Raw genomic sequence first — 72089 nt, forward strand, 5'->3', positions numbered from 1 at the left:
AAAAACTACAAATTCTAGCTCATTTTTCAAAAAACAAGCCTGAAAACCTTTCTAAAGACTGTTGACATCTAGTGGAAGCCATAGAAACGGCAATCTGGGAGGTATTCCTTTGAATCTCCCCTAAACAAGGATTTGAATGGGCTGTGACAAAAAATTAAATATTGATGGATTCTCTTCAGGTTTTTGCCTGCCACATCAGTTCTGTTATACTCACTGACATTATTTTAACAGTTGTAGAAACTTCAGAGTGTTTTCTATCCAATACTACCAATTATATGCATATCCTAGCTTCTGGGCCTGAGTAAAAGGCAGTTTACTTTGGGCACCTCAGTCATTCAAACTTCCGAATACTGCCCCCTAGCCCGAAGAAGTTGAGTACTTTTGTAAGCAACAGGGTCAAAGTGACAGATACATGAAAGGAAAGTTTATCCAGTGCTGGCCATATGACTTCCTGCACGTGTATCACCACGCCTCCATGTTCAACATCTGGTGGAGTGTTCTCAACTGGATCCCCTGTGGACAGAGTAGGTCACAACCACTTTTGCCAACATCACTGTTAGAAGAATGTATCCTTCAAAGGACTCAACTGATCCTAGAGCGAATCGGAATGGGGCTGGCAGTGTGCGTGGTTTAGGAACATCGGCTGCGTTTACACAGGCTTCCCAATTCTGATATTTTTTCACTAATTGGTATTTTGGCTGATCAGCTCTGAAAAATATGTGATTGGTCAAAAGGTCAGTTAGTGAAATAAAGATCAGAATTGGGCTGCCTGACTAAACACAGCCTTAGAGGTTAATGTAACGGTTAGATTAAAGCTGAGGTTGATGTTCTTCCTGAGGATAAGTTATGCCTACTCTTCAATGTTGGAGCCCAACAAGGGTAGTTCATATTCTGCTGATTATGCCACCGGTTGGCATTTATTGGGATTACTCATGTACTGCGCCACAGTCATAAAATCTGATTTTAAACCTTATGCCTAACTCGGGGCAGCAGGGAGCCTAGTGATTAGAGCGTTGGGCCAATAACCGAAAGGTTGCTAGATCGAATTCCCGAGCTGACAAGGTAAAAATCTGTCGTTCCTAGGCCATCATTGTAAATAAGAATTTGTTCTTAACTGACTTTCCAGGTTAAATTAAAAAAATTAAAACCCAAACCTTACATTTTTGTTTTCATTCATTTTTTGCTATATAGCCAAATTTGACTGTGATTATGCCAATGTTCTTCAAGCAAGTTAAATAGCCCAAACAACCCGATCGGAGGGCCTGTTGTCTGGACCTCTGACAGTCTCTATGGGTGTGCCACAGGGTTCAATTCTCGGGCCGACTCTTTTCTGTATACATCAATGATGTTGCTCTTGCTGCTGGTGATTCTCTGATCCACCTCTACGCAGACGACACCATTCTGTATACTTCTGGTCCCTCCTTGGACACTGTGTTAACTAACCTCCAGACGAGCTTCAATGCCATACAACTCTCCTTCCGTGGCCTCCAGCTGCTCTTAAACGCAAGTAAAACTAAATGCATTATTTTCAATCAATCACTGCCTGCACCTGCTCGCCCGTCCAGCATCACTACTCTGGACGGCTCTGACTTAGAAAACGTGGACAACTACAAATACCTGGGTGTCTGGTTAGACTGTAAACTCTCCTTCCCGATTCACATTAAGCATCTCCAATCCAAAATTAAATCTAGAATCGGCTTCCTATATCGCAACAAAGCATCCTTCACTCATGCTGCCAAACATACCCTCGTAAAACTGACCATCCTACCGATCCTCGACTTCGGTGATGTCATCTATAAAATAGCCTCCAACACTCTACTCAACAAACTGGATGCAGTCTATCACAGTGCCATCCGTTTTGTCACCAAAGCCCCATACACTACCCACCATTGCGACGTGTACGCTCTCGTTGGTTGAGGTTGGCTACAGGTTATCTACAAGTCTCTGCTAGGTAAAGCCCCGCCTTATCTCAGCTCACTGGTCACCATAGCAGCACCCACTCGTAGCACGCGCTCCAGCAGGTATATCTCACTGGTCACCCCCAAAGCCAATTCCTCCTTTGGTCGTCTTTCCTTCCAAGTCTCTGCTGCCCATGACTGGAACGAATTGCAAAAATCTCTGAAGCTGGAGAGACTCACATCTCCCTCACTAGCTTTAAGCACCAGCTGTCAGAGCAGTTTACAGATCATTGCACCTGTACTTAGCCTATCTGTAAACAGCCCATCTATCTACCTACCTCATCCCCATACTGGTATTTATTTATTTTGCTCCTTTGCACCCCAGTATCTCTACCTGCACATTCATCTTCTGCCGATCTACCATTCCAGTGTTTAATTGCTATATTGTAATTACTTCGCCACCATGGCCTATTTATTTAACTTACCTTAACTTACCTCATTTGCACTCACTGTATATAGACTTTTTGTTTTATATTGTTCTACTGTATTATTGACTATGTTTTGTTTATTTCATGTGTAACTCTGTGTTGTTGTATGTTTTCGAATTGCTACGCTTTATCTTGGCCAGGTCGCAGTTGCAAATGAGAACTTGTTCTCAACTAGCCTACCTGGTTAAATAAAGGTGAAATAAAATAAATAAATAAAAAATGTCCCTCCCTGCTTCAAGCAATTTGCAAATTCTGGTTTATTCCTTTTCTCACATTTTGTTGCCTTTGTGACAGTGACAGACCAAACTGAAGGACTTCAATGAAAGGGTTGGTCAAATATCTCCAATGTCTTCAAGGTTTCTTTGGGCCAACTCTGAACAGTTTCATCCATGTGTGTATGTACTCCTATTACGGCCTGTCCACAACACCCTCCATGCAGAAATAGCTCTGGTAGAAGCACTACCTGACTCAGGCTCAGCTGGTGAGTACACTGGTCCCTCTAGTTCACTTTTCTGTCTGAACGATAATGATGCCCCTCTTTCAGCATCCACATGGACGTAAAAAAAGATATATCCTGTCAACAAGCAGCATATAGGCAGGATGCAAGAACCCCTTAACTCTCATTAAGGGAGCTACCCTTCTAATCTCTAGTTTAGGAACCCCTCTAGACTAAGAAATGCTTTTTGTGTGTTCATTAACGAACAACATGGGATGATAAGATCCAAGCATGTTAGAGGAATGATAACTCTTTACTTTCCCTCTGCCTCAGGTCCAGCTTCTACTGTCCATCATACACACCCTGGGTGCAGTCATCGTCCCCTGTGGTTTTCCCATCAGACGCCTGCTCATCCAGGTCTCCTACATGGCCACCCTCGTCATCCTCTTTGTCAACGTCTACATTCAGGTACAGTAATGACTGGGGCCAACTTCACATGGCCAGTGGATCCACTGGCCATGTGAAGTTGGCCCCAGTCATTACTGTACCTGAATGTAGACGTTGACAAAGAGGATGACCATGTAGGAGACCTGGATGAGCAGGGTCATGTTACAAGAAAAATGCTTTATGTTTTGCAACAGAAAATGTATTATTGGAAAAGTCCAGGTAGTCCCTCCCTGTTTGTCCATTTGGTGCCTAACAAACAACCATGGTCTTTGTTACATTAGGGCTTGATTTAAAGGCATTGCTGAATGTTTGTTGGTTTCTCAATGATTCGACGTTGACTGAAGTCCAAATGCTTTGATCCTAGACCTACAGAAAAAGACGTCCCAGCGAAGACGATAAGCTTACTTTTGAGCAGAGCCACATCAAGTCCAGTCATCCAAATGGCCACTCCGCCTCGACCAATGGCACCAGCCTCAAGAAAAGGCAGTAGTCATCAGACCCGGATGGCAAGATCACGACTCCAACCACTACTAGAATCTGTTTATGCAGTGACACTACTATATCGCTCCAACTCAGCATTTTTGTATAGAATATTTTGTACTTCATTTTTGTATCAAATACTTGTTTTGGTTTCCTTGAAGCTTGACACTGAATTTGTAACAGTACTGCTCCCTCAATTCCTATATTGTCATTGTGTTATCTTGAGCTCAATCAGCAATTTCCACAATACTTTGAATAGGCACCCTGGCACTTTGTATAGGCACCCTGGCAAATTCATATTTATTCTAAAGTAAATTGAAATTAAACAACTTGATATCCACACCTTACTGGATTTGCAGAACCAATTTTATTTAAGTTTACATAAAAACACTTAACAGAACGGCATGGACAAAATTGCCACCCCCGAGCTAGAACTTGGTTGCATGTGGCACCCCGTTTGGGTCTTTGCGTGTCAAAAATGATACACATCAAAAGGGGTGCCCTCCAACTGCTGTTTTCAGCTCTCTCCATAGTTTTATTTATTTAACCAGGAAGGGCTCATTGAGATTTGAAATCTATTTTTCAAGCGCATCCTGGCCAAGATAGGCAGCACCAAGTCATTACACAATTACAGACAAACATGAAAAATTACTGGTAATCTAGTAAAAAAATACAAAAAAAATACAAAAAAATAAAGAATTCACAAGAGTATAACAAAATCATAAAACAGATAATTAAAAACAATGACAGGTCAGGGAATCAGAAATGAAAATCCTTCAATGGTTTAAACACCAATCGGGACAAGTTCTTCCAGATTAAAAGTATTTCAGGCATTCCAAGCAGATGGCACAGAGTACATAAAAGCCCTTGTACCAAATTCATTTCAGACATTTGGAACATCTAGCAGGATAAAAGTCCTGCGAATGAAGAGAGTACCCACCACATTTATGAAAAATAAAAATGGCCAAATAAAATAGTAAACCCAAAATGGCTTTATAAATAAAAGTATACCAGTGACTGAGACTACGAGTGACTAGAGAAGGCCAGCCAACCCTTGTATAAAGTGCAGTGGTGCGTAAGGGTTTTGCAGTTTAAAATAAATCTCAACGCTCCATGATAAAGAGTGTCAATTGATCTCAAACACTGAGCGGAAGCATTCATATATAAAATATCCCCATAGTCTAGTAAAGGCATAAATGTAGCTGATACTAGCCTCCTTCTGGCTTCAAAAGAAAAACAGGCCTTATTCCTAAAATAAAATCCCAACTTCAGCTTCAATTTTTTTGTAAGTTGTTGAATATGCAATTTAAAAGGAGTCAGTCATCAATTAAAATTCCAAGATATAAATGAGGTTACCGTCTCAATCTCATTACCCTGACACGTAGTAATAGGTGAAAGGTTCAGAGGTCTATTTCTTGCTTTAGAAAACACCATTAGTTTAGTCAGTATTGAGGATTAGCCTTAACTGACACGGTATGTTGAACAGTATAAAAAGCAGTTTGCAAGTTCTTGAAAGCTTTTGTGAGAGACGAGGCACAAGAAATAGCAGTATCATCAGCAAAAAAGTGAAGTTGCGCATTTTGCAAATTTGTCTTAATTATTTATATAAATAGTGAAGTGGGAACCAAGTACAGAGCCCTGAGGCACACCATTAGACCATTTAACAGACATGAGCCCATCAAATTGAGTGCACTGAGTTCTATCAGACAGTTAGCAAACCCTGCAACTGCATGCTCCGAAAGACCTACACGCGACAATCTCTGCCTCAGTATAGCATGATCAACTGTATCAAAAGCCTTAGAGATCAATAAAAAGTGAGACACGGTGCTGTTTTTTGTCAAGGGCTTCAGTGATATCATTTCAAAACTTCATGGCTGCTGTAATTGTGCTATGCTTCTTTCCTGAAATCCGATTGGTACATTGATAAATTATAGTATATAAAAACTATTAGCTGTTCGCTAACAAGCATTTGCGCCAGGGGTAACAGCTTTGAGATTGGCCTATGATTATTTAAAAGAGTTGGATCTCCCACTTTTAAAAGTGGTAGGGCAAATGCTGATTTCCAGATCTTTAGAATTTCATTACATTCCAGGGTTAGATTGAACAAATACGTAAGTGGTTCAGCTATGAAATCAGCTGCCAGTTTTAAAAAGCTGGGATCAAGAAGATCAGGACCTGCAGGCTTTCTCTGATCTAAGGATTTCAGGGCTTTATGTACCTCCTGCAGCAAAAAGCTAAAAGTTTGACCAACTCTCACTGGTTTATGCACACAGGGTTGTACAGAGCCAGAGGATACTGAATTAAGCAGCCTACCAAATGATGCAAAGTGCTCATTGAAACAATTCAGCTGTCATATACAGCAACAGAGTACTTCAATACACGTGATGGTAATTCATTAATATTACTGTTACCAGACCGACTTAATAGACTTCCAAAACTTTAGGGTCATTCAGGTTATCAGTGGTAACAGACATAAAATATTCAGACTTCCTGAGAAGAAAATAACACTTGTTTCGTAGCTGTTTAAAAAGAACCCAATCAGAACATGATTTCCTTGCTTTAGCCCAGGCTAGATTACGTTTGTGAATCATACAAAACAGCTCAGAAGAAAACCATGGATTATCCTGCCCTTTAAACTCAGAACCTGCGAAGTGGGGCATGTTTGTTTACTATTTGGGGAAAAACCTTCATGAAAGAACTTCCAGGCAGTTTCCACGTCAGGAATAAGCTCAATCTTTCTCCAGTCACAATAAAACAAATCATGACAGAAAGCCTGCTCATTAAAACTCTAAAAATGTATTTTATGAATAAAGCGTGGATTTGTTTTAGGAATCTTAGGAACAGCAACAACAGCACAATGGTCACATAAATCATTACAAAAAACACCAACCGCAGAATATTTATGTGGAACATTTGTCAATATCAAATCAATCAGGGTAGATTTCTCTGGACATTTGGGTGGGTGGGTGAGTTTATCAACTGGGTAAGATTCATAGAATTACAATACTGTAATGAAACAGGCAGGGAGCAGGTCTCGAACCCTCGACCTTCGAGCCCCAGCGCCCTATCGACAGTGCCGCAAAAACACGCTCGAGCGAAAGAGTTGATTTCCGTGCTTATAAACACAGGGTCGTTACAATACATTTAGACAAGTACAATCAGACAAGTAAAGGCATCACCGATACAGTGCCTTGCGAAAGTATTCGGCCCCCTTGAACTTTGCGACCTTTTGCCACATTTCAGGCTTCAAACATAAAGATATGAAACTGCATTTTTTTGTGAAGAATCAACAACAAGTGGGACACAATCATCAAGTGGAACGACATTTATTGGATATTTCAAACTTTTTTAACAAATCAAAAACTGAAAAATTGTCCGTGCAAAATTATTCAGCCCCTTTACTTTCAGTGCAGCAAACTCTCTCCAGAAGTTCAGTGAGGATCTCTGAATGATCCAATGTTGACCTAAATGACTAATGATGATAAATACAATCCACCTGTGTGTAATCAAGTCTCTGTATAAATGCACCTGCACTGTGATAGTCTCAGAGGTCCGTTAAAAGCGCAGAGAGAATCATGAAGAACAAGGAACACACCAGGCAGGTCCGAGATACTGTTGTGAAGAAGTTTAAAGCCGGATTTGGATACAAAAAGATTTCCCAAGCTTTAAACATCCCAAGGAGCACTGTGCAAGGGATAATATTGAAATGGAAGGAGTATCAGACCACTGCAAATCTATCAAGACCTGGCCGTCCCTCTAAACTTTCAGCTCATACAAGGAGAAGACTGATCAGAGATGCAGCCAAGAGGCCCATGATCACTCTGGATGAACTGCAGAGATCTACAGCTGAGGTGGGAGACTGTCGATAGGACAACAATCCTGTATATTGCACAAATCTGGCCTTTATGGAAGAGTGGCAAGAAGAAAGACATTTCTTAAAGATATCCATAAAAAGTGTCGTTTAAAGTTTGCCACAAGCCACCTGGGAGACACACCAAACATGTGGAAGAAGGTGCTCTGGTCAGATGAAACCAAAATTGAACTTTTTGGCAACAATGCAAGACGTTATGTTTGGCGTAAAAGCAACACAGCTCATCACCCTGAACGCACCATCCCCACTGTCAAACATGGTGGTGGCAGCATCATGGTTTGGGCCTGCTTTTCTTCAGCAGGGACAGGGAAGATGGTTAAAATTGATGGGAAGATGGATGGAGCCAAATACAGGACCATTCTGGAAGAAAACCTGATGGAGTCTGCAAAAGACCTGAGACTGGGACGGAGATTTGTCTTCCAACAAGACAATGATCCAAAACATAAAGCAAAATCTACAATGGAATGGTTAAAAAATGAGCATATCCAGGTGTTAGAATGGCCAAGTCAAAGTCCAGACCTGAATCCAATCGAGAATCTGTGGAAAGAACTGAAAACTGCTGTTCACAAATGCTCTCCATCCAACCTCACTGAGCTCGAGCTGTTTTGCAAGGAGGAATGGGAAAAAATGTCAGTCTCTCGATGTGCAAAACTGATAGACATACCCCAAGCGACTTACAGCTGTAATCGCAGCAAAAGGTGGCACTACAAAGTATTAACTTAAGGGGGCTGAATAATTTTGCACGCCCAATTTTTCAGTTTTTGATTTGTTAAAAAAGTTTGAAATATCCAATAAATGTCGTTCCACTTCATGATTGTGTCCCACTTGTTGATTCTTCACAAAAAAAAGAGTTTTATATCTTTATGTTTGAAGCCTGAAATGTGGCAAAAGGTCGCAAAGTTCAAGGGGGCCGAATACTTTCGCAAGGCACTGTAGCAGGAGGTGGGTCTATAACAGACCTTTTGAAACCTCAGGATTCAAAACAAGAAATTCCAACGGTTTACAAATAGTTTCAGACTTTGGCACACTTACAATGAATTTAGTCTACATGTATAGCCGCACCACCACCTTAACTCGATCAGTGTGAACATTTCAAATATCCTTATCAAGAACAAACTTGCTGAGCCAGGTTTCAGGAAACACAATTGCATCAGCATCTGTTGATTTTGGCCAAATCCTAACCCCATCATTTTGACAACCGGCTACGTTCATTGAAATGAAAATCACCAAAACCAGATCTAGATTCAAAATCAGAGGGGGTTTGGAGACATTGCATATAAGGACCAGGTTGCACGTTGCCTGATAAACAAAATAACTAGGCACCTCTGTAATAACCTTGAACCGCTTCTCTTTTTTAAAAGAGTTACTGCAAGTGAATTCTACGAGTTTCCAGACAATCCAAAACAGTCATTTAAAACCATTAGACTTTGGTTGTGACAAGTTCGTACTGGTCACATCATGCCACAAATGCATCGGCACTTGGACCGAGTGAAAAAGAGCGAGTTCTCGCAGACAAACTGTCTAATGGACGGGAGAGCACATTGTCAGACGTACTCACCCAGCGACAATGTTTTCTCCAGAGTTCAGTAAAGTCAGTGCATAAAGCAATACCACGAAAATTGTCATTTTCTCTGAGCGATGTAAGAAATGGTGACGAATGAAAGGTAAGGAGGGACTGTGTGCATGTATCAGCCTGTATGCGAGTGTGTGCACGGGAGTAGATTGGGGGTTGTTGAGCTGCCTCTGACAGGCAGGTGGAGAGCGAAGAGGAGCAGCTTGGACGAGACACCCCGCTAACGGAAATCTGAGGATAGAACCCAGGCCAGTCAGATAGGGGTACTTTGGTAAACGTCAAGTAAACAAGTGCAAATAGCGAAAAAGAAATGTAAAAAAATAAAATAAAAAAATAAAAAAGTGTATCCGAGTTGAAGGAGACCCGCGAGCTTCACACCAGTAAAACTAAATCGTTTGCACAACACAAGGAAATTGTAGATTTGCTCCACCATAAACTAATAGGTTATTAGTCGGTTAACAATCTCATAGTCACAGACAAACAACTTGACATGCTGCCATCTTGGATTTGATGGATTGGAATCTGGGCCCGGTTTTGCATCTAAAGGCTCAAATCGTTAGAACCATCAGTTCTATAATGAACTTAACCTGAAGATGCTTTTGGGAAACCATGTCCTGGACTCTTCACTGGCCACTCCAGAACAGTCCAGTGTTTCTTCTTGAACCATTCCAGGGAGATTTTTGTTTGTGTTTTAGGTTGTCCTGCTCAAAGAGCGTTTTTGGACACTTGGTTGAACTTTGAACTCAAACGGGAGATTTCACGAGGTCGTGCACACCTCACAGCATTATCAAGCCTCGTTCTAATAAATTGTAGGAAAGGTGTTCTTTTCTTTGAACACTTTATTTGGTTGATGGTAAACATAGGAAGACCACACTGCTGACGGAGACAAGAAATCCTGCTTTAACTAAAACTACTAAACACTTCAATGTTATGTGGACCAAAGAAACAAATGAGTTCTATGGCAATTTCAGATCCGCGCTGTGTACTGACGACCAAATCAAGTTTTCAATGAAAAGAACACCTCCGTACAATCAAAGATGGGGTTTGATAATGCTGCAGGGTTACATTGCTTTTGGTACTAGGGGCCTTGAATGTGCACAAAGCATCATGAAATCAGCAGATTATGTGTTGGAGTCCAATGTTCAACCCAGTAGCCAAAAAACTGGGTCTCCGTTAATGGTTGTGGATCTTCCAGCACGACAACGACCCCAAACACACAAACTGCACCCAGGAATGGAAAAGAGATGCTTGACTGTTGTGAAGTGGCCAGTGACAAGTCCAGATCTGAATCACATCCAAAACCTATGAGAGATCTGAAAACAGCAGTTGGTGGAGGGCATCCCTCAAACATTGACAAATTAGAGCCATTTGCTGCTGAAAAGTGGGCCAAATTGTCAGTAGAAAAGGTGCAGCAAGCTTATTGATAGCTACAAGAAGCATTTGTCTGCCGTTATCTTGGCCAAAGACTGAGCAATCAAGTACTAGCTCCAGAGTGGCAATCATTTTGTCCATGCCATTTGCCTGTATTTTCTAAACACATTTATTTTTATAAACAAGTTCACAAAAAATGTTAACAATTCTGGAATGTTAAAAAAATCAAATATCACTGGGTTGAACATTGCAAAAGTTAACTTATTTTAGAGGGAATTATTTAAGAAAAGTGCAAGGGTGCCAATATATTTGGCCACAACTATGCCTTTATTGAATATAGCCTCCGGTATGTACTCAACAAAAATATCCCTCCAGAGCATTCACTCAAATCATTGTTCAACTAATGATGCCTTAGAAACACTGCTAAACCTACCTGATATATCCCACTGTATTTGAATGTAAGTTTATGGGTGCAAAACATAGTAAACATTTGACTGGTTCTTTAGAAAAAATATATTTTACAGGCTTTCCTGACGACTTTCGTAGACTTCATACATTGCATTTCTCAATCAATCACTGAATGTCTGAGTGGCTATCGACAAACATGACAAAAGTTATTTAAAAAAAGAATAAACACGCATGGTCTGCCTTGCTCTCTGATGTCTAACCAAGTCCCTGAAATTCATCAGCCTATTATTATCCTTTCTCTAATTGAGTGTATTTTGAACAATGGCAGAAAAAAAAATTGCAAGGTAGGTCATTGCCTGTGTGAGAACTTTGGTCATGGTCTATCAGCCATTACGCGTCTGTACGACGTCACTCATGGTTCAATGTCAGCATAAAGGTCCAAAGTGGTGTTGGTTTCATCAGGACCTGGAGAGTCTTATCTATTTCCTTTGTCACCGGCTTTCTACTTTGGAGGTTCCTGGGGAGAGGAAGAGAGAAGTCATCTTTATTGTAATTGTAAAAAGAGATTTAAAAAAAAGTCTAACTATTTTCAACTTGCATATGATATTGAAATTCCATCAATACAATAAGATCATTGGCTGGTTATTTAGCCACATGCAGAATCTCCCAACTTCTAAAAGTCACCTATCCCTTTACGTCAACGTAATCCCATGTTCAATATTGTTACAGGAATACTGCCAGACCTAGTAATCCAAAACAGCCATATTCTACACTGACTGTACTCAGGCTGGGAATATTGTCTTTGATACTCTAGGAGTCAGGTGGGTTACGGAGTGTTGCTGCTGGCTCAGTTCTGCTTGGTTCAGTGTGGGCTGTAACTCATCCTGGGGGAGCCTGAGTACATCCGAAGTCCAGTAACACAGCAACTCTGACCATGATTCACACCACAACCAAGAGCACGACTACAGAGGTGACGGGTTCTTCTGCATCACCCAGGCTATATTTGCAGTGTACATAGTGTTTACTCTTGTTTTCACAGACATCGTCCCAAAAAAACAATTGATGGGTGACCCATGTCTGTGTTTATAGGTTATAATACAATATCTAAATTTGCCATTTGAAAATACAAGAATGATGTCCAAGGGCAGGGTGGACAGACTATTCCACGGGATGTGTCATGTGATGCATGGTATACATTGTGTGGGTCAGAAGTGTACCGGTGGTGCTGCCGCCTCCTCCCTCTGTGACATGCTGCTTCTCCAGCCATCTCTGGGCTCTCCTAGCGACTCTAACCTGGAAGGACATGGGAGAGCATGACTTTCAATCTGACATGGCTATTATTATTAGATACATGTGATGTAATATGTACTGTATCCCTGCATTGAGGTTAGGTCAGTTGGCCGTTTAGTGCTTGCTTACCTCTGCTGCTGTCGGTCACAGAACGACCGCACGGACTGAGACTCGCTCTGCCAAAAGTTCTGAAAAATTAAAGGGGTTAACAAAACAATGTGAACCCTTTGAATCAATTTGAACCAAACCCTAACTCCTAGGAGTGGGCCAGAAAGCATTATGATGTAGTGGAAGCAAACGTGAACCCTAGTGGGAGAAAGGAGGTACTGTCAACTGGTTCTTGTGCAGTTTGCCTGCCCTACTTTCCAAGTCATCTTCGTTGCAGTACATACATCAGCCACAAATCTCATTATGAACATAAGGCAGCCTGGGTCGTGTTCATTAGGCACCATAAGGCAGACAACAGAAGTTGAACCACCTGTCCATAAGACATGTAATTCTGTAACAAATCTTTTCCTTTGCTTGCCCTAACGCGGCCCAGGTTTAAGTAATGGTAACATCAAATTAAGTAATGCTTTTCAATGAGGACGGTGTGCTAGCCAGAGAGACAGAAGACAGACCACAGTTTCACACTCAATCTCTTTGAGCGAGATGCAGTCATTCTCCAGGCGGCCCAGCTCCTGGACTACGGTGGCCTGGAAGCGCTCCAGGTGGACCAGCCTGCACAAACAGGAAGACTGTCACTGTAAACCACATCCTCAACCAACCTCTGCGGAACCTTCCAACAATCATAAGACAAGAATGGGTGGCATTTCCAATCACTGTGTATAAACTGCACCCATGGATGAGGCAAGTTCCCAAGTGGAAAGTGACTTGAGTCATCTAAATGACATCAATTATTACTGAATCCATTATTATTTAAGACTGGTCCAAGTGATAGTTTTTACCTGCTGTCATGGACAGCACCCAGGAGAGAAGTGACGTTTTTCTGACAGTCCATCAGAGACTGCAGGGAGCGGGCTTCAATTTTCTTGTACCTGGACTGTAGGAACAATAGGAAAGGGGGATTAGTCATCTGAAACATGAATGGTAGTAACCTTTATCAAATAGCGCCATAGTCAACTGTTTCCTAGTGTCTAGTTTTAAAGGTCTTGATGGGTAAGCGATTGGAGGAATCGTGTGTTAATGGCAGGCTGGTGTCTGGTGAAAGTAGTTTGTCAGCGCATGCAAGATAATTCTGGGTTGGAGATTAGAATGGAGCAAACTAGAGCTCTCCAGGACCAGGGTAACAGTAGGGACCATGATTGAAAACTCAGCAAAAAAAGAAATGTCAATTTTTCAGGACCCTGTCTTTCAAAGATAATTCAAAATAATCCAAATAACTTCACAGATCTTCATTGTAAAGGATTTAAACACCGTTTCCCATGCTTGTTCAATGAACCATAAACAATTAATGAACATGCACCTGTGGATCGGTCATTAAGACACTAACAACTTACAGACGGTAGGCAATTAAGGTCACAGTTATGAAAACTTAGGACACTAAAGAGGCCTTTCTACTGACTCTGAAAAACACCAAAAGAAAGATGCCCAGGGTCCCTGCTCATCTGTGTGAACGTGCCTTAGGAATGCTGCAGAGGCATGAGGACTGCAGACGTGGCCAGGGCAATAAATTGCAATGTCCGTACTGTGAGACGCCTAAGACCGCTCTACAGGACGGACAGCTGATCGTCCTCACAGTGGCAGGCCATAGGTAACAACACCTGAACAAGATCGGTACATCCGATCAACAACTGCCCGAGTTACACTAGGAACGCACAATCCCTCCATCAGTGCTCAGACTGTCCGCAATAGGCTGAGAGAGGCTGGACTGATGGCTTGTAGGCCTGTTGTAAGGCAGGTCCTCACCGGCAACAACGTCGCCTATGGGCACAAACCCACCGTCGCTGGACCAGACAGGACTAGCAAGAAGTACTATTCACTGACGAGTCACGGTTTTGTCTCACCAGGGGTGATGGTCAGATTTGAGTTTATTGTCGAAGGAATGAGCGTAACACCAAGGCCTGTACTCAGGAATGTCAGTGTCAGACAGGAATGTCAGTGTTCTGCCATGGCCAGCGAAGAGCCCGGATCTCAATCTCATTGAGCATGTCTGGGACCTGTTAGATCGGAGGGTGAGGGGTAGGGCCATTCCCCCCAGACATGTCCAGGAACTTGCAGGTGCCTTGGTGGAAGAGTGGGGTAACATCTCACAACAAGAACTGGCACATCTGGTACAGTCCATGAGGAGGAGATGCACTGCAGTACTTAATGCAGCTGGTGGCCACACCAGATAGACTTATTTTTTTTATTTTGACCCCCCCCCCCCTCCTTTTGTTCAGGGACACATTAAATTTCTGTTAGTCACATGTCTGTGGAACTTGTTCAGTTGCTCAGTTGTTGAACCTTATGCTCATACAAATATTTACACATTAAGTTTCCTGAAAATAAAAGCAGTTGACAGTGAGGGGACATGTCTTTTCTTGCTGAGTTTATGTTGTGTTGCACGAGTCCGTGTGATGTGATCACCGAGAAGTGCGCTCTCAGCTGGCTCTTGAAGGTCTGGAAAGCAGCGATGACTCCAGAGCCCATCTCCATCTCAGACTCCACCTCCTCATTCAGCACTCTGCTCATTGATTCTGGAAAGCATGAAACAGATGGGGTTGGAATGAACGCCTGCACAACCAGTAGCATACAGTGCCTTCAGAAAATATTCTTATCCCTCGACATATCACATTTTAATGTGTTACAGCCGGACTTTAAAATTGGATAAATAAAATCTCAAAACATGTTTTCTTTAAACATTAGCAATTTTTGGGAAAATGAAATACAGAAGTCTAATTTATACAAATATTCTACGGACAATTCCTTCGACCTCATGGCTTGGTTTATGCTCTGACAAGTGTGTGCCTTTCCAAATCATGTCCAATCAATTGAATTTACCACAGGTGGACCACAATCAAGATGTTGAAACATCTCAAGGATGATCAATGGAAACAGGATGCACCTAACCTTAGTTTCGAGTATCATAGCAAAGGGTCTGAATACTTATGTAAATAAGGTTGTTTTAGATTGATTAGGAAAAACATTTAATCTATTTCAGAATAATGCTGTAACATAAAATGTGGAAAAAGTCAGGTTTGAATACTTTCTGAATGCACTGTATGTACAGTACTAGTCAGAAGTTTAAACACACCTACTCATGCAAGGGTTTTTATTTTTTACATTGTAGAATAATAGTGAAGACATCAAAACTATTAAATAACACATATGGAATCAGGGAGTAACCAAATGGGTGTTGACAAGTCAAAATATATTTTAGATGTGAAATTCTTCAAAGTAGCCACCCTTTGCCTTGATGGCAGCTTTGCACACTCTTGCCATTCTCTCAACCAGCTTCATGAGGTAGTCACCTGAAATGCATTTCAATTAACAGGTGACTTGTTAAAAGGTCATTTGTGTAATTTCTTTACTTCATAATGCACCAATTGTGTTGTGACAAGGTAGGGGAGGTATACAGAAGATAGCCCTATTTGGTAAAATACCAAGTCCATATCATGGCAAGAACAGCTCAAATAATCAAAGAGAAACAGTCCATTACCTTAAAGACATCAAGGTCAGTCAATACGGAAGTGCAGTCACAAAAACCAAGCGCTATGATGAAACTGATTCTCATTAGGACCGCCACAGGAAAGGGAGACCCAGAGTTACCTCTGCTGCAGAGGATAACTTCATTAGAGTTACCAGCCTCAGAAATCGGCAATTAACTGCACCTCAGGTTTCAGCCCAAATAAATGCTTCAGAATTCAAGTAACAGACACAGCAACATAAACTGTTCAGAGGAGACTGCGTAAAATCAAGACTTCATGGTAAAATTTCTGCTAAGAAACCACTAAAGGACACCAATAAGAAGAGACTTGCTTGGGCCAAGAAACATGAGCAATGGACATTAGACCGGTGGAAATCTGTCCTTTGGTCTCATGAGTCCAAATTTGAGTTTTTTGGTTCAAACCACTGTCTTTGTGGGAGAGTAGGTGAATAGATGCTCTCCACGTGTGGTTCACCATGAAGCATGGTGGTGGTGGTGTGATGGTGCTTTGCTGGTGACACTGTCTGATTTCTTTAGAATTCAAGGCACACTTAACCAGCACGGCTACCACAGCATTCTGTAGCAATACGCCATCCCATCTTGTTTGCACTTAGTGGGACTATCATTTGTTTTTCAACAGGACAATGACTCAAAACACACCTCCAGGCTGTGTAAGAGCTTTTTGACCAAGGAGAGTAATGGAGTGCTGCATCAGATGACCTGTCCTCCAATCACCCGACCTCAACCCAATTGAGATGGTTTGGGATGAGTTGGAACGCAGAGTGAAGGAAAAGCAGCCAACAAGTGCTCAACATGTGGGAACTCTTTCAAGACTGTTGGAAAAACATTCTTCATGAAGCTGGTTGCGAGAATGCCAAGAGTGTGCAAAGCTGTCATCAAGGCAAAGGGTGGCTTCGAGAAGAATCTTAATTATAAAACATATTTTGATTTGTTTAATACTTCTTTGGTTACTACATGATTCCATGTGTGTTATTTCATAGTTTTGATGTCTTCCCTATTATTCTACAATGTAGAAAATAGTAAAAATAAAGCAAAACCCTTGAAATGAGTAGGTGTGCCCAAACCTTCAACTTGTACATATGCACAGTTGAAGTCAAAAGTTTACATGAACTGAGTTTAAATGTATTTGGCTAAGGTGTTTCACAATTCCTGACATTTAATCCCAGTAAAAATTCCCTGTCTTAGGTCAGTTAGGAACACAACTTTATTTTAAGAATGTGAAATGTCAGAATAATAGTAGAGAGAATGATACATTTCAGCTTTTATTTCTTTCATCACATTCCCAGTGGGTCAGAAGTTGAGAATGACAAATATTTAATGCAACAAAGTTTGCTGCTTCAGTGTCTTTAGATTTATTTTTGTCAGATGTTACTATGGAATACTGAAGTATAATTACAAGCATTTCATAAGTGTCAAAGGCTTTTATTGACAATTACATGAAGTTGATGCAAAGAGTCAATATTTGCAGTGTTGACCCTTTTTCCGAGACCTCTGCAATCCGCCCTGGCATGCTGTCAATTAACTTCTGGGCCACATCCTGACTGATAGCAGCCCATTCTTGCATAATCAATGCTTGGAGTTTGTAAGAATGTGTGGGTTTTTGTTTGTCCACCCGCCTCTTGAGGATTTGACTACAAGTTCAATGGAATTAAGGTCTGGGGAGTTTCCTGGTCATGGACCCAAAATATTGATGTTTTGTTCCCCGAGCCACTTAGTTATCACTTTTGCCTTATGGCAAGGTGCTCCATCATGCTGGAAAAGGCATTGTTCGTCACCAAACTGTTCCTGGATGGTTAGGGGAAGTTGCTCTCGGAGGATGTGTTGGTACCATTTTTTATTCATGGCTGTGTTCTTAGGCAAAATTATGAGTGAGCCCACTCCCTTGGCTGAGAAGCAACCCCACACATGAATGGTCTCCGGATGTTTTACTGTTGGCATGACACAGGACTGATGGTAGCGCTCACCTTGTCTTCTCCTGACAAGCTTTTTCCCGGATTCCCCAAACAATCAGAAAGGGGATTTATTAGAGAAAATTACTTTACCCCAGTCCTCAGCAGTCCAATACCTGTACCTTCTGCAGAATATCAGTCTGTCCCCGATGTTTTTCCTGGAGAGAAGTGGCTTCTTTTCTACCCTTCTTGACACCAGGCCATCCTCAAAGTCTTCCTGGCGCTTGCTGGACTTTCTTGGGCGCCCTGAAGCCTTCTTCACAACAATTGAACCGCTCTCCTTGAAGTTCTTGATGATCCGATAAATGGTTGATTTAGATGCAATCTTACTGGCAGCAATATCCTTGCCTTCGAGGCCCTTTTGTGCAAAGCAATGATGACGGCATGTGTTTCCTTACAGGTAACCACGGTTGACAGAGGAAGAATAATGATTCCAAGCACCACCCTCCTTTTGAAGCTTCCAGTCTGTTACTCGAACTCAATAAGCATGACCGAGTGATCTCCAGCCTTGTCCTCGTCAACACTCACACTTGTGTTAACGAGAGAATCACTGACATGTCAGCTGGTCCTTTTGTGGCAGGGCTGAAATGCAGTGGAAATGTTTTTGGGGATTCAGTTCATTTGCATGGCAAAGAGGGACTTTTTATTATTCAATTAATCTGATCACTCATAACATTCTGGAGTATATGCAAATTGCCATCATACAAACTGGGGCAGCAGACTGAAAATTAATATTTGTGTCATTCTCAAAACTTTTGGCCATGACTGTACACTCAATTAGTATTTGGTAGAATTGCTTTTAAATTGTTTAACTTGGGTCAGACTTTTTGGGTTGCCTTCCACAAGCTTCCCACAATAAGTTGGGTGAATTTTGGCCCATTCCTCCTGACAGACCTGGTGTAACTGAGTCAGGTTTGCAAAGCACCCCCACGACATGATGCTGCCACCCCCGTGCGTGCTTCATGGTTGGGATGGTGTTCTTCGGCTTGCAAGCCTCCCCCTTTTTCCTCCAAACATAACGGTCATTATGGCCAAACGGTTCTATTTTTGTTTCATCAGACCAAAGGACATTTCTCCAAAAAGTACGATCTTTGTCCCCATGTGAAGTTGCAAACCATAGTCTGGCTTTTTTATGGCGGTTTTGGAGCAGTAGCATCTTCCTTGCTGAGCAGCCTTTCAGGTTATGTCGATTTAGGACATAGATATAGATACTTTTGTACCGGTTTCCTCCAGCATCTTCACAAGGCCCTTTGCTGTTGTTCTGGGATTGATTTGCACTTTTGGCACCAAAGTACGTTCATCTCTAGGAGACAGAATGCGTCTCCTTCCTGAGCGGTATGACGGCTGCGTGGTCCCATGGTGTTTATACTTGCGTACTACTGTTTGTACAGATGAACATGGTACCTTCAGGCATTTGGAAATTGCTCCCAAGGATACTGAGTTTGAAGGTAGGCCTTGAAATACATCCACAGGTACACCTCCAATTGACTCAAATTATGTCAATTAGCCTATCAGAAGCTTCTAACGCCATGAATAATTTTGGGATTTTTCCAAGCTGTTTAAAGGCACAGTCAATTTAGTGCATCTAAACTTCTGACCCACTGGAATTGTGATACAGTGGATTATAAATGAAATAATCTGTCTGTAAACAATTGTTGGAAAAATGACTTGTGTCATGCACAAAGTAAATGTCCTAACCGACTTGCCAAAACTATAGTTTGTTAACAAGAAATTTGTGGAGTGGTTGAAAAACGAGTTTTAATGACTACAACCTAAGTATGTAAACTTCCAACTGTATGCATGTATTACCAGCAGCCTCCTCGAGAGTTTCTGAAGGAAAGAAGGCCCTGGGTCTTTGCCTTGGATCACTTTCTAGCGGCACACTCTTCTTCTCCGCTGCACCTCCCGAGTCGGCACACTCTGCTGAGTAATATGACCACAACATGGCCATTGACCATGGTCAGCTCCAGTCCACACCTTTATGGTAATTTCTCCTTCAGTGAGGGCCATGTTTTATCAAGTGTTCTATCATCTGAAAACATTTTGCAACTGAAAACGAACAAACTTTTGTTATAAGACAAGTTCAGGTAGTCCTTTAAATTCAGTTTGATGCCTAATGAATACTACCAAGGTAAGTATTTGAAAACAGATGCTCTTTTAGAATTTTTAAAAGACCAGATTGGTCAACAGTACATGTCAAGTCATTACAGAGAGACTTCAGAGACATACCTGAGGCCCAAGGCCTCTTCCTATGAATTCCAGCCTCCTGATTGGGAACATGGTCCTGAAATAATAATTTTACATTATGGCCTGGACTGAAATAGGTGCTGGTACTCATTTTGTGTGACAGTACTGTTTATATTTAGGTGCAGGAGCACCACAATACTTTTGAGCTAATATTCTAGAGGAACAGGAGCTCAAGCAGTAGAAAGATGTAGGTGCCGGTACTCAGCTCCAGTGAGCTCCTTTCCAATTCAAGCACTGATTATAACAGATTACATGTATATAATGAAAATCTATACATGTTATAACACATTAGTTAGAAACAACAGTACAGTAAACACCCAACAAAACAATAGAATAACTAGCACCAGGGTATAAATGGAGGTTCTCTCTGTTAGTAAATCTTCCAAGAGAAGATTTAGGAATAGGAGAGGGATTCTCCTATTGGAGAGGTGAAACATGTGTTATTGTGTTGTATCATGAGTCTGGTGCCAGATCTGTCTGTGCTGTTGTGCCAATGCTTATGGTCGTAGTCTATGGCGTTGGCTAAAGATCACAAACAGATCTGGCACCAGGCAAGTACTACGGAGTACCTTACAGTAGGTGTAGATGCATCTTGTTCCTCTCGGGGAAACACAGATTCGTCCCAGTCCTCCCCAGTCACATCACGGAAGCCTACAAGGAATGCAATGTTGTTAGCTAATGTGAGACCTGTATGGGACTTTTATTTTGACATGCTGTATACCTGTATTGAAGGGAAAATCCCATACAGGTTTCACATCAGCTACAGGTCTAACTATAGCCCCATAATCCATGAGAAACAGGTCTGTATACCACAATGTACGATGTGGGTGTCAGGTGTGAAAAAAAATCTGCCGATGTGCCAAGCTTGAGAAAGGCACTTAACCCGAATGCTCCTGTAAGTCACACTGGATAAAAGTGTCTGCTAAATGACAAAAATAAAATCAATTCAACCATAGTTAACATTGCCCTTATGAGCCCTGGTCAACTGTACTATATTGAATATCGTACCATTTCAGATGCAGCCTTGTTCTGATGAATGCCTTCGGAAAGTATCCAGACCCCTTGACTTTTTCCAAATGTCCAAATTTTGTAGTGCTACAAGCTATTCTAAAATGTACTAAATCATTGTTTTTTGTGTCAATCTACACACAATACCCATAACGTCAAAGCAAGAACCAATTAGACATTTTTGCTAATTTATAAAAATAAATATCAAATTTACATATGTATTGAAACCCTTTAATCTGTACTTTGTTGAAGCACATTTGGCAGTGATTACAGCATCAATTATTGGGTATGACCCTACAAGCTTGGCACACCTGTATTTGGGGAGTTTCTTCCATTCTTCTCTGCAGGCCCTCTCAAACAGTGTCATGTTGGATGGGAACGTTGCTGCACAGCTATTTTTAGTTATTTTCAGAGATGTTCGATCGGGTTCAAGTTCGGGCTCTGGCTTGGCCACTCAAGGACATTCAGAGACTTGTCCCGAAGCTACTCCTGCATTGTCTTGGCTGTGTGCTTAGGGTCGTTGTCCTGTTCGAAGGTGAACCTACACCCCAGTCTGAGGTCCTGAGCAGGTTTTCATCAAGGATCTCTGTACTTTGCTCAGTTCATCTTTCCCTTGATCCTGACCAGTCTCCCAGTCCCTGAAAAACAACCCCACAGCATGCTACCACCACGCTTCACCGTAGGGATGGTGCCAGGTTTCCTCCAGACGTGATGCTTGGCATTCAGGCCAAAGAGTTCAATCTTGGTTTCATCAGACCAGAAAATCTTGTTTCTCATAGTCGGAGATGCTTTAGGTGCCTTTTGGAAAACTCCAAGCGGGCTCTCATGTGTCTTTTACTGAGGAGTGGCTTCCGTCTGGCCACTCTACCATAAAGGCGTGACTGGTGGAGTGCTCCAGAGATGGTTGTCCTTCTGGAAGGTTCTCCCATCTCCACAGAGGAGCTCTGTCAGAGTGACCATCGGGTTCTTGGTAATTTCCCTGACCAAGGACCTTCTTCCCAATTGCTAGTTTGGCCGGGTGGCCAGCCCTAGGAAGAGTCTTGGCGGAGGCCACTGTGTTTTTGGGGACCTTCAAAGCTGCAGAAATGTTTTGGTACCTTTCCCCAGGTCTTCGCCACGACACAATCCTGTCTCGGAGATCTACGTACAATTCCGTCGACCTCATGGCTTGGTTTTTGTTCAGACATTCTGGCACTGTCAACTGTGGGACCTTATATTAACAGGTGGGCCTCTACCCAAATCAGGTCCAGTCAATTGAATTTACCCTAGGTGGACTGCAATCAAGTTGTAGATTTAAAAAAAATAAAAAATAAATTGTAATGTTTATTTAACTAGGCAAGTCAGTTAAGAACAAATTCTTATTTACAATGACGGCCTACCGGGGAACAGTGAGCTAACTCAAGGATGATAATGGAAACCGGATACACCTGAGCACAATTTTGAGTCTCATAGCAAAGGGTCTGAATACTTATGTAACAAAGGTATTTGTTTTCTAAAAATGTGTTTTCACTTTGTCATTATGGGGTATTCCGTGTAGATTGCTGAGGATTTTTACTTATTTAATCCATTTTAGAGTAAGGCTGTAACATAACAAATTGTGGAAAAAGGGGTCTGAATACTTTCCAAAGGAACTGTATAGCTTGCCTGAATCTCGTGATATCAGGTTGGACGGAGGAGGAAACTCCAGAGATTCTTCCTCTTTGAGCTTGTCAAATAGCCGTTCTGCAATGTTTGTACTTGGTGTTCCCCCCGCTGATCTGCATGCTGGTGTACGGTGCTGTTCAAAACAGAAAGGGGATGTCATATTGTCAAACAGTAACAACATTTCCTATCACACCGAGGTAGAGGCAAACCAAGAACTGGACCTATGCTATTAGAGCTACAGCAGTGGCCAAAAGTTTTGAGAATGACAAATATTAATCTTCAAAGTCTGCTGCCTCAGTTTGTATGATGGTAATTTGCATATACTCCAGAATGTTATGAAAAGTGATCAGATGAATATCAATTAATTGCAAAGTCACTCTTTTTCATGTAAATGAACTGAATCCCCCAAAAACATTTCCACTGCATTTCAGCCCTGCCACAAAAGGACCAGCTGACATGTCAGTGATTCTCTCGTTAACACAAGTGTGAGTGTTGACGAGGACAAGGCTGGAGATCACTCAGTGATGCTGATTGAGTTCAAATAAACTGGAAGGATCAAAAGGAGGGTGGTGCTTGGAATCATTGTTCTTCCTCTGTCAACCGTGGTTACCTGCAAGGAAACACGTGCAGTCATCATTGCTTTGCACAAAAAGGGCTTCACAGGCAAGGATATTGCTGCCAGTAAGATTGCATCTAAAATCAACCATTTATCGGATCATCAAGAACTTCAAGGAGAGCGGTTCAATTGTTGTGAAGAAGGCTTCAGGGCGCCCAAGAAAGTCCAGCAAGCGCCAGAACCGTCTCCTAAAGTTGATTCAGCTGCGGGATCAACTACTACCAGTACAGAGCTTGCTCAGGAATGAGTGCATCTGCACGCACAGTGAGCCGAAGACTTTTGGAGGATGGCCTGGTGTCAAGAAGGGCAGCAAAGAAGCCACTTCCCTCCAAGAAAAACATCAGGGACAGACTGATATTCTGCAAAATGTACAGGGATTGGACTGCTGAGGACTGGGGTAAAGTCATTTTCTCTGATGAATCCCCTTTCCGTTTGTTTGGGGCATCCAGGAAAAAGCTTGTCCGGAGAAGACAAGGTGAGCGCTACCATCAGTCCTGTGTCATGCCAACAGTAAAGCATCCTGAGACCATTCATGTGCTGGGTTGCTTCTCAGCCAAGGGAGTGGGCTCACTCATAATTTTGCCTAAGAACACAAGCCATGAATAAAGAGCGGTACCAACACATCCTCAGAGAGCAACTTCTCCCAACCACCCAGGAACCGTTTGGTGACAAACAATGCCTTTTCCAGCATGATGAAGCACCTTGCCATAAGGCAAAAGTGATAACTATGTGGCCCAAGGAACAAAACATCAATATTTTGGGTCCATGGCCAGGAAACTCCCCAGACCTTAATCCCATTGAGAACTTGTGATCAAATCCTCAAGAGGCGGGTGGACAAACAAAAACCCGCAAATTCTGACAAACTCCAAGCATTGATTATGCAAGAATGGGCTGCCATCAGTCAGGATGTGGCCCAGAAGTTAAATGACAGCACGCCAGGGCGGATTGCAGAGGTTTTGAAAAAGGGTCAACACTGCAAATATTAACTCTCTACATCAACTTCATGTAATCGTCTATAAAAGCCTTTGACACTTATGAAATGCTTGTAATTATACTTCAGTATTCCATAGTAACATCTGACAAAAATATCTAAAGACACTGAAGCAGCAAACTGTAGATCCCATACTGTACCTATAAAAAATAATCACTGTGGCATACCAAATCATTCTATCCATTTTGATAACTGCCCAACATGTTAATGACAGTCTGTTCTAAGGGGTGGTAATGTCTGGTAGCCTAGGTGAAATAGGGCTATGGTTGCCATTAGCTATGAAGTTACTAACCTAGAATAAAGGAGAGATGTGTTACCTTGACAGGGGAGGCCTCGTCTGCACTGCTGGGAGAGGACAGGGGTAGAACTGTAGAGAGAGTGAGGGGGAGACGGGCTACAGCAGGGTGTCTACTAGACCAACGCAGCTCAGAGCACTCAAACAGAATGAGTGGGTGTGAGGGGAGTCGGGACGTGGCATGCTCACTCTTCAGTTTGCTCTTGGTTTTGGGCTTCTTCCTGGTGTAGTCGTGTTTGGCCCGCTGGGACAGGATCACACTGCTGCCAGCCTCAGCAGGGGGAGGAGGAGAGTCTTTTGATTTAGACTACAGAGGATATCAATAAAGTTCAATACCTTATTCATTCATATGAATAGGACAGTTTCAAAACAACGCCACTGGCTACAGCAGTGTTTCCCCAACTCCGGTCCCCCATACCCTCAACAATACATATATTTGTTGTGGCCTCGGACAAGCACACCTGATTCTACTAGTCAACTAATCGTCAAGCCCTTAAGTTGAATCAGGTGTTTTAGTTTACAACAAAATGTGTTTTGTTGGGGGTCCTGGAGGACTGGAGTTAGGAAACACTGGGCTTCAGTATGAATGAAATTGGTGGAAAATAGCTACGATTTCACAAATGGTTAGCAGCGAATCCCATTCAGAGTGCAATAACATTATACTTTGATCAAATAGTGAAAATTGTTATGCAAACCTTTTGCTTCCGTTTCTCCTTGTTGGTTGGGGTGGAGTGTGTTGACCTGAAGCAGAAGAGGACACAGAAGGACATGGAGATTGATTGACAATCAATGAACTGTAATTGCACTAGTCCTCTGCAACTAGTAGTGACCACACGATTATCAAGGGACAACATCAACTACAGATACAGTTTCAGACAACTGTGACTAATATAACAGGAACAGAACTGTTAAGTGTCCTGTAGAGGTCTTTTGGACAAGTGTTTGGGACTGTGGCCTTACCCGCCAGAGGAGAGAGACTGAGTGCTGAAGAGCCTCGTTTTTGCTCTGGCCACCTGCAAAACAGACAAACAGCACACACACACAGAGATATTTAAATGTAGAGGGAAATATAGCCAAACAGATGCCCTTGAGGAAAGTCATTTAGTACTTGACACACTAAACATACACAATAGCCAGTCGACAATAAGTAGTCTATATACATTTCTCTATCTACAAACTGACCTGGTACCTCTTCAAAGCAGTCAAGAATGTAATACTCTCTGGCTTCCTGACATGTGACAAGTCTGTATACGTGGCACCAATAGTCTCAGTTACTTCAACAGTGACCTGAGGCAGTCAGACGTTAACACATGCAGTGATGGTGATGCCGAGGCCCAAGACATCACAGACGTTTTCAGTGACATGATCTGACTGCACAAGCAGTGTTCCTGTGGTCTCCAGAAGGTTGCAGGTTTTCATTATGATCTTGGACACTCCCCTCCGTATTTATTTAGAGACAGTGAAGCTACATTTGTCTCTATAGTCCAGCATTTTGGATTTGAGATAACATTTCTCATACGAGGCACAGTACAGAATGTCACCTACTTGAGGGTATTTTCATAGATATCCATTTTACCGTTTAGAAATGAAAGCACTTTATGCATCTAGTCCCTCCATTTTTTCATACGCATTTGGACAAATTCCCTTAGTGAATAACTTATTTACATGCATTTTCAGTTTGGGTTGTGTTTCTGATTATGTTAATGTTAATAATGTAGTGTCATTTTGGAGTCACTTATTGTAAATAAGAATGGAAGAGGTCACTGAACACATCTACATTCATTTGGATGCTACCTACCATGATTATGGATAATCACTCATTCACGATTAATTAATTATCCATGACAGCATCCATATTAATGTAGGTGTTCAGAAAGGTCTTCCATTCTTATTTACAATTAAAAAGTGACAAGACATTATTCACCCTTCAGTTCTTTTTGGGCAAAACAAAAACATCAGAAACAACCTACAAATGCATCCAAGTGCTAGTCATTGAGTGCTAGAAATATGGGACCAGATACTAAGTTAATGTCAAAATACACACGTACAAAATTCACACACACGACCAAATGTATGTGGACATCTGCTCATTGAACATTTCATTCCAAAATCATGGGCAATTATATGGAGTTGGTCCCCCTTTGCTGATAACAGCCTCCCCTCTTCTGGGAAGGTTTCCACTAGATGTTGAAACATTGCTGCGGGGACTTGCTGCCATTCAGCCACAAGAGCGTTAGTGAGGACACTGATGTTGGGCGAATAGACCTGGCTCGCAGTCGGCGTTCCAATACATCCCAAAAGTGTCCAATGGGGTTGAGGTCAGGGCTCTGTGTGAGCCATTCAAGTTCTTCCACACCGATCTCAAACCATTTCTGTATGGGCCTCGCTTTGTGCACGTGGGCATTGTCACGTGAGCATTCAATCTTGTTTATCATTGTCTGAGAGTTTTTAGGTGCCCTTTGGCAAACTACAAGCGGGCTGTCATGTGCCTTTTACTGAGGAGTGGCTTCCATCTGGCCACTCTACCAAAAAGGGCTGATTGGTGGAGTGCTGCAGAGATGTTTGTCCTTCTGGAAGGTTCTCCCTTCTCCACAGAGGAACTCTGGAGCTATGTCAGTGACCATCGGGTTCATGGTCACCACCTGTTTTTATTTTTATTTTACCCCCTTTCCCCCCCCCCAATTTCGTGGTATCCAATTGTTAGTAGCTACTATCTTGTCTCATCGCTACAATTCCCGTACAGGCTCGGGAGAGACGAAGGTTGAAAGTCATGCGTCCTCCGATACACAACCCAACCAAGCCGCACTGCTTCTTAACACAGCGCGCATCCAACCCGGAAGCCAGCTGCACCAATGTGTCGGAGGAAACACTGTGCACCTGGCAACCTTGGTTAGCATGCACTGCGCCCGGCCCGCCACAGGAGTCGCTGGTGCGCGATGAGACAAGGATATCCCTACCGGCCAATCCCTCCCTAACGACGCTAAAATGGTTAAACATTTGCATGAAAATTCCCTCAAATAAAAAAATGTGACATTCTGCACTGTTGCCTCATGAAACATTGTTCCCAAATCGAAAATGCTTAGTATAGAGACAAATTAACCAATTTTATCATCACTGTCCAAATAAATACAGAGGGGAGTACCAACCAAGCGTATTGAATGTACAGTTGAAGTCAGAAGTTAACATACACTTAGGTTGGAGTCATTTAAACTCGTTTTTCAACAACTCCACAAATATATTTTTAACAAACTATAGTTTTGGCAAGTCAGTTATGCACAAGAAGATGTCCTGACACAATGTTTCCAACAATTGTTTACAGACAGATTATGTCACTATCACAATTCCAGTGGGTCAGAAGTTTACATACACTAAAATGACTGTGCCTTTAAACAGCTTGGAAAATTCCAGAAAATTATGTCATGTCTTTAGAAGCTTCTGATAGGCTAGTTGACATAATTTGAGTGAATTGGAGGTGTTCCTGTGGATGTATTTCAAGGCCTACCTTCAAACTAAGTGCCTCTTTGCTTGAGATCATGGGAAAATCAAAAGAAAATCAGCCAAGACCTCAGAAAACAATTGTAGACCTCCACAAGTCTGGTTCATCCTTGGGCGCAATTTCCAAATGCCTGAAGGTACCACGTTCATCTGTACAAACAATAGTACGCAAGTATAAACACCATGGGACCACGCAGACGTCATACCGCTCAGGAAGGAGACACATTCTGTCTCCTAGAGATGAACGTACTTTGGTGTGAAAAGTGCAAATCAATCCCAGAACAACAGCAAAGGACCTTGTGAAGATGCTGGAGGAAACAGGTACAAAAGTAACTATATCCACAATAAAACGAGTTCTATGTCAACATAACCTGAAAGGCTGCTCAGCAAGGAAGAAGCCACTGCTCCAAAACCGCAATAAAAAAGCCAGACTACGGTTCGCAACTGTACATGGGGACAAAGATTGTACTTTTTAGAGAAATGTCCTCTGGTCTGATGAAACACAAATGAAGTGTTTGACCATAATGACCATTGTTATGTTTGGAGGGAAAATGGGGAGGCTTGCAAGCCGAAGAACACCATCCCAACCGTGAAGCACGGGGGTGGCAGCATCATGTTGTGCGGGTGCTTTGCTGCAGGAGGGACTGGTGCACTTCACAAAATAGATGACATCATGAGGGAGGAAAATTATGTGGATATATTGAAGCAGCATCTCAAGACATCAGACATCATCTCAAGACATCATCATGTTAAAGCTTGGTTGCAAATGGGTCTGCCAAATGGACAATGACCCCAAGCATACTTCTAATGTTGTGGCAAAATGGCTGAAGGACAACAAAGTCAAAGTATTGGAGTGGCCATCACAAAGCCCTGACCTCAATCCCATAGAAGATCTGTGGGCAGAACTAAAAAGCATGTGCGAGCAAGGAGGCCTAGAGACCTGACTCATTTACAACAGCTCTGTCAGGAGGAACTGGACAAAATTCAACCAACTTCTCGTGGGAAGCTTGTGGAAGGCTACCCAAAACATTTGACCCAAGTTAAACAATTTATAGGCAATGCTACCAAATACTAATTGAATGCATGTAAACTTCTGACCCACTGGGAATGTGATGAAAGACAGAAGCTGAATTAAATCACTCGCTCTACTATTATTCTGACAGTTCACATTCTTAAAATAAATTGGTGATCCTAACTGACGTAAAACGGGGAATATTTACTAGGATTAAATGTCAGGAATTGTGAAAAACTGAGTTTAAATATATTTGGCTAAGGTGTATGTAAACTTCCGACTTCTACTGTATATTTTTTAAATGCATCTACAGTCATTAGATCCACTGTCTTGATTAATAGTTGTCTCATTGAAAGCATTGCTCAAATAGCATCACAGCAGACATAAGATGACAAGACTCAAATAGCAAACCTCAGTGTCAGAGCTGGCACACAGTTCGAATATGTCCTCCGGTGAAGTTTCAATTCTTTCCCTGTGATTAGAGAAAATCAATTACTTGACGGAAATATGACAGTATAGAACGAGTGCAGTATTTGTGAACCATTGAAACACTTTTTGCTGTGATCACTCACTGAGACAGAGTTGTTGCCAGACTGGTCTGGTTTACAGCAGGGATCTATAAGACAAAACAGTCATTAGTACTCCCATACTATTTGTGCAGCAGTCAACTCTTTATTACCATGTGCCATAATGATATAGCTTGACAGAGTTGGACACTGTGGGACTAGGTTGAAGGAGCCCCACTGAATATGGCTAAGTTACCCCTTCATGTGTTTTAATGCTTACCCCTGTGCTGCCTGCAGTTGCCAGAGTAGGGGACCTTGGCGGAAACAATCAGTTGCTCATCTTAAAAACCCAATGTATCATAAATAACCATATAGACTGCCAAATAAAGCATAGGGTACTTACAGTGATGAGGTCTCCAATGCAGCTAGCACGTCAAGATCTAATGGAGAAATACATTCCATGAATTCATACATTCTTTTAGAGCAGCCTGGTCTCAGACTACACTTAACATAGTAAATGGAAACACTGAAATTAGTATGATCGGTTACATAAGACGGGTTCCTTAAAGCAAAAACAAAAGTAGGGTGAAGTCTAGCAAACCAAATATTGTGTGTTCGAATCTCACAGACAACTGTAGCAACTTTGTAACTACATAGCATGTTAACTAATCCTTCCCATAACCATAGCTAACTAGCTAACTTAGCCAAAACAAATTGGTAACAAATTAAACAAAATGGATGAACATCCACAAAATTAACACACACACCATACTGGTGTGTCCTGGATTTACATTTACTATGTTACCTCTACCCCCAGAGTCAAGGTCGTTTAAAAGGACACACACACACAAAGGACACTTGCTTCAATATATCCACATAATTTTCCTCCCTCATGATGCCATCTATTTTGTTTAAAGGCACAGTCAACTTAGTTTATGTAAACTTCTGACCCACTAGAATTGTGATAGATTATTTCCCTGTCTGTAAACAGTTGGAAAAACGACTTGTCATGTACAAAGAAGATGTCCTAACCGACTTGCCAAAACTATAGTTTAACAATAAATATGTGGAGTGGATTAAAAGCAAGTTAATGACTCCAACCTAAGTGCATGTAAACTTCTGCCTTCAACTGTATCTACGTACAGTATGAAGGAAGTTGGAGGTAGTTTTGCGAGCCAATGCTAACTACTGACTGGAAGTGTATGGGTATCTGTTAACAAATATTGCCAAAATCCCAAAGCATCCCTTTAATGTGGAAATTAATATAGCATAACCTATGTGATCTGGTCTGATACATCACAGTCTATGAGATTAAAGAACTGAACATATCTGATTGCAAAGGTTCCATGACGTGTTGTATCGATGGCTGGTCATCTGAACGTACACTTTGCTGTGGGAAAGGGAAGAATATGGCATAGCCTACTTTCATAACTTAACAATGGGCATCTCATGCTCGTAACTTTATTGGTAAAGCATTGTCCTCATAATTCAACTGTCATGTTAGGGGTTACCAGTAGTCGTTTGCTTTCAAAGACCCTTTTGGCAGCGTCCAGGATGTCATGCTTGGAATCGAAGAGGATCTGGACCATCTTTCCCTTGGTCATGCGATAGGTGAGGGGATTGGACAGGTGAACAGTCAGAATGGTCTGATTATCACAGTCTGGAAGGAGAATCATGGTAAACAATATAAAATACAGCTTGTTACTTCTCAGATAAAGGCAAAGTCCCATATTCTCATTTCAGCATCAAACTGAAGGGCTAATGATGCAAGATGAATTCTCCACTCACCACACACACTAAACCTAAAGACGTCTGCTCTTAGCAAATGGATTGATTCCCACAGTGAACCCTGTAGCACCAGACGACATGGCAGAGGGGGAAAACAAATTTAAAAAGCCTCACTTAGGACATTGTAAATCTAGGAGCAACCCATTAAAGTAAACATCACTGACATTCATGTATCGCTGACGTGCACTGGTGTGTGTGGTCTGGTCAGTCTCACCTCGGGGTTGTTGACAAAGAGGCTGATACAGGACGTTCCTAGGTTGAAGTCCACCCAGAAATGTTCCAGTTTCTCATCCTCTGGCATGAACAGCTGAAGACAAAGACATTAATTTGTAAGTGTTACACACCATTGCCTGAGGGGAATATCAGACCCAATTGGAGGTACCCATGCATGACACAAGACACAGTTAGCTTTAAATAAGACATTTGTAAGTGCCACACATGTATCTTTATTATCTGGAGTGTCATCCATGTCCCCTTATGACTGTGGAGCAGTGATCCTGGGACTACTGCTGGTCTTACCTCAGTGGTGTCAAGAAACACACAGATGCAGGGGAACGTGAACACCCTATGAGAAACAGGCCATTATCTTACCATGTGAAACTTGTGTTTGATGTGATTTATTCTTTACAGAATAATATATTTTTATTTAAATAATATGAAATGAGAATAATGAAGTGGGTGTTTGAAATGTAGAGAAAAATAGTGTGGACTCCCCTTCTTTCATCTCCAAAATAGCTGTTCAAGTCATTGAGAAAAGTTCTGCAGTCCTATTTTGCAACAGAGAAGAAGAAAAATCAAGGCTAGTCTGACAGTTAAGCCATGCATGTTTTACCCCAAATAACAGTCCTCTTTGAATGCCACTATCAACATTTGATTTATTTATGGGGGAGGTTAGAACCCCGACTTAGAGAAACTTACTATCTCAAATTCTGTATCGTTTATTGCGTTGAAGCCCTCTGCAAAAACTGGGTTGGCAAACCACTTGCTGGTCAGCTCTTTCCTCGACCTCTTTATGGTCATTCGACAGAGTGCTTCGGATAGGGCCACCTGCATCTCATAGTCTGAACAAAACCATTACCCAAGTCACAGTCAACTATGCATTTTTCATACAGTGAATTGCATGCCATAAAAAAACTGAAGTGTCACTCACCGCCCACATTGAGAATGACTTTTGCAAATTGCTCACTGGGGGGAAAAAAAACGTCAAACTTCATGAACACGATCTTGCGAAAGAAAGTAAAAATGCAATGTAGACTAAATCTATCCACTAGGGGGCAATGCATCCTCAGACAACCAATTCAATGTTGGAAAGGCCTCCTCTCCATGTTCTCGTATTTACAGGAATCTGTCATGACTGAAAGCTTACAGGAGTAGACAATGGTCTTTGGACATGCTCAGTTTCCTCCTCTCTTCTTTTGTGGTATTGTCGAGGATCGAGTTAATCGTTCTTATAGCCTGAATGGATAGAAAGAAAACAGTGAAGTATTCGTTTTTATCATTTTGGAGACAAGAACAATGTAACATCCAATAGAATTGCAGGATGTTAATGTTTAGAAAAATATATCCAGTTCTTTAGTAACGTTATTCCTGCTTTTCTATTAGACAGTCTCCCTTTTTAATGAACAAAGTGTATTTCTTCATAACCTTCTGAACCAACAACATCGCTCTCAATGACTGTACAGCCTTACCTCTAATCTCAGACTAAACGTGACGTCTGGGTCGGTCCCAACCACTCCAACATGCAGCAGGAAGACGCTGGTGAGCTCACCTCTGTCTTTCCCCAAAAAACAAACAGCATTACTGTAGCTACCAGCATAAAACAAAGCAAGGGATGGCAATTGTAGAATGATCAAAATTAGAAAAAAAGCTCACCTTCAACAGAAGGAGGCAAACGCTGAAAAATGAGGTGAAAAAAAACAGTATTTAGTTGGCTGATGCAGTGAATAACACTGGAAATGTATTCTAAATCAACCCTAGACCAGGGCTCTCCAACTGTTCTTTCAGAGCTGCCCTCCTGTAGGTTTTCCACTCCAACTCCAGTTGTAACTAACCTAATTCAGGTTATCAGCGAATTATTAGAATCAAGTGTGCTAGATTAGGGTTGGAGCAAAAACCTACATGACTGTAGCTCTCCAGTAACAGGGTTCGAGAGCTCTGCCCTAGACACTTATGTAGATCTGAAATTATTTGATTATTAGCGTCGCAAAATTCCTGTAACTTTTCCAAAATTCACGGATTTCCTGCTTATTCCAGGAGTCTTCAAATCAGGATTTCTGGACAAACTGTTGAGAAAGTTTGTAATTTTGCTAACCTAGATAGCAAATGGCAAACTACTCACCCAGTCTATCATAAGGCAAGGTGAAGTAATTAACACTGTTTAGACATCCAATATTTTCCGATCTACATGAGTGGGTAGGGCTAGGGGGTTGATTTAAAATTTAGCCAACTCACACCTTACCAGGAAAAAATCAAAAAAGGTCTCAATTAGGCTGGGCAGGTCCTTCACGCCTTTGTATTCTTCCATTTTCAGAAAGTCTGCAGCTCTTTCAAACCACGTCAACATGTGGAAATGAACAAACACAGTCAAATAGACCCATCAGAACCCGATAGATTACATTTAAATGTTAAATATCGTTGGAGATAAAAATATATATATATGTGTTAGATACTTATCTTGTAAACGAGACCTTGCCTGGCCAGGCAGTTAAAGCAGTCTTCATCATACTGGCATACATCTTCAATTGCTCTCAAAAGCAAAGTGACACTTTTGAACACACTTCTGTCAAGTTCCTGCAATCCACAGAGGAGAACGGGGAAGAGAATGTTCACAATTCTAACAAAACTGGTCAGCACATTTATTGTGGAACCAATGTGCTTTGGTAAGGTTTTACTGATCCTTGTTTTACATAGATAGGCTACTTCAAGCAGGAATTTCATACCCACAAAGGGTTAAATGTAATTTGATGGATGTGGATGTGAGAAAATAGGCTACCTTGTTAGCGACTTTGTTCAATCTGTTAACCAACGACTTGGAGGCTTTCTCCCTCAGAAGTGCTGCTGTGATGGCTCCAACATTATTGCTGACGAAAGCATCCTCCAAAATTATTTCGAACTGATAGAAAATGTGAAAAATACGCATCGTTTTGATCAATATGATTGTAATAGATAGGCCTACAATTAGCGTTACACCGCTGGTCTCTTCAGTGGGGTCCTATTCACTAACATAAGCAAATCTAAATACATTTCCATAATTTACCATGTTTTACGATAATATTGCCGTTTTTTAGGCAGCTAGGCAATAATTCACGAAGAAACGATTGCATATAATTGTTAAAAAATTAACAAACTTACGTTCATAATTAGCGGTGTGCGAGTGTAGCTATTGGGACAATTTTGCCACAGGTGAATCTAATTAGTGAACTATCGCTAGAAAAGACGAGCATGAAGGACCATAATCTGTCCAAATAAATACATGCTGTAATCTCCTTTTCGTTACGGGTAATTCAAACTAAACTAAGTGAAACTGTGAACGTTTTCTTGATAACAGCAATCTGAATCCATTATTGTGTTTGAAAGTCTTTTTTAGGCGGAAAAACATTCGTTTTTTTGTGTGAAGCCATTCGATCTTATTTGCATATGGAGGATACATAATGGTCAAACAAACATCTAAAGTTGTGCATAACATTCGAATTTTGATCAATTAAAATGGGACTTTCACAGTTAAAATAGTTTTTATCGGGGATTTTTACCACTATCAGATCTTTCAGCAATGTGACGGAGTTGAAGTTAAAGAAAAAATCTGACTGTTTGTCATACTGAGTTTTTTTTCTACTTCATTCAAGTGGTATACACAGTAGCAATTTTGTTTTTCCTCAGTTGCTGTATGACTTTAAAACCTAATTAAATGTAACATTGTGCAAAATGCATATTCTAGTTTAACCTATCAGTCAGATGGGGCTGACAGTTTATGGTTGTGACCTTGGTGATTACAATATTGTTTGTTTAAATCTATCAACACTACATGTAACGAGGACATGAATAATTATGTTATAGCTGACCCTACTCATTACTGTTTAATTTTGGACAAATCTGACAGTTGACCAAATCTCCAGACACATATTATAGGAATCACAGTTTTGAGAGAAATATTCCTTAGTCACAGAGGGCTATTGCAAGAAACTACATAAGATCCTTTTCCAGTTAATATCCATTATGGCCAGTTTATTTTGTATTGTAAACACTTTTTTTGGAGTTTGAGGGGCGGGGGCTTACCTCTGGGGCGACCCCAAACAAATGATTAAATAAATATATATAAATAATACATTTTGTTATATGTTTGGGTTGGATGGGGGTGCTACGCCAGTGGTTCTATTTAGGTATTCTGGTAATTCGTTCAATGAATAGCCTAATGGACAGCAATAGATTTTAATTTCACATGAAGGAGAATAATAATCGAAAAAAGTACATTTAACCGTATACAGTAGCCTATGTTTTGATCAGCCTCAAGTCGTAACAGTGCCGATTTGACGGATGGAAACATGCAAACAAATCCCTGACATGCTTCAAATGTGTATTATACTCTGCCAAATGCTGTCGGGAAAATATCCAAATTCTGATTCCCGAATAAAAGAAAAGTGAACAACATTCCACAATAAAACAATAGGTAAAGACATTGGTGTAGCCTACAAAAATCTCTAAAACATGACATTCGTTAACAATGCCGAATGATTGATGCTTTGTTTATTGTTAATGTGCAGCCCCAGCTGTTTTGATGTTTACACGTCAGTGTGGCTTTAGGTTTACATACAACAACTCTTAATGATCTCAGATAGATCACTTGTTGACACCTGTCAATGTAGGCTACTTGTGTAACCGTTGAATGTTGCTATTTCACATTCAGATTATTCACATATATTTTTGCTTATTTGTGAGTTTAGAGGACTCGTTAATCCTAACCAACAGGTTTGAAATTTACAACAGATAATATATCTGTCATAACTGCAAGCATCATCGAAAAAATAATAATATAGACCCACATAAACAGCCCAGGCCAATTCCCATCGTTTGTGGGCGGCCTTGGGTAATTTCATGACGTCTGTGTGTATTCAAGTTCAACATAGAGACACAGCATAATAGCCTAATATTTTTGATGTTTCATGCATACACAGTGCTAGAAAGAAACGTTCGGGGAAACGGACATGCAGTAAGTGGAGGTCAGTGCCACGGATCAGGTGAACTGAAAGTGCACAGCGCTCAGCCTCAACAGAGCTGAGACTAGACATATTTCCTAGTCCTGCCTCCTCCTTTACATAGACGAGACAGCCCTTACCTACAGTCATTCACTTTGCTATTCCGGTGGCATCTCGTGACACACTCTCCAGGACACAAGGGAATTTTGGATTAACACCGAGAAAAGACAGAGGAAATCGGATAAAGATCATGTACTTCTGGACATATATTCTCTAATTCTTTTTCATTTTTAGCGTTGTCTGTCATATGCTTTATTTTTGACAAAGGAAGTGATTTCGTAAGGTTCGCGGCTACGGGACGGTACCTGTATTGGTGGGTCCTGCTATGAGTCAAATTCAAAACCGTAAAATTGTGAGATTCTAAGATGTCAAAGTCATCGGATCAGTTTGAAGACCCCGACTGTGTTTCTTCCTTTGGTATGAAGTTAACGTGGGATATCAACGACCCAAAGCTGCCTCAGGTAGGCTAATGTCGACGTTTTGCATACGCCAGTTGGCGCTATCATTTAAAATATATTCAGTGACAGCTATTTAAAATAACATTCTATAGCATTTGGTAGCCTATAAAGTAAAAGTATTTCACGGTTGAATCGAATAAATCAGTTTTCATTTGTAAAGATATGCAGAGTTAATGATACATTAGTTGACACGCATGTTGTCATGATTTGCCTTATAGCCTATGCTTTCATAGCTCAGATATCAAATAACATATATTCATTTGCAGTTTGTCCATATCTTTGGTTTTCGTCACAATTAACAATATTTACAGGAATATTCTATTAATTGGCCTGTCGTTTTTTGTTTTAACCGTAATATCCTTTTTAATAAAAAGCACTTGAAAATAATGAATCTATCAAAATCTATATTTTTCCCTAATTCTGACAGGACACAAAGCAGTATGACGCTTTCCAGGAGTGGACGGATGGGTATGTTCGTTACATCTACACCGGCGAGGATAAGAACGCACAGCGGCACCTGAGCGGATGGGCCATGCGAAACACCAACAACCACAACTGTCAGATTCTCAAGAAGTCCTGCCTCGGCGTGGTAGTCTGTGGCCGAAATTGCACGCTGGCTGACGGAAGCAAACTCCAGCTCCGACCGGCTATCTGCGACAAAGCACGACAAAAACAACAAAGTGAGTAAATGCATTATGCACAGCTGTCATGCATATGGTATACACCTGGCGACCCGTCTCCTCGGAAAAACGAGGAAGACATTAAAACACTTGTTTATGTTGAATCAAATAATTTCCTATTGTCTAAATAAACACTAATTTTTCTCAAAGCTTAATGAGCTCAGTTAAATTATTCATAATGATAGCCTACTAATTGGGCCTGTCATATGGTAGGCTGTTTTTGAGAATAGCCTATAATTCCACTCACTCTGTAAAGAGATTAAACTATTAAACTTAACACCTGGTAACACTTGACATCTGACTCATTCATTCACATCGTCATGACCTTGATACACTATAGAAATGTGACACTTGGTGCTTCAATAAAATAAACTCAATAACGCTTTACATACAGAACACCTACTTATTAAACAACTTCAGATATTGTTGGTCTGACTGAAAAACGGTCTAATTAAAAATAATACCCCTCATAGTAAATATGTATTTTTTTAATTGTAAAAAATGTATTCATCAGTATTCACTTTCAACCACCCTCCACATAGACTATTCTTCTCCTCACATCCATAACAGTATAATATTTCATAAATAAACTTACAATTCTTGAATACAAAAATCACTTCTATACTATTAGCCAACATGGCTTTGTTTAAAACTGTGTGGTTGTGTGTATTGGTGGTTGTTCTCCAGAGAAGCTGTGCCCCAGCTGTAACTCTGCCCTGGAGCTGATGCCATGCAGAGGACACAGTGGCTATCCCGTCACCAACTTCTGGAGAATAGATGGAAAAGCTATATTCTTCCAGGTTTGTGGGCTCATATTCTGAATTGAGAGGTAACAAGTTTGCAGGTCTCTCTATTAACCGTTTTTTAAGCATTGTTTAATAGTCTGTCACCATTAATAAACTGTTTGATAATCATTGTATATCAATTGTTAATACAATACATCATACAATAATTAATGTACAGTACTGTAATGTATTGTACAGTACAGCAGATCTTATACATGCATTTACTTATCAATGTATGTTTATTAGCCGTTTATAAGCAGACCTACAAGTACTGTACGTTTTTAGTATTTCTATTTTGCGATATTAGGCAATAAATGATAATTTACATGGCTTCATGGATTTGTTGTTTTATTAGTGAAATGTAACGATATGAGTTAATTAAAGTAAAAAAAACAATAAACAAACCATTTTTAGTTATGAGCTTCTGTGCAAAACATTCCCTCACAAATATTACAATTTATTTAGTTAAGAGTAATCCTAAATGTGACCAAAGATGTTTCTAATTTCAAGAAAGTAACATCCTAGTATGTATTGATGTGATTGCAGGCGAAGGGGGTCCATGACCACCCCAGACCAGAGAGTAAGTCTGAGACGGAGGTCCGGAGGAGTGCAGTGAAGAGGAGGATGTCCTCTCCACACTTCTCCCAGAAGAGGAGGTTGATGGAGACAGATGTAAGAAACTTTGTCCTCAATAGTCATATCTATACTGAACAAAAATACAAACGCAACATGCAACAGTTCATATGAGGAAATCAGTCAATTTAAATAAATTCCTTAGGCCCTAATCTATGGATTTCATGACTGGGAATACAGATATGCATCTGTTGGTCACAGATATCTTTAAAAAAACGGGCCTCACAGTGGGCCTCAGAATCTCTTCATACTATTTTTGTGCATTCAAATTGCCATCTCTAAAATGAAATTGTGTTCTTTGTCTGTAGCTTATGCATGGCCATAACATTACCCCACATGGGGCACTCTGGTAACAATGTTGGCATCAGCAAACCGCTGCAAAACATACACATGGTCTGCGGTTATGAGGCCGGTTAGACGTACTGTCAAATTCTCTAAAACAACATTGGATGTGGCTTATGGTAGAGAATTGAACATTAAATTATCTGGCAACGGCTCTGGTGGACATTCCTGCAGTCAGCATGCCAATTGCACGCTCCCTCAACTTTAGACATCTGTGGCATTGTGTTGTGTGACAAAACTGCACATTTTAGTGGCCTTTTATTGTCCCCAGCACAAGGTATACCTGTGTAATGATCATGCTGTTTAATCAGCTTCTTGATTTGCCACACCTGTCAGGTGGATGGATTATTTTGGCAAAGGAGAAATGCTCCCCAACCGGGATTTAAACAAATTTGTGCACAACATTTGAGAGAAAAAAGCTTTTTGAGGGTATGGAACATTTCTGGGATCTTTTGTTTCAGCTCATGAAACATGGGACCAACACTTTACATGTTGTGTTTATATTTTTGTTCAAGTGTACTTTGAATATTTACCTGCAGAAACAGTAAGCACTTTGTAACCTGTACTTCGAATACCGTAAAAGCCCTTCTTTGCACATACAATGTGACTGAAAAGTAAATAACTCACAAACTACCCACATGCCATTTTTATTAAATTGGTAGATGCAGTGGACTGTCTTTGCCTAGCCAATCACTAATATGTACTAAATATTCTTCAGACCGGGAGATACCACGACCTGGGCACTCCTTTCCCCAACCTGCACCAGCTGTCCTGCATGGAGGGCCCAGACCGCTTTAGCATCATCGCTGAGTCCAACTTCCCCATCCAGACCCAGCACTACCCTCCCTTCCAAAACCCTGAGCCCTACAAGTTTGCCTATGATGCCCACACCAACATGGGTGAGGCCCCATCCACACTCCAGAAGCAGGCCAACCACCGTCTGTACATGCCCCGGCCTCCGTGTGGCTACGACTTTGCTGTGCCGAGCTATTTAGGCTCGGGCTCCTACACAGCCCTCTATAAGGACCCCAGTAGCCCCCAGGCGGAGGCCCCTGAGCCCAGCAAGGTGAGCTCGGGTCTGGGTACCAGCACGGCCACACCCCACACCACCGGGGTCCTTTCGGGCCACGACCGCAACAACTACGACACGACCAGCAAGCACCACGGCTGGAAACAGATCTTGGGCAAGGGGACGTACAGCGAGCGGGGCGAGTACGGACAGTTTCCTGGCAACACCAACCACCACTACTACAACAGTGAGTACCCGTGCAGGTACCCTGGCCCAGCGCCAGCCACGCCCGCTGCCCTGCAGACCATCATCACCACCACCACCAAAGTGTCCTACCAGCCCTGCCCCAAGTCCTCCGTGGTAAAGTACGGCGACAACATCTACGACGTCAAGGGCCTGCCCAGCTGCAGCTCCCTGCTCGAGGACACCTCGCCCACCTCTTACTCCGATCTCAAGATTCCTGAAGATTCTGGGGTCATCAAGTCTGCGCTGTCGTACCAGCCGGAAACCCTGCCAGCTAAAATCGAGAGGGCTGAGAACTTTGACACTTACCGTTACGGCAACTACGCGTCCAACAGCTATCCCGACAGGGTTTCTCATCCATTTAGATACGACGGAGGGGACTACTAATTGAAGCGGAAGCCACCAAAACAAAGACTGTGATTTGATAGTTATGCAAATGATCAGAAAGAACGCTTGGAACAGACTTTCTGCCACCTTTTATCAGGTTTGTAAAGCTCTATTGTTATTTATATATTTGAGGTGTTGGATTGCATTTGGACTGCTAGTGATGACACTACGTTGAGTCTAGACTCTTCTAGGATGTTCCCAACATTTCCCCATTTAATGCATAAGAAAAAACCACAAAGTAGTTATTATTGCCCTTTGGATTTAAAAAAAAAATCGGATTAAATGTGTTTGTAGAATATGAATAATATGTATTCTTAAGGTATTTTGTCTGTTACAATATCACATCATGTTCCTATGGCACTGAAATAAATGTTCTATAGACTGGGAATGGCCAACAAAGTATCATGAAAATGCTTGTGGTACAGTGCAACTGTAAATGCAGTCTTCAACTGTACAGTTTGTGAACATTGTTATGTGACATAAAAATTCAATGAGCTCCCACCATAGATTTGACACATTCTGATGCTGTGGTTATGGATGTTGCCTTTTGTTTGGTCAAATTCACTTCATTTACTTCCAGCCCTTTGCAAGACCTTGCAGTTTAAACAAAGTAATTACACTGTTATCGACTGTCTTAAAATACTGGGGGGTGAGGAACATAAGTCAAAAACAAGCTCATTGCCACCCCCCACACACACACTCACTCACTCAGAAAAGGATGTGCTCGTGTCAAAAGGGATGAAGTTGGGCAATTAATCGTCAGGTTTGTCATCGGGTCGCTTTCAATCTTGTGGTTCAGAGGCGCCCTGACAAGTATTTCCCTCCACGCTGGGGTAGAGACGAGAGAAAGATAGAGGGAGAAGAGATGAGTCTTTCTCCCCTCCTTCCAGAATGCCGGTAATACCTGACGCTGACAGTATCTCTCCTCGCGGACGGTTCAGCAGGGAAGCGGCGCCGCTTCTTTTCGAAGTTCAACACTCTGACTCCGCCGGGGACTTTTCCTCTGATGTCCCATCTAGATAAACAAATGACTCTCTATTATTGTAAGGACAGAGGTGGTGCTAGCCCTGAATCAGTTTCTCCATATGTGTGATCCTTTTTAGTGTAACTGCGTGCTGACAGGAGACATAATGGGAGCCTTGTCAGACAGACTGATCACAGATGACTAATAACGGCTCGGTTTCAATAATTCAGAAAACTCTTACCTTGTATTGGATTAATTGTACAGAGATGTAGCCTTTTCTATGTAGTTAAGCTGGGTTTGTAGGCCAGCTACACCTAATATACAAGGTTTTGACAACATAAACGTTAATATACAACATGTTGGTAAAAAAGTATAAATGTAACGTAGAGCTCATGAGACTGGATAGACAGGACGATGGGTACAGACTGTTAGCCTGTTTCTTCTCTTCAAGATTATAGACTTGGTTGATTTATAGTATATTAGAATCATAGATTATATTACAGTGCACGGTACAGTGCAGTGTATTATTTGTAGGCCCTACTTACACAAATAATGTACTGCAGTACAACACAAAGCAGGATTGGGTCATTTGAGATTTGAGTGATTCATCAAACCTAACTTGTTTAGTTGTGAGGTACATCCGTACATCTAATTAACAATACAATTCCCCTCTGTAGGACTGTATGTCTAACAAAAACATGGGTCCTGGCTTTATTTCACAGTCCAGTTTCAGCTTCCACTTGTTTAGTACAGTATTTACAATGAAATTGTGACAATGGATACTTTTTAGCACTTCTCAAAAAATGAACTCGGGGCTCTATTAAATCTGTAATGCTGAAGCATTACACATTCCGCAGTAGAAATGTGAAGGTCATTTCCGATTGAATTGACAATCGTCAGCTGTGAATGCAGTCTCCGCTAAAGCAGGAACATTGCCTTTACATTTCAATCACGCTGTAAAGCTGAACTTCCGCGATGCAGATTGAATACAGCCCTCCTGGTACTAAATTGCAGGCCTACATACTGATGTTGTAGTGCTTTCTTCTAATGAGTGATCAATCAAATGTATTTATAAAGCCCTTTTTACATCAGCAGATGTCACAAAGTGCTACACAGAAACCCTGCCTAAAACCCCAAACAACAAGCAATGCAGATGTAGAAGCACAGTGGCTAGGAAAAACTTCCTAGAAAGTCAGGAACCTAGGAAGAAACCTAGAGAGGAACCAGGCTCTGATGTGTGTGTAACTCTGTATTTCACTGTCCAGTTTTAGATGGTTTCTGTAGGTTACAACTTGGATAGTAGTCAGTATTTTCTTTCAAGCATTGACTCAAGCTGTGTTAAACTCACATTCACACTGGATGAAAAACAAGTCAAATTGTTCTGTTTTTGACCCTCAACATATAATCATCATCCTATCAACATAACTTTCACCACTACCAACGATTTGTATTGTAGTACATGTACTACAAATAGTAGTGGTGGTGGTAGCTAATAATAGTACAAATAACCTCATTAGGGAACATTCCAGAACACATGGATTACAACCTATAATACACACCTATGTGACATTTTTACTCTTCACCCAAACACGGCAAACTTTAACCTCTAGGCCTCTGAACCCTGCTTGACCTTTGATCTTTCTCTCTCATGAAACCTGTCTTGAATTCCACTGAGGGGTTGACTAAGCTAGTATGCTCCACTCAGAAGGTACAGAACCACGGTACTGCTGTCAGGGCTGTAGCACTGGCTGGCTGATGGGTGCCTGATTAATGTTGGTGAATCTGCAGCCACCCCTATATTCCTCCCCCAGCCCTCATCCTACACCATCATACTTCAAGAGGTTTTGTTTACAAACAGTGGGATAGAGATATGCCATGCTTAAAAGCAGGTGCCAGGTTATCTCTCCAAACATATAGCGCTTCAAAGGGATCCAAAAGCCACTCAGAAGTGGGACGATGCCTTTGACTGTTGAACACATTATGGGCCTTGGCAAGCATTGCGAACAACGAGGGTTGCAGTGCCCAGTACAGAACATGTATATTGGGAAAACTAAAGTAACTTAAAGGGCCAATCTGCAGTTTATACATCCATTTTTGGACTTATACATTAATGATATGTACTCATTGATTCTTGAAGAATTTAATTTATAAATGCCTCATGAGCTTAGTTCAACTGTCGCACCCCATCCAAAACCAAAATATAAGCTTGATTACCTCCAATGTTTGTAAACAAAGTAAATGTAAACAATCAATATATAGCCTCAAAACATGGTTAAAATTTTACAAAAATTAGAATATGTCCTTGCATCCATAGTTCTATAAATTTGAGTGGTTACATTTCTCCAGCCCCATCCCTCAGCTTTTTACATAAATTGCACATTTCTGCTTTAAAGCTGGTAAACACAGACTACCAGTAGGAAAGCATTGTATTGTACCTTCATGGTTCAATTTTCCCTTTCAAAAGCAACAAACATTTGCTTTCTGCATTGACATGTCTCTTTTTTACCATTGCACATTTTTTCAAAAAAGCATTCCTGTGAAAATGAAGATGGAAGGTCCCAGGTGGTGGGCCCACTGAACCAGCCTTCCAACAGCATGAGCGACAGCCTTTTACGCTCCTCAACAGACCCTCTACTACTTTTACATTAGCAGCTGAGCGGTGGTGGTAGTGATAGTGGTAGTGGTACACAGCACAGGCAGGCTAGGTGCTCTCTAGCTCTGTAGGCCTCTCTCTCTCTACAGGTCACTCAGGCTGATTAGTGCAGGGCCTCAGCTGCTCCTGGCCAGAAAAATAGGCCATTTATACAGCCCTTTTTCTCTCTGTCTGAGTGTACCTCACACACGCACACACACACACACACACACACACACACACTGATGGGCGCATAAATAAAAAACACACACACACACACACTGATGGGCGCATAAACATTTTGTGGACCAACAATCGATTCCCAATCAACATACTATTTTCCCTAACCCATAACCCTAACTGCCTAATCCTAACCCTAATCCATAAACGTAAATGAGCCTTTTTACAAGTGAGGACTTCTGGTACTCACAAGTATAGTAAAGCGTGTACACACACACACGGCCTCAAATGCTGAGCCTTTCAGCTTTTCTGATCCCTTTAAGTGAGAACCATTGATGAGTGACTTCTATACAGTTTGCTCTTGAAGAGCCCAGAAACACATTCTGTTCCACCTATAGATTACACAAAGCTGATTCATCACACCACAGCTACCTCCAGTCAAATCCAGACATAAATGAAGATGAAACTGATCTGTGACACAATAATAATTAACTAAAAACTCATCAATCTCCGACAAGTTAAGTCTCTCACTGTTTTTTTTAGCTTCTTCTTCAAACAACAACAGTCAACGACAATCATGCCACGGTTCACACATCTGGTCTTCAGACACGTACTGTAAGTCTGCTAGCCTAGGAAGCTGTCGCACCTGATGGATTCTGTTGTTTTGCCCTTAGCCGTGAACCGAAGCAAGAATCTCAGGCATGCCAGTCTGAAGATGTCACATAATTGTTAAGAATAGATGGTTAGGGACAGGTTATTCTTTATACCAGGCCTCGATATCTCTGCCTGAAAGGCTGCTGGAATGCAGGTGCTTTGCTGAATGCGGCGGCCATGTATCATTAACATAAATCAACTGAAACCGATTCTAAAGGGCGCTGAGCGCTAGAGTCCATGTCACCACAACGCCTGCAAAAACAAAACCTGTGCCTATTGTTTCCCTTTAAACTTTCATCTGCCGCATTGGACTGTAATATCAATAACTGCTGTTGACAGCAGACAGCCCAGTCTGGCAGCTTAAGTGTTGTATAATTTGTAAGAGTGCAGAGCATGTCCGATATACCTGCCAGTATTTAACATCTCCACTAGGGCCCCCCAAAAGGGGTTTAAATGGTCATTGGGAAATGGATACAACGTATTGTATTGTCACTTGAACGACTGTCACTACAATATAAGCTATATCAGTTTTTGAGTAATATCTCAAAAAAATGTGGATGGAACACAGTACACTCTTAGACTATGTTTCCAAATGGGTTCTTCGTCCCCATAGGACAGGGGTCACCAACAGGTTGATAGCAATTGATTGGTCGATCTCCAAGGCATTCCTAGTCGATCGCCATGGATTCAATATTCAGCAGCCCTGCGTGCCGGGTAGGCGAAGTGTTCCCATTTTGAACCATTTCATATGTCTGAAGGTACAACTCTCCCTTCCTGGCAGGCCCAGAGAGCAATTCAAGTGCACTATAGGCCAGTGGAGGCTCTTCTGTGAATTTAATCAAATAAAACAACTGTGAAACATTAAAGTTCTCCTTTTTAGATAAAAACTATACCTAATATATACACAATCAAATAATTGAGTAAAACATTTTGCAATGAAGATCTACAGTAGCCTCAGCAGAACTCTGTAGCATAGCACCATGGTATAGGCGGAGGACAACTAGCTTCTGTCCTCCTCTGGGTACATTGATTTCAATACAAATCCTAGGATCCATACAAATCCAAATCCATGGTTCTCACCCCCTTCCATAGACTTATACAGTAATTATGACAACTTCCGGAGGACGTCTTCCAACCTGTCAGAGCTCTTGCAGCATGAACTGACATGTTGTCCACCCAATCAAAGGATCAGAGAATGAATATAGTACTGAAAGTATAAGCTACAGCTAGCCAGCACTGCAGTGTATAAAATGTGGTGAGTAGTTGACTCAAAGAGAGAAAGAAAATAGTTGAACAGTTTTTGAACAGATTAGTTTGTTCCAAAATTAAGGAGAAGTGAGAGAGAGCTAGCTATATATACACTGCTCAAAAAAATAAAGGGAACACTTAAACAACACAATGTCACTCCAAGTCAATCACACTTTGTGAAATCAAACTGTCCACTTAGGAAGCAACACTGATTGACAATAAATTTCACATGCTGTTGTGCAAATGGAATAGACAACAGTTGGAAATTATAGGCAATTAGCAAGACACCCCCAATAAAGGAGGGGTTCTGCAGGTGGTGACCACAGACCACTTCTCAGTTCCTATGCTTCCTGGCTGATGTTTTGGTCACTTTTGAATGCTGGCGGTGCTTTCACTCTAGTGGTAACATGAGACGGAGTCTACAACCCACACAAGTGGCTCAGGTAGTGCAGCTCATCCAGGATGGGACATCAATGCGAGCTGTGGCAAGAAGGTTTGCTGTGTCTGTCAGCGTAGTGTCTAGAGCATGGAGGCGCTACCAGGAGACAGGCCAGTACATCAGGAGACGTGGAGGAGGCCGTAGGTGGGCAACAACCCAGCAGCAAGACCGCTACCTCCGCCTTTGTGCAAGGAGGAGCAGGAGGAGCACTGCCAGAGCCCTGCAAAATGACCTCCAGCAGGCCACAAATGTGCATGTGTCTGTTCAATCAATCAGAAACAGACTCCATGAGGGTGGTATGAGGACCCAACGTCCACAGGTGGGGGTTGTGCTTACAGCCCAACACCATGCAGGACATCTGGCGCCCTGTGCTCTTCACAGATGAAAGCAGGTTCACAGTGAGCACATGTGACAGAGTCTGGAGACGCCATGGAGAACGTTCTGCTGCCTGCAACATCCTCCAGCATTACCGGTTTGGCGGTGGGTCAGTCATGGTGTGGGGTGGCATTTCTTTGGGGGGCCGCACAGCCCTCCATGTGCTCGCCAGAGGTAGCCTGACTGCCATTAGGTACCGAGATGATATCCTCAGACCCCTTATGAGACCATATGCTGGTGCAGTTGGCAGTGGGTTCCTCCTAATGTAAGACAATGCTAGACCTCATGTGGCTGGAGTGTGTCAGCAGTTCCTGCAGGAGGAAGGCATTGATGCTATGGACTGGCCCGCCCGTTCCCCAGACCTGAATCCAATTGAGCACATCTGGGACATCATGTCTCGCTCCATCCACCAACGCCATGTTGCACCACAGACTGTCCAGGAGTTGGCGGATGCTTTAGTCCAGGTCTGGGAGGAGATCCCTCAGGAGACCCTCCGCCACCTCATCAGGAGCATGCCCAGGTGTTGTAGGGAGGTCATACAGGCACGTGGAGGCCACACACACTACTGAGCCTCATTTTGACTTGTTTTAAGGACATTACATCAAAGTTGGATCAGCCTGTAGTGTGGTTTTCCACTTTAATTTTGAGTGTGACTCCAAATCCAGACCTCCATGGGTTGATCAAATTTGATTTCCATTGATAATCTTTGTGTGATTTTGTTGTCAGCACATTCAACTATGTAAAGAAAAAAGTATTTAATAATAATATTTCATTCATTCAGATCTAGGATGTGTTATTTTAGTGTTCCCTTTATTGTTTTGAGCAGTGTATATTTTTTGTTTAATTTTCACTTTCAATTAGCTGGCGAATGCAGCTAGCTAGTTTACCCTACACTCGGTTCAAACAGAGAGGGATGCTATTGTAGCTAGCTGGCTATGGCTATCCAACACTGGAACTCTTCCAAGGTAAGCTTTTGGTTTTATTCATTTATTGCCACCGGGCCCCGCCGATGTAACTGCTACACTGCTTTCTGACTGTACACTGTACTGCATGATTGTAGCAGGCTTACTAATGCATTGGTTCTAGTAGCTATGTTGACTATGACGTGACAACGATGTAGGCTGTGTGTAGCGGTTAGCGTCATGATATGAAGGTTTGGCTTGGAAATGCTTTTAGCCTGGCCACAGACAGCTGATGTGTTGTGTCCACTGCAGTCCACAAGCGAAGGAAAAAGATGAGAGGATGAAAGCGCGTAGATAGTTGTGAGAAATAATTATATGTATAACGAGAAAAGTGATCAAGCTGTTTTTATGTGGCTGCTATGAAAGTGAAGTGTGTGATCAAGGGTGTATTCATTCCGCCAAATCTGCTGAAAAATATATCTTAAACAGAAGCAAATGGAATGAAACAGGGATAAACATAACTGAATTTGTCCAATAGAAACTCTAGTTTGAAACTGTTGGACTAATGATTACACCCTAGATCAGCTAGATGCATGCAAGAGTGTGCAAGGCGGTATTAAATGTGTCTCTGTCTGTCACCTTGATTACTCAAAATGTTCTCTACCTGTGCACCTATGTTGTAAACTTTCATTCATAGGCTAGGTCGTGACGGGTATAGGGAAAATGTGAGTGTCATGCAGTTGCCTAAACCTATCTATGTTTCATTGAGCTGGGTGAATAGAATATGAATGACAGTCATCCAATATGCTGTAATAAAAATAAGACCATGTCCATAAAAAAAAGTAATCCTCCCTCATCTTAAACGGCACCAACCGCCACTGCTATAGGCCTATCGCTGGCCAATCAGATGGCTCAGATTCCCCTGTCTGCAGTAACGTATCAGGCTTAAAAGAAAGCTACAGCAAAGTTGATACTGTGAGATTTCAAAACTTTTAAAACCATGACTAGAGGGAGACTGTCAACGAATACAGCAAAGATCTGCAGTTTTTATGAGTGAGTTTTTATAAGTTCTTACTCAGCACTGTCAACACACAAAATGTGCGTTCTCCCTACTTCCAGTCACGCTACAACCAGCACTGCAGCTGTAATGAATGAGTATGAAAGGGTATCTATAAGCTTGCGTTGTTATTATTAGCCTCTTGGGTCTTTTTTAATATTGAGGAATATTTCACTTTCTCTGTTCATAGGAGTAACAACAGGAATTTGCAGAAATAATGCAGTGCGACTAGTTTCCCCATCAGCTGGAAGACAGTGTCTCTTTTTTAGGTTCCATGTAGAGCCCTATGTAGAAAGGGTTCTACATGGAACCCAAAATGGTTCTATCTAGAACCAAAAAAAGTTTTACCTGGAACCAAAAAGGGTTCTCATATGGCAGTCATCAAACAGTCAATATGAAAGCCAAGATCTACCGCTCACATTTCTTTAAAACATGACTTAAAAAACATAAGCCTATGCAACACTAACCTATTAAAAACAGTACTGTAGCCATTTGTTTTTTTGCAGTAGGCTATAGTCCCAATACATTATCACTGCATATTGGCCTTACTTTAATTGACCTGCCAATGCATTGTTGTTCAGACCATTTTTTTGAGGTAGGCTATATGATCACACCAGAACTAAACGGGTTCCACCTGGAACCAACCAAGGGTTCTTCAAAGGGTTCTCATATGGGGACAGCCGAAGAACCCTTTAATATTCTAGATAGCATATTTTTTGTAGTTATCACAATGAATTCCCTGTTTCGGTTGTCTGACAGATTCAACTCAAGTCCCCCTCCCTTCATCCAGTATGAACGCATCTATCAAACTCTCCCGGATCTCTCCTCTACCTTTGCCAAAGATTTTGATGGAACCATTAAGTCTTCCAGAGAGCTGAGAGCCCCTTGAAGGCAAGGGGATGGAGGAAAAATACGTTTGATTAAGGACAAAGCAGACGGCCATGCTCGGTTTGCTCCATCGGGGCTGGGAGTAAACCAGCCGCGGCCTCAGATCTCCCCCTCTCACAGCTCCCCTGAACCCCAACTGAGCCTTCCAGGACGGGGAAAGATTAGCACCTGCAGTACCGAGGATCGTACGTATTCTCCCCCCCCCCACCCCACACCTGTCGGAATATAAATGCCCTGACGGATGAGTCCAAAGAGGCCTAGAGAGAAATGCGGTACAGATATCTGTAAAATCCTTGTGTCAATTTGTTTTTATTGGCTGAACAATGGCAGAGAGTTTAAATATCCATCTAACTGTAACAAAGTAGCCCAACAGTGAAAGATTTGTTCATGGATCTCGTATAGGGCCATGTGGACGGGTTTCTGAAGGTATGCCGAGACCTCACACTCAAAAGTGTCAAAGTAAAATTTGGACGTCCATGTCAATGACTGTGTAAGTATGGAAAAAGAATCCTTAATAATTCTGACCACCCCTCCATTATCGGGTCTTAACGAGAGGACCCAGAATGTAAAGCTATCATTTATAGTATAAACTGCCAGAGGAAGATGTCCAACTGGTATCATCACCATCTATTCTTGGGATCTGGGAAGAGTCAGGATCTGTTGTTTGTCTGTAAACCAATGACTGGGGCCAATGATCTCAAACCAGGCACGAGGAACTAACTCAAAATAGACTAGAGAAGGGAAGGGCTTCAAAATGGGGCCTATTTTCACAGGTAAGGTAAGAGCAGACGGACGTGGGAAAAATATGGCCTGTGCAGAGTAAGGATCGGTTGTTTGTCTGTAAACCAATGAGTTGGGCCAAAGATCCTGCCGACCCCTGAAAAAAGATTCCAGATGGAAATACCATCAAAAAGGAGCCCATTTTCCCAGGTAAGGTTAAATAGTCATTTTTATTTTAGCCAACCTATTTGTGGCTTTGTATTAGTTACCATAATACATGGCATGGGGCTAAAGCTACCAATCATAACAGTTTGTCAACTAATTTACTGGCCCTCTTTACATCACTTTTCTTATAAACTGCTACCAGACAAGGTGGTTGGGCACTATCTAACAGTGACAAATGCCTGCATAGGGTATTCTATGAGGCAGCACTGAGTATTTAGAGCATAGAGCATAGAGCATTTACAGTAACACCCTGAGGTGTCTAAATAATGGCTTTCCTCATGTCTCAGAACATAAACACGGCCCTCATTTCCAAATGACTGAACTAATCCCTAATCCCCATAAAGTTACATTTCCTGTGTTTACTAATTTAGCATTAGCGATAAAAGAGTCAAACGTATGAATATGGTCCCAGATTGTATCAGCGTAAACCAGTGATTTGCATCAACACAGTGTTTGATTAGTACATGTAGCTAACCAATAATGTATGAATTTAAGTATGGGATACATAGCAAATACGATGACTGGCAGACTAAGATCGTTGACAAAAGACTATGGGACCTGGACATGTCAATCAAAAACTCAACCTGGTTTCTAGGAACAAATGAAATTTTATGCATTAGTTCAAATATTCTTTCATACAGTGGTTAACAGCGTATGAAATAGGGCTCTATGCACATATGTGCTATATACAGATGTAGGATCTTAATTTGATCCCCCGGTTGCAGGAGAACCTTCCTGCAATACAGGATATGTAATATTTGCCGTGCATTTGCGGTTTAAAAAGGCTTCTGAAGTTTGTCACTTCCACAAATGTATGACTTGAATTTCCTTCACGAAAAATGTATTAACCCCTACAAAAATGTATATTTATTATCCACATAATAATTCACATTTCCTGTTGCTGCAGGATTATTTTCCTGATGTAGCAAACTGGCTCAAATTAAGATCCTACATATGTATGCGCCTTATGTACTGTAACTATGATTTCAAAATCGGAATCCTATAACAAACTTGTACATCCAATTAACGAGTTTCATATTATACAAGTGCTGAATTTACAGTACAATTAACATTGAGAATACAATGCTTGAAAAAATCCATCAATGACCTAATGACTCTGAAAATCCTTTTTGGTTGAGACGTGACCAAACACTTTCCTGTATCCGAGCATCAAGAACGTCTGTTCTGCTTCATTTCACTTGTGTACTGTCTCGGGGTCAGCGATCAGTCATCCGATCCTTATCATGAGTTTAGAGGGATGATTAAATGTTTTACCAGAATATGTTGCAGACATTAGACCTAGACTGCTGCTGCACCTACAACCAACACATGAAGGGTTTCATTCCAAAATGCTATATATCCAGTTTCATAAACGTTGGTAAATGAGCTTTTATTGTTTAAAGAAATTATGAAAAAGATCTGTTTTTTTAACTATCTTATTATGGCATGTTCAATGACAGACGTATTTGTTTAAAATCTATCACTTGATGGTTTAATTCCAGAGACACAAATAATCAACCATTTTTTTTTGCAAAATGCTGTATATCTGCCTCTCAGAGAAATAAGTAGCACTGCTAGGTTTTTACAGTCAAATGTAACAAATAACTAAATTTTTTTATAAAGAACTGTACAAATGATACATTTGTGACATCAATATCAATAAGATACTAAAATAATAATAATTCAATACAGTAATATGAGTTCTGTATGTAAAACATAACATGTAACATTTGACATTTGAGTCATTTAGCAGATGCTCTTATCCAGAGTGACTTACAGTTAGTGCAATCCACCTTAAGATAGCTTTGTGAGACAACCACATCACAGTCAAATATACAGGATATGAACATTCCAATCCAGCTAAACAATGGATATATAGCGTTTTGCAAAAAAACACTTTCATAAAAATCGACAAAATAAAACATCTGAGAACAGTAATATTTTACACACACATGAAGGTACCCATTGGCAATCATTTCTGATGAAATAACACAAATGTGAAAAATTGGTGGATATAGAGTTTTGGAAATAAACTCTTCACATATTTAAGCACTCAATCAATTCAGCCACGGTGAACTACAGACAAGTTATGACAGAAAACAACCCCACACTTGTCTTGCGTCAAGATAAACTTTGAGTAAGCCAACTTCATTCTTCTCAACTGAACCAGAAAGACTTCCTCTGCTGTGAATGGAAGGTGAGAAAATACAGACTAAGAAACTGCTCTTGACTTTTTGTGCGGTTTGTAAAAATGTAGACTGAATGTTACCCTGTCTCGCAACCTATATTACAACAAGGAAAGAATTGTCATACTTATGAGAACCACATTCACACTCATACAATGAATGTTTAAAACTAGAACTGTCAGGTCCATAAGTTTGTGGTATATTTAAACAGCATAACTTGATGGATAATATCTGAAAAACAAAAATAACCCTTCTACTGCATTAGCAGTTAGAGTACAGGAATAACGTAAAAACCACAAAGTGACCTCCGCTGTTAATAGTATGTCCTCTATGGCCTAGACCATAGAGGACTGGAATAGGTGTCGGTACTATTTATATTTAGGGACAAGATCTCCACAATACTTTTGAGATAATATTATATAAAAGGAACAGGAGCTCAAGCAGTAGAACATGTGAGGTGTGCCGGTACTCAGCTCCGGTGAGCTCCTGCCCAAGTCAAGCATTGGCCGAGACAAAAGCAGCAGGCCACAACACCAAGCATGGCTAACAGAACACTGTTTGGAAAAGCTACTTCAAGCCTTTCAGAATTTATTTGGGGTGTGCATACTCTTTATGATTCCTTCTAAATCAAAGTTAATCAAATTGTTGTATTTATTGTGTTTATTACAAATACATTTGTGAAAGTAAAAAGTGAATGCAAACCAGACCTAAACCCCCCATATACCTATGTAACATGTTATGTTAAATATTATTATCGAGGTCGACAGAGACTGATGATGACTACGGTACTGTCTGGGGACAGACAGGACAGGTGCAGACGCTGAGGACACGGACAGGATGTCTCACAACTGGAGAAACTCCCACAGTGCCTACCGAGACAGAAGAAGGGTGTGGCCCCCCCAGTCCAGCCTGTCTCCTCACAAAGGCGCCGGGAGAATAAACACTATCATTTCTCTTTCACGTCCTGACACATTTTTCCTCTCTATCGGTGTGATCTGAACAGCTTGTTACTATTTCATCACATTGACCTTCGTGTGTGTGTGTGTACACGCGCACATGAGTGTGTGCGTGTGCCTCTGTCCTCCCTGCCAACAGCCATGCTATTTACTGTATCTACATGCATCAGATTCATCATCACGAAGGTTGGGAAACTGAGCGTTGGCCATCAGTGTTATGTATGTCATGTTATCACAACGAAACAAAATGAATAGTGGCTGCAAGGACACAGATCAAGGATACAACGCCACCAAAAGTGGTGGAAAACACACCTCATTTATGAAATGTGAAAAGTTAAAAGCGTCGATGCCAACTCCTCTTATACAGTTGAAGTCAGAAGTTTATATACATCTTGGCCAAATACATTTAAACTCAGTTTTTCACAATTCCTGACATTTAATCCCAGTACAAATTCCCTGTTTTAACTTTATTTTAAGAATGTGAAATGTCAGAATAATAGTAGAGAGAATGATTTATTTCAGCTTTTATTTCTTTCATCACGTTACCAATGGGTCAGAAGTTTACATAAACTCAATTAGTATTTGGTAGCATTGCCTTTAAATTGTTTAACTTGGATCAAATGTTTCGGGTAGCCTTCCACAAGCTTCATATAATAAGGGGTGAATTTTGGCCCATTCCTCCTGACAGAGCTGGTGTAACTGAGTCAGGTTTCTAGGCCTCCTTGCTCGCACATGCACACGCAGTTCTGCCCACAGATTTTCTATAGGTTTGAGGTCAGGGCTTTGTGATAGCCACCCCAAAACCTTGACTTTGTTGACCTTAAGCCATTTTGTCGCAACTTTGGGAGTGTGCTTGGGGTCATTGTCCATTTGGAAGACCCATTTGCGACCAAGCAAAGACCACTTCCTGACTGATGTCTTGAGATGTTGCTTCAAAATATCCACATCATTTTCCTACCTCATGATACCATCTATTTTGTGAAGTGCATCAGTCCCTCCTGCAGCAAAGCACCCCCACAACATGATGCTGCCACCCCCGTGCTTCACAGTTGGGATGGTGTTCTTCAGCTTGCAAGCCTCCCCCTTTATCCTCCAAACATAATGATGGTCATTATGTCCAAACGGTTCTATTTTTGTTACATCAAACCAGAGGACATTTCTCCAAAAAGTACGATCTTCGTCCCCATGTGCAGTTGCAAACCGTAGTCTGGCTTTTTTATGGCGGTTTTGGAGCAGTGGCTTCTTCCTTGCTGAGCGGACTTTCAGGTTATGTTGATATAGGACTCGTTTTACTGTGGATATAGATACTTGTGTAACTGTTTCCTCCAGCATCTTCACAAGGTCCTTTGCTGTTGTTCTGGGATTGATTTGCACTTTTCGCACCAAAGTACATTCCTCTCTAGGAGACAGAATGTGTCTCCTTCCTGAGCGATATGACGGCTGCGTGGTCCCATGGTGTTTATACTTGCATACTGTTGTTTATACAGATGAACGTGTTACCTTCAGGCATTTGGAAATTGCTACCAAGGATGAACCAGACTTGTGGAGGTCTACAATTGTTGTACTGAGGTCTTGGCTGATATCTTTTGATTTTCCCATGATGTCAAGCAAAGAAGCACTGAGTTTGAAGGTAGGCCTTGAAATACATCCACAGGTACACCTCCAATTGACTCAAATTATGTCAATTAGCATATCAGAAGCTTCTAAGGCCATGACATAATTTTTTGTAATTTTCCAAGCTGTTTTAAGGCACAGTCAAATTAGTGTATGTAAACTTCTGACCCACTGGAATTGTGATACAGTGAATTGTAGGTGAAATAATCTGTCTGTAAACAATTGTTGGCAAAATTACTTGTGTCATGCACAAAGTAGATGTCCTAACCGACTTGCCAAAACTAAACTAACCACACATTTGTGTGGTTGAAAAGTAGTTGAAAAACAAGTTTTAATGACTCCAACCTAAGTGTATGTAAACTTCCGATTTTAACTGTAAGTAGGTTGTAGGGGCCTCCACAAGATAGCCTGGTCCAGTTTGGCATAACAACAACCATAGAAGTTGTCTAAACAGCACAAACAGTTCTGGGACCAGGTTATCCACAGGTGTCATCGTCTTGTACCTTGTGAACCCCTCCAGATCCACAAACCAAACAGTGACATGTTACTACTGGACCCCCTTCCTCATAACAGCCTATAAGCTCCTTGTGAACGCTAAATCACTGTAACTGGATTAGGCTGGCTGGTTGGGCAAGGGTTGCCCCCACTGGTCCTCCTGTTGCCGGGTGGGGGGTATTGATTCATGCCTGACCCTCCAAAAGAAATGAACCCCAGCCAAGTCAGCAGGTATGAGATATACCTGGTGTAAAACGAGAAGACAAGCAGGTGTGTGTACGTATGTGTGTCATGCTTGAATATATGCGTGTGTGTCATGCTTGTGCTTGGACACCCTTATTTTTTTCAGGTTAACCCGCTCTTGTACCACCCCCCTCCACACCCCCATTCATCCATGTTAATCATTGTTTCCTGGTTCATGTAGAGAGCAGCAGAGCACATTAGCCGTGTTATGTCTGTGTGCTAAAATGACGTGCTAATGGATTTGACGGGGACCAAGTTCTGTAAGCTCTGAGTGACGACCATGTCTTGAGGACGTTTAATGTGAGAAGCTATTCACCCGTTTTCTTTTTTAAATGTATTTCAAACACTCAGGTGAGGAATGAGAGAGAGAGAGAGAGAGAGAGAGAGAGAGAGAGAGTGCAAGCTGTGTTTGAAGCAACCAGTTTGTTTGCCCTCTCAGCTGCCTTTTGTATGAGGCATTTCGTCTGTCTTTGTTGAAGATAAAAACATTACAACTCGTCAGTGTCATCCGCAGACACGCAACACTGGGAACATCTGTGTGTAGGCCACAATAGCTGGGGGAAATCAGTTGTGTGTTTAAAGAAAAAAACTGGAACACAATGCAATAGCCTCACGTCAAGGAATAGGTAACCATCCAGGCACAATACGATTTCCTATGTTCGCAATGGAAATGGTTTGCTTCCTGGTTTGCGTAAGGTTTGTTGTCATATCACCCATTTTATTCATTGGGTCTCCACTGTGCGCTGTGTAAGTTAGGAAAATGTTTAAGTACTGTCTTTCCGATTCAATGTAAGAAATCTTTGATTTAAAATTGTCTAGCTTTAAAGCATGAGCCTAAAGTCAACATACCGAGAGCAAAACACAAATCAAAAGAAAAGGAAAACAAATAGTCTGCTTCTTAACAGTGAGCACCGTTTGGCCCCCAGGGCATGTACACACAAGAGTTCGGGCACGGAGAGCAAGTTGCAAATGCATCTACTTGATCTCTAATTTAATCCCGATGAAGGTGGTGAAAGGGTGTCTGTGTAGCTTGGCGGGGCGGAAGGGCACCACGAGCGAAGACGATGATGATGATGCACCACCAGAGAACGCAGAGAGAGAGAGAGAGAGAGCTGGAAGGGATGGATCAGCGCCATGGGGTAATCCCCATATCAGCGGCACCTCATGAGCTCATGAGCAAGCGCCGCGACGCCCCTCTCATCACCCTTCAACCCCCTTATGGCTGACACCCAACACTAACAGGGCAAACAGGGGTTGCACAGGGATGAGTCTGTACGCTAACTCACATGTGGGTGGTAGGGTGGTGTAGCTTCGATGTGTCAATTATTTACCTTAGAGACCTGCCTCAGTGTGTATTGATAGGTATGAATGAATGGTACTATTTTACCAACAGAAAAAAGAGCCATACGGTACAAGGCATGAACATATTGGAGCTAGTTGGATGAAGAAGACACCTGCCTAAATTAATTCACACTTTCAATCTAATAAATGGACAGCAAAAATGATATTGACAATGATACATACAGAGGCAGTGGTAAGGGGCCTCCACTGTCCTCAATGACCTGTCAAGGCTAAAGGACAAAGTGATGAGGAGGAATGTAAAGGATGCTGCTGTGAGAGACGTCCTTATAGACAGCCACTCACCTGGAACTGCCATTCGTCCAAGAGAGGACACTTAGACGTCTGCCTCGAGGCTTGCAATGGAAAGTTTGGTGCATAAGAAGGGAATATTTATTTGCAAAATAATTTAATTGGAAATGTCTCTGTCGTTTGAACACTAGAATGTCCTAATCCCTCAACAGGTAATTAGCGAATAACAAGATCATCATCATCATCATTAATCATGTCTTGTCATTAAAGCTGATAATGGTCTCCAAGTTCTCAGTGACGCACATATAAAAATAGTTTACAGCTATTTTATCACAACATCAGTGCCCTCCACAGGTATCATAGCACTGCCATATCTCAGAGATCTTCAGCATCTAAACATGATAGGTAGTGACATCAGCCGTTGGCATCATGAATCATGCGAGTCAGGGAAAACCATGTGATTTGAGTGTAGTAGGGTCAGGTGATTGTTGCCGCTGCGTTGTGAGTGACACAACTCTAAACAAATGCAAGTGCCAGGAAGTGGATGTCAGGGACGCATAAGCAAAAGTGGAGCCAAAAGTTGAAAACCAACCACTGTGAAATCCTATAGCATTCAACCTGATGGTGCCTGTGAAAAACTGTGTGACGTTCCCATAGAGCCCCACAGTGGAGGTGTCATAATACCCATGAAACCTAGCGGTCACAGGGAAATGGTTCCAATCATTTTTACACCATTCATTTTTTCGATAGGGGATTTTAGAAACACGTAAAATAAAAGCTGTATTTCATGTAGACTTACCCTGGCGCAACGTTTTAATAACCGTGTATATCTCTCTAGGACAAGCTGACTTTTATCAATATATTCAGCTCTATTTTCTCTCAAAAATGGTAATTAGCGTCAAAGTAGACATCATGCAAAACTACAAATCCCTGCAAGCTCCTGCACGTATTCTCTAGCTGACACCTTTGCCAACAAGTATTGTGTCAATTTAAAACTTGCACAAGACAGTTCACAGAAGTGTCAATTTAAAGAAATGCAGCAAATTTATTCATTGCTACATTTAGCCAACATTAGATGGTAAGAATGTCTGGATTAACTTTTGCCTCGATTCGGTAATCTCGTCCAGATCCGCACGGCATTTCTAGCTCTTTATGATATCCACATTAGCAGCTAATTAGCATTTCATTTTGGGGGGGGTAAATACAGGCCAATATATTGATAAAAGTCACCTTGTCCTAGAGAGATTTACACAGTTATCAAAACGTCACGCCAGGGTTAGCCTACACGAAACCCAGACCTCATTTTAAGTGTTTCTTAAACACCCTATGGAAAAAAAATGAAGGGTGTAAAAATGATTGGAACCATTTCCCTGTTTGACTGCTAGGTTTTATGGGTATTAGGACTCATACTCATCGCTGCGGGTAATTGTCTTGTCACTCTTGCTGCAGGTGATTCTCTGATCCACCTCTACACAGACGACACCATTCTGCATACATCTGGCTCTTCTTTGGACACTGTATTAACAAATGAGCTTCAATGCCATACTTCACTCCATCCGTGGCCTCCAACTACTCTTAAATGCTAGTAAAACGAAATGCATGCTTTTCAACCGATCGCTGCCCGCACCAGCCCGCCTGACTAGCATCACTACTCTGGACGGTTCTGACTTAGAATATGTGGACAACTACAAATACCTAGGTGTCTGGCTAGACTGTAAACTCTCCTTCCAGACTCATATTAAACATCTCCAATACAAAATTAAATCTAGAATCAGATTCCTATTTCGCAACAAAGTCTCCTTCACTCACGCTGCCAAACATACCCTCGTAAAACTGACCATCCTACCGATCCTCGACTTTGGCAATGTTATTTACAAAATAGCCTCCAACACTCTACTCAGCAAACTGGATGCAGTCTATCACAGTGCCATCCGTTTTGTCACCAAAGCCCCATATACCACCCACCACTGCGACCCGTAGGCTCTCGTCGGCTGGCCCTCGCTACATATTCGTCGCCAGACCCACTGGCTCCAGGTCATCTATATGTCTTTGCTAGGTAAAGCCCCGCCTTATCTCAGCTCACTGGTCACCATAACAACACTCACCCGTAGCACGCGCTCCAGCAGCTATATCTCACTGGTCATCCCCAAAGCCAACACATTCTTTGGCCACCTTTCCTTCCAGTTCTGTGCTGCCAATGACTGGAACGAATTGCAGAAATCACAGAAGTTGGAGACTTATATCTCCCTCACTAACTTTAAGCATCAGCTATCTGAGCAGCTTACCGATCGCTGCAGCTGTACACAGCCCATCTGTAAATAGCCCATCCAATCTACCTACCTCATACTTTTTTGCACACCAGTATTTCTACTTGCACATTATCATCTGCACATCTATCACTCCAGTGTTAATTTGCTAAATTGTAATTACTTCACTACTATGGCCTATTTATTGCCTTACCTCCTCACGCCATTTGCACACACTGTATATAGACTTTTTCTATTGGGATATTGACTGTACGTTTGTTTATTCCATGTGTAACTATGTTTTGTTTTTTGTGTCATACTGCTTTGCTTTATCTTGGCCAGGTCGCAGTTGTAAATGAGAACTTGTTCTCAACTGGCCTATTTGGTTAAATAAAGGTTACATTTTAAAAATATATATATAAAAAGAAAATACTTCTAATTCCTAAAGAAAATATACTTTTTACTTACATACATAAGGGACTCACTAAACACAAATGCTTTGTTTGTAAATTATGTATGCGTGATGGAGTGCGCCCCTGGCTATCTGTAAATAAAAAATGTCATAAAAATTGTTCCATCTGGTTTGCTTAATATCAGAAATTTGAAATTATTTATACTTTTACTTTTGATACTTAAGCATATTTTAGCAATTACATTTAGTTTTGATACTTAAGTATATATAAAACCAAATAGTTGTAGACTTTTACTCAAGTAGTATTTTACTGAGTGACTTTCACTTTTACTTGAATGATTTTCTATTAAGGTATCTTTACTTTTACTCAAGTATGACAATTGAGTACTTTTTCCACAACTCTCTATATGTCATAACTGTGTCAATCTAGAAATTATATGAATAGGCTTGGGGTGAATGTCATCTGTTTTAACATAGGTAGCCTATGTTATGCAGTCGTGTCACTTCCTACAGGCAATATATTCCGTTGATGATTGCCGTAAACATTGTTTTATTCAATTATATTCTTATATTCTAAACCCCCATACATCAGAATAAGGGTACTCTTACCGCACTCTCATCATTTCATAAAATGTTGATAAACTTTATTTTATTAGCATATAAAAACCGTTTTGAGACTTCATCCCATACTGTCTTAATGAAAGTAACTGGTGTTTCAGATCGAAAGATGAATAGAAAGAAAAAATACCGTATTTGTGAAGTTGAGTATATGGTTCAATAGAGTACCACTGTATTTTAAATAAAAATTAAAAAAACTTTATTTAACTAGGCAAGTCAGTTAATTAAGAACAAATTCTTATTTACAACGATGGCAAGTAGTCAAAAATATAAGTAGTAGAGTAAAGTACAGATACCCCAAAAAACTACTTAAGTAGTACTTTAAAGTATTTTTACTTAAGTACTTTACACCACTGCCCATAGAAGCAAATGTTCCCCAAAAGCAAAAAATGAAAATTTTAAAAGTGTACTTTTCTTGCAACAACTGAATTACTTTTGTAAGTTACTCTTCTGTTCCTTGATGCTTTTTAAAAAAGGGTTCTGAATCAGATGGAATCTCTGTCTGTGCACTGGAGAAGTATAAAATGTCTGTTTTCAGATCGGATGATAACTTCCCAGATGTAAAGTTAAGATAAAACCCAGTCCTGGCATTGGACAGGCATGTGACATGGAGGACAATTCTCCCAAATATGTAAACTGAAGAAGTCCTCTGGTGCCCAATGAAAAAGAGTGCCTCGTCTCCCCCTGCAATTGCATAATGCAAATACTGACATGCTCTGGTAGGTGTAGATTAATTAGCACCACTGTCTTGTATCTGAGATTGTCGAACTTGGACACTAAAGCAGAGACTGGCTCCGTTCCAGAGGCACACCAAGCCAACCTGAAAATAGTGCCGAAACAGTCCCTCCGATTCTTTTGAAATCAAAAACCCTGATAAACCTGATGGATATAATGCCCGCAAGTCCATACAGGAGCACAATAGCAAATTAAGAAACCGTTCCACAAAGAAGATCCAAAATGGCTGTTCCTTATTTGGAACCTTCGCTAGTTTAGGTCTTGGAAAGTTTGTATACAGTTGCATTCTTTACTATCTCCAGACATTGCTGATGCATTCAGAACACATGGTTGTTTAGATGATGTAAAGAAACTGATACTTTATCAAAGCTACCAGCATGAGTTTTTTCCTCCCTCCATTTTGGCTCTGGTCCCACCAGTGTGAGAGGTGCCTACGTGCAGTTCTTCTGCAGTAGTGGTGTGAACTGGCAGTCAATATGAGGCTGACCAGGAGATTAGACTTTCAACAGGTCTAACCTGTACAGTTCGGCATCAGTAGCTTCTGCATTCAAAATAAACTTTCGGCGACCATATCGCTTCATGCACATTCTGCGCAGTGTGAGTAATGATCCTGCTAGCAGACCACAGACAAATGCAGACGAGGTATTGTGACAACCTGGTTCACGCCCCGGTGAAGCTTTTCCAGGTTGATAGAGAGGTTGGCGCCAAACTTAGGGAAACTGTACCAAAAGTACCAACAAGATACACAGTAGTTAAAGATGCAGTCCGGGATCTTAAGCACTTAACGATTCATAAGGGATGACGCATTACTCAATTGTGCAACATTTTTTCAAAACAACTACTTGCTGAAATTATAAAAAACTCTGGAGCATCACTTTAATGTGAACTCAGATACTGCCCAGCTAGCCCAGCCCATTTGGTTCCTTGGAAGTTCTGGGAACATACGTTTTTGGTTTCCCATTGGTTCTGGGAACGATGACATCAGTTTCCTGACCAGTTAAATGTTTTGAGAACGGAAGTGAACTTTTAGACTGTTCTGGGAACGTACATTTTTAGGTTGCAGGTTGTTCTGAGAACGTTTTACTATGGTCCCGAAAGTTTTCCTGGGAGGTTTTAAAGAATGAAAACTGTAGGTTATTTAGAGGGTTTTGAATAACTTCCTTAACACTTTCACTGAATGTTTCAATAAGACTTTTTAATAACACTGCTAGCTTAGGTTAATTGTTTTAAACTCCAAGCACAGAAATGACACATGGGAATTAATTTTCTTAGGCATTAATCATGCAAACATGTTTCTTGTGGTACGACATCAGTAAGATTCTAATCTATGATTTTCTGTTCTCTATCCATGGAATTAGGCCACTGCGCCACCAGGATACTCACTCAAAGCTGTTAATTTTAGTCTATTAAGGTGCAGGTAGCCTAGTGGTTAGAGTGTTGGGCCAGTAACCGAAAGGTTCCTAGATCGAATCCCCATGTTGACAAGGTAAAAATCTGTCATTCTGCCACCGAACAAGGCAGTTAACCCACTGTTCCTAGGCCGTCACTGTAAATAAGAATTAACCGACTTAACCGACTTACCTAGTTCAATTATAAATAAAATAGACCCCATTTCAAAGGAAAGACGCACTTATTAAGATCAGATGTGATGACCAACACACTTTAGAAGATAGAGAGTTTTGTTGATGCAGAGAACAGAATGCATATGTTTATACAAAACAAAACTCTCTAAACAACATTCTTAGAATGTTACGGTTTTCTTGTGTTTTTTATGTAATGTTTTCTTAATGTTCTGAGAACATGACTTTAAATAGAACCATGTGGAAACCTACTAAAAATGTTATGCTGAAGTACTGAATGTTCTCTGAACTATTTGAGAACATTCCCAATGTCAAACAAGTTGGAGAACGTTCCTAGAACATGACAGTTAAAGAAAAAAATGTAACCCGTTTTGAACTATTTGGCAACATCCTGTTAAAATTATGAAATACCAAGCAAATAATGTTGTTTGGTTAAGTTCTTTACATGTGCTGAGAATGATCCAAAGCCAATAAACTATCCTACACCATTCCCAGAATGTTGTGGGAAGGTTGTATGAAAAATAACCATAGGACAAGCACGCTCTCACCAAGCTCTGAGAAACATATGATTCTCAGAACTTTATGTGCTAGCTGGTTGTATACTTCCAAAAATCTGAACAAGATATACAGTAGTTAATGTGAATTCATAAAACAAATGAAACATAGAATTGTTTTAGTTTGTTGATAGTCAGCAGATAAATGCATCACTGCCTCTGAATAGTTTGATGGACACTGAAGCTTGTGCGTTCCCAGAGATGTATGATTCAAACAATGATTATGTTATTTACAAAAAAGGCAAAGAAAACATGTACAGGGAACTATTTTGAATGATGGCATGACAGCCACTTGCTTCCACTGAAAACCTGACACACAGGAAATACCCCTGTGCTCCTGGAACTATTGGGTAATATTTTGGTTTGGCACTCCAGGGGTGCATCTCAATGATCTAAAATGGCTTCCTTTCCTTGTATTCTTTCCATTTGCACTGATATGAAAAGACATTGAAAAATGAAAGCAACTCCCCAGTAAGCAATAGATAGCCTATCCATCCAGCATATTGCTTTCACATACCCTGCTTTCAGATCAGTGCTGATGAGGGATAGAAGACGAGAAGAGGGGACAGCTTTAGTCTATTGATATACTGTACACCCTGCATTTCATACTGATGTGTCCTGTTAGGATTTTCTGCTGTAGCTAGCTGCCTGAGAGGACACCAGCGCCCCCCAGCCACGAACCCTACCCTCAGGATAGCTCAGCTCAGGCAACTAATTCTGAGACAGCCCGATGCAGTGGGGTGATAAGGCCAAAGAGGACACCTTTCCGTGAGAATCCTTATCTGAGAAGGAAGCGAAAGCCAAAAATGTACTGTCTTCTTTAAGAGGCATGAAGCTGCTGGTTTAAGCCACCGCCTCCCAGATAGACATCTTAAAGTCAGGATATTGTGCATCGTTCCCGATAAGCAATCTGCCAGCTGCCATGCACCATGGATTCCACTAGGCTCATTTGATTTCTCCCCGTCTTGCACCCTCCCTCTCAGACCTCCTTCTGTTTTTGATCATCACCAAGTGGCCCACAAAGGAAAACAGCCATTAGTGCAGAGCCACATCTGAGTCACAGGCAAGAGGGAGGATGCATTTCATCCCAATATGGTGATTTATTTATATGCATGGACAGAAAATAATTTGCATGAGGAAAAATAGAGATTTGCTGATTAAGCCTTGCCACGTTTCATCAACATTACAAGCGGGAAGATAAAAATAACCTGCAAAACAATCCCCTTGTTTTGTAATGGATACCCTTAGACTAGGTTGGGCCGTTATAGACTGCTCTTAGATTTAGGACACAAAAGGCTGTACTGGGTGTATGGATGAGGACTGTGTTATTCGTCTGGGTAAGTTCTCCAGCCATAGGGGCCATTAAGAACTTCAAGATGAAGGGAGAGCACAGATACCAGCTGTGCAGGGGGACTCCAACTAAAAGACAAGAAACAACAGAATCAGATGCAGGCAATAAACCTGATAGAATATGTCCATACTGTAACTCCATGTAAATTGTAAATTCAATGAATATGTTAACACTGTGGTAGATTTTCTAAATAAACAGGGGCTTATAACTACCCTAAAGGTGTAAAAGGAGTCCATTGAACAATGTTATTTTTCCCATGCACAATAGACCATACAATTGATCCCACAATAAGAGCCACTTCTATGGAACTGGGCTTTGATATGTTTTGTTGATTTGCACAGTTGCTTAGATGATGTTTTCCTGCGTGGCCCCTTGCACACGTCAGTCTCCACATTATCCCTGCCGACCCACAGATAGCTGATTGCCAGAGATACCTTGGCTGATTTCAACTCGAAGGCCTTTGATGGACCCGTTGTGATGGTTTCTCCCCTATTGTGATAAGCATCCGTTGTGATCTTCTTCTTGTTGTTCATTCTGATGAAAGTCGACGTCGATGCCTAATGCACAGTCAGAAGGATGAAAGCTGTCTATGAGGACGGTAGTGTGATGGTAGGGTGGACAGGGGAAGTTGTATATCGACGGTAGTAGGGTGGACAGGGGAAGTTGTATATCGACGGTAGTAGGGTGGACAGGGGAAGTTGTATATCGACGGTAGTAGGGTGGACAGGGGAAGTTGTATATCGACGGTAGTAGGGTGGACAGGGGAAGTTGTATATCGACGGTAGTAGGGTGGACAGGGGAAGTTGTATATCGACGGTAGTAGGGTGGACAGGGGAAGTTGTATATCGACGGTAGTATGGTGGACAGGGGAAGTTGTATATCGACGGTAGTAGGGTGGACAGGGGAAGTTGTATATCGACGGTAGTAGGGTGGACAGGGGAAGTTGTATATCGACGGTAGTAGGGTGGACAGGGGAAGTTGTATATCGACGGTAGTAGGGTGGACAGGGGAAGTTGTATATCGACGGTGGTAGGAAATACAGGGGGACAAGGTGAAGCGATGGTTACAGTTCAGAATGAGGACGTGGCATAACATATGTAAGAATGGTACTGTTGAATCCCACAATGTTTTCCATAGAAAAAAATGAAGCATGGCTCAAGGTTTTTCTTAAAAGTAGCATGTCGAACAAGTAATTTTTTTAGCATAAATTGTGAAACTTTTTGTCTTGCTCCCAATATTTTTATTTATTTATTTGTATCCGGGCTAACAGATTACTTAAAAAAAACATAGCTCATTTTTTCCTGTCCTTGCCATTTCATTACCACTTAAAAGGACACCGTGACTCCATTTCTACAGTGAGGGAAAAAAAGTATTTGATCCCCTGTTGATTTTGTACATTTTCCCACTGACAAAGAAATTATCTGTCTATAATTTTAATGGTAGGTTTATTTGAACAGTGAGAGACAGAATAATAACAACAAAATCCAGAAAAACACATGTCAAAAATGTTATAAATTGATTTGCATTTTAATGGGGGAAATAAGTATTTGACCCCTCTGCAAAACATGAGTTAGTATATGGTGGCAAAACCCTTGTTGGCAATCACAGAGGTCAGACGTTTCTTGTAGTTGGCCACCAGGTTTACACACATCTCAGGAGGGATTTTGTCCCACTCCTCTTTGCAGATCTTCTCCAAGTCATTAAGGTTTCGAGGCTGACATTTGGCAACTCGAACCTTCAGCACCCTCCACAGATTTTCTATGGGATTAAGGTCTGGAGACTGGCTAGGCCACTCCAGGACCTTAATGTGCTTCTTCTTGAGCTACTCCTTTGTTGCCTTGGCCGTGTGTTTTGGGTCATTGTCATGCTGGAATACCCATCCACTACCCATTTTCAATGCCCTGGCTGAGGGAAGGAGGTTGTCACCCAAGATTTGACGGTACATGGCCCCGTCCATCGTCCCTTTGATACAGTGAAGTTGTCCTGTCCCCTTAGCAGAAGAACACCCCCAAAGCATAATGTTTCCACCTCCATGTTTGACGGTGGGGATGGTGTTCTTGGGGTCATAGGCAGCATTCCTCCTCCTCCAAACAAGGTGAGTTGAGTTGATGCCAAAGAGCTCCATTTTGGTCTCATCTGACCACAACACTTTCACCCAGTTGTCCTCTGAATCATTCAGATGTTCATTGGCAAACTTCAGATATGTATATGTGCTTTCCTGAGCAGGGGGACCTTGCGGACGCTGCAGGATTTCAGTCCTTCACGGCGTAGTGTGTTACCAATTGGTTTCTTGGTGACTTTGATCCCAGCTGCCTTGAGATCATTGACAAGATCCTCATGTGTAGTTCTGGGCTGCTTCCTCACCGTTCTCATGATCATTGCAACTCCACGAGGTGAGATCTTGCATGGAGCCCCAGGCCGAGGGAGATTGACAGTTCTTTTGTGTTTCTTCCATTTGCGAATAATCGCACCAACTGTTGTCACCTTCTCACCAAGCTGCTTGGCGATGGTCTTGTAGCCCATTCCAGTCTTGTGTAGGTCTACAATCTTGTCCCTGACATCCTTGGAGAGCTCTTTGGCCTTGGCCATGGTGGAGAGTTTGGAATCTGATTGATTTATTCTGTGGACAGGTGTCTTTTATACAGGTAACAAACTGAGATTAGGAGCACTCCCTTTAAGAGTGTGCTCCTAATCTCAGCTCGTTACGTGTATAAAAGACACCTGGGAGGCAGAAATATTTTTGATTGAGAGGGGGTCAAATACTTATTTCCCTCATTAAAATGCAAATCAATTTATAACATTTTTGACATGCGTTTTTCTGGATTTTTTTGTTGTTATTCTGTCTCTCACTGTTCAAATAAACCTACCATTAAAAGTATAGACTGATCATTTCTTTGTCAGTGGGCAAACGTACAAAAGGCAGAGCGTCCCGGCAAAATAAATAGTGGGGGTAGCCTACGCCGTACCGGTAAAACATGAGCCTATAACAATAATTAAAATAAAAGGATACTGTAGGATATTACAACATTATTTATCATTATCATGTCAGCCACATTAAACATTTGCGAATGGACTTAAACAGGTGGTAGCCTATACGCTCCAAAATGTAGTGTGGTTAGATGAGAACACTGAACATTTTCCAAGGCAGAGCCCAGCTAGCACATTTGGTTAATTGGAAGGTATGCGAACGTATCTTTTTGGTTTCCCATTGGTTCTGCGAACGAAGCCATAACTTGTCTGATCTGTAAAACTGAACGTTTTTTCAATGTTCTGAGAATGGAAGTGAAAATTGTACCTGTTCTGGTAATGTAAATGTTTAGGTTGCAGGGAGGTTCTGAGAACATTTTACCATGGTTTACTATGGGGAGAACAAGTATTTGATACACTGCCGATTTTGCAGGTTTTCCTACTTACAAAGCATGTAGAGGTCTGTCATTTTTATCATGGGTACACTTCAACTGTGAGAGACGGAATCTAAAAAAAAAATCCTGAAAATCACATTGTATGATTTTTAAGTCATTCATTTGCATTTTATTGCATGACATAAGTATTTGATCACCTACCAACCAGTAAGAATTCCGGCTCTCACAGACCTGTTAGTTTTTCTTTAAGAATCCCTCCTGTTCTCCACTCATTACCTGTATTAACTGCACCTGTTTGAACTCGTTACCTGTATAAAAGACACCTGTTCACACACTCAATCAAACAGACTCCAACCTCTCCACAATGGCCAAGACCAGAGAGCTGTGTAAGGACATCAGGGATAAAATTGTAGACCTGCACAAGGCTGGGATGGGCTACAGGACAATAGGCAAGCAGCTTGGTGAGAAGGCAACAACTGTTGGCGCAATTATTAGAAAATGGAAGAAGTTCAAGATGACGGTCAATCACCCTCGGTCTGGGGCTCCATGCAAGATCTCACCTCGTGGGGCATCAATGATCATGAGGAAGGTGAGGGATCAGCCCAGAACTACACGGCAGGACCTGGTCAATGACCTGAAGAGAGCTGGGACCACAGTCTCAAAGAAAACCATTAGTAACACACTACCCCGTCATGGATTAAAATCCTGCAGCGCACGCAAGGTCCCCCTGCTCAAGCCAGCGCATGTCCAGGCCCGCCTGAAGTTTGCCAATGATCATCTGGATGATCCAGAGGAGGAATGGGAGAATGTCATGTGGTCTGATGAGACAAAAATAGAGCTTTTTGGTCTAAACTCCACTCCCCGTGTTTGGAGGAAGAAGAAGGATGAGTACAACCCCAAGAACACCATCCCAACCGTGAAGCATGGAGGTGGAAACATTATTATTTGTAGATGCTTTTCTGCAAAGGGGACAGGATGACTGCACCGTATTGAGGGGAGGATGGATGGGGCCATGTATTGTGAGATCTTGGCCAACAACCTCCTTCCCTCAGTAAGAGCATTGAAGATGGGTCGTGGCTGGGTCTTCCAGCATGACAATGACCCGAAACACACAGCCAGGGCAACTAAGGAGTGGCTCTGTAAGAAGCATCTCAAGGTCCTGGAGTGGCCTAGCCAGTCTCCAGACCTGAACCCAATAGAAAATCTTTGGAGGGAGCTGAAAGTCTGTATTGCCCAGCGACAGCCCCGAAACCTGAAGGATCTGGAGAAGGTCTGTATGGAGGAGTGGGCCAAAATCCCTGCTGCAGTGTGTGCAGACCTGGTCAAGAACTACAGGAAATGTATGATCTCTGTAATTGCAAACAAAGGTTTCTATTCCAAATATTAAGTTCTGCTTTTCTGATGTATCAAATACTTATGTCATGCAATAAAATGCAAAGTAATTACTTAATCATACAATGTGATTTTCTGGATTTTGTTTTAGACTCTGTCTCTCACAGTTGAAGTGTACCTATGATAAAAATTACAGACCTCTACATGCTTTGTAAGTAGGAAAACCTGCAAAATCGACAGTATCAAATACTTGTTCTCCCCACTGTATATGTTTTTAAACAACATTCTTAGAATGAACGTTACTAATGTTGGGTTTTGAGAACATGACTTTAAATAGAACCATGAGGAAACCTGTAGGAAACATTATGCTGAAGTACTGAAATTCCCACAGAAGAACGTTCTCTGAACTATTTGAGAACATTCCCAATGTCAAACCAGTTGGAGAAGGTTCCTAGAACATTACGAAAATTGAAATGAAATGTAACCGTGTTTGAACTTGTATGAAACGTTCTGTTAAAGTATTGAAATACCAAGAAGAAAAAAAGTTCCTTAAATATGCTGAAAATGTACCAAAGCTAAGAAAACTATCCTGCACCATTCCCAGAAAGTTGTGGGAAGGTTGTATGCAAAATAACCATAGGACAACCATGCTCTCACCAAGTTCTAAGAAACATATGGTCCTCAGAACATTATGTGCTGGCTGGGAGATGACTGTCAGAGACTGATGCACATGGACAGCAGTAGACACATCAATTCAGGCTACAAGTGTAGGCATAATGACAATCGCTAATATGTCCTTACACTTTTTAGTGTTTGCTTCATCAAATGGCAGGTGCACAGAGTACATTTTGTCTGCTGGAATTCATTTTTGAGTGGACAAAGATGCGCGGGTAGCCTACATCTCACTGGGTACAGACGTCAGTCAGTTCAACCTCTAGTTTAGATTTACATTTGGTTGAGTTTTCAAATAATGTGAATTCAAAGTGAAACCAACAATGTCATTGGATTTAGGTGTGTGTGTGTGGGGGGGGGGTCATGAAATGCTTTTATGTTGACGACTTTTTGCAAATCCTATCAGTTCTTACTACATGGCCCACAGAGATCCTTTTAAAATGATAGGTTTTCTAGATGTAATTCTAATTGGCCTTTAAAAAATATTCAAAGCACATACACACATAGGAGGTCCTGTACCGGGAAGAAATTAAATCTACTTTTGGCCCTGATAACAAGTAATACAAACGTACATCTGTAAAGAGACCAATATTAGTCCATAAAAGGGCATT

At 41.4% G+C, this 72089-nt stretch overlaps 3 protein-coding genes across 4 annotated transcripts; 2 read left to right on the top strand and 1 right to left on the bottom strand.

The window, feature by feature from the left end:
* The first annotated feature begins 412 nt into the window (after positions 1-412).
* elovl2 (ELOVL fatty acid elongase 2) lies at positions 413-3759 on the top strand. The gene is given in 4 exon segments (XM_021564275.3): positions 413-524; positions 2743-2867; positions 3156-3290; positions 3634-3759. Coding segments are annotated over 4 exon segments (498 nt in total).
* A 7113-nt stretch (positions 3760-10872) lies between these two features.
* Positions 10873-34691, bottom strand: sycp2l (synaptonemal complex protein 2-like). 2 transcript variants are annotated; one of them, XM_090199532.1, is made up of 31 exons: positions 34455-34691; positions 34136-34252; positions 33921-34025; positions 33335-33356; positions 33151-33236; positions 32829-32917; positions 32613-32647; positions 32381-32523; positions 32179-32229; positions 31982-32029; positions 31677-31769; positions 31463-31523; positions 31186-31334; positions 31002-31064; positions 30078-30112; positions 29955-29988; positions 29741-29784; positions 29580-29640; positions 25622-25674; positions 25357-25402; positions 24684-24968; positions 22760-22892; positions 20682-20758; positions 20090-20144; positions 19670-19780; positions 14831-14940; positions 13210-13304; positions 12883-12982; positions 12392-12450; positions 12190-12265; positions 10873-11489 (listed from the first exon to the last, which is right to left on the bottom strand). In XM_090199532.1, the coding sequence occupies exons 1-31, from the start codon at positions 34599-34601 to the stop codon at positions 11475-11477; spliced, it is 2598 nt and encodes an 865-aa protein (XP_090055658.1). In that variant the 5' UTR covers positions 34602-34691; the 3' UTR covers positions 10873-11474. The 2 variants fall into 2 exon arrangements, with proteins under 2 accessions (XP_090055658.1, XP_090055657.1); XM_090199531.1 differs by lacking the exons at positions 32179-32229; positions 32381-32523; positions 32613-32647; ... (4 more) ...; positions 34136-34252; positions 34455-34691 and having other exon boundaries at positions 24684-24733; positions 24851-24968; positions 31982-32068.
* Positions 34692-36018: 1327 nt separating this feature from the next.
* Positions 36019-41752, top strand: gcm2 (GCM transcription factor 2). The gene is made up of 5 exons (XM_021562632.3): positions 36019-37172; positions 37597-37849; positions 38537-38649; positions 39181-39306; positions 40328-41752. The coding sequence occupies exons 1-5, from the start codon at positions 37077-37079 to the stop codon at positions 41246-41248; spliced, it is 1509 nt and encodes a 502-aa protein (XP_021418307.2). The 5' UTR covers positions 36019-37076; the 3' UTR covers positions 41249-41752.
* The last annotated feature ends 30337 nt before the right edge of the window (positions 41753-72089 follow it).

Source organism: Oncorhynchus mykiss, chromosome 15 (genome assembly GCF_057628025.1).
Source record: "Oncorhynchus mykiss isolate SJ-2025 chromosome 15, ASM5762802v1, whole genome shotgun sequence".
Classification (NCBI taxonomy): Eukaryota; Metazoa; Chordata; class Actinopteri; order Salmoniformes; family Salmonidae; genus Oncorhynchus; species Oncorhynchus mykiss.

Bases quoted from the DNA above. Each gene is read 5' to 3' on its own strand.
- sycp2l (XM_090199532.1), bottom strand. From the start codon at position 34,601: ATGCGTATTTTTCACATTTTCTATCAGTTCGAAATAATTTTGGAGGAT. The intron at 31,335-31,462 runs GTGAGTGGAGAA...TTCTCCTTCCAG, and splicing joins CTTTAGGTTTAGTGTGTGTG to ACTGTGATAATCAGACCATT. The intron at 30,113-31,001 runs ATGTTCAGTTCT...TCTCCATTAGAT, and splicing joins TGGAACCTTTGCAATCAGAT to CTTGACGTGCTAGCTGCATT.
- gcm2 (XM_021562632.3), top strand. From the start codon at position 37,077: ATGTCAAAGTCATCGGATCAGTTTGAAGACCCCGACTGTGTTTCTTCC. The intron at 37,850-38,536 runs GTGAGTAAATGC...GTTGTTCTCCAG, and splicing joins AGCACGACAAAAACAACAAA to AGAAGCTGTGCCCCAGCTGT. The intron at 39,307-40,327 runs GTAAGAAACTTT...AATATTCTTCAG, and splicing joins GGAGGTTGATGGAGACAGAT to ACCGGGAGATACCACGACCT.